Below are 72089 nucleotides of genomic sequence, written 5' to 3' on the forward strand. Positions count from 1 at the left end.
ATGATTACATGTTAAGAAAACCCCACTGTCTCAGTCCCAAATCTCCTTAAGCTGATAAGCAACTTCTGCAAAGTCTCAGGATACAATGTCAATGTGCAAAAATCACAAGCATTCCTATACACCAATAATAATAATAATTTAAAAACCAGAGACCCAAATCATGAGTGAACTCCCATTCACAATTGATACAAAGAGAATAAAATATCTATTAATACAACTTACAAAGGATGTGAACGACCTCTTCAAGGAGAAGTATGAACCACTGCTTAAGAAAATAAGATAGGACAGAAATAAATGGAAAAACATTCCATACTCATGGATAGGAAGAGTCAACATAATGAAAATGGCCATACTGCCCAAAGTAATTTATAAATTCAATGCTATGGTCATCAAGCTATCATTGACTTTCTTCCCAGAACTGGAAAAAAGAAAAACTAATTTAAACTTCTTATGGAACCAAAAAAGAGCCCGCAGAGCCAAGACAAACCTAAGCAAAAGAAACAAAGCTGGAGGCATCATGCTACCTGACTTCAAATAGTATTACAATGATACAGTAACCAAAACAGCATGGTACTGCTACCAAAACAGATATATAGACCAATGGAACAGAACAGAGGTCTCATAAATAACACCACACATACAACCATCTGATCTTTGACAAACCTGACAAAAATAAGCAACGGGGAAAGCATTCCCTATTTAATAAATGGTGCTGGGAAAACTGGCTAGCCATATGCAGAAAACGAAACTGGAACACTTCTGTACATCTTATACAAAATTAACTCAAGATGGACTAAAGACTTAAACGTAAGACCTAAAATCATAAAAATCCCAGAAGAAAACTTAGGCAATACTATTTAGGACATAGGTGTGGGAAAGGCTTCATGACTAAAACACCAAAAGCAATGGCAACAAAAGCCAAAATTGACAAATGGGATCTAATTAAACTAAAGAACTTCTGCACAGCAAAATAAACTATCATCAGAGTGAACAGGCAACCTACAGAATGTAAAAAAGTTTTGTAATCTATCCATCTGACAAAGGACTAATATCCAGAATCTACAAATAAGTTAAACAAATTTACTAAAAAAAAAAAAAAAAAAAAAAATCAAACAAACAACCCTATCAAAAAGTGGGTGAAGGATATGAACAGACACTTCTCAAAAGAAGACATTTATATAGCTGACAAACATATGGAAAAAAGCTCATTATCCTTCGTCATTAGAGAAATGCAAATCAAAACCACAACGAAATACCATCTCATGCCAGTTACAATAGTGATCATTAAAAAGTCATGAAACAACTGATGCTGGAGAGGATGTGGAGAAATAGGAATGCTTTTACACTGTTGGTGGGAGTGTAAATTTGTTCAGCCATTGTGGAAGACAGTGTGGTGATTCCTCAAGGATCTAGAACTAGAAATACCATTTGACCCAGCAATCCCATTACTGGGCATATACCCAAAGGATTATACATCATTCTATTATAAAGACACATGCATACATATGTTTATTGTGGCACCGTTCATAAGAGCAAAGACTTGGAACAAACCCAATGTCCATCAATGACAGACTGGATAAAGAAAATGTTGGACATATATACTATAGAATAGTATACACACATAAAAAAGGATGAGTACATGTCCTTTGCAGGGACATAGATGAAGCTGGAAACCATCATTCTGAGCAAACTATCACAAGAACAGGAAACTTTAACACCGCATGTTCTCACTCATAAGTGAGAGTTGAACAATAAGAACATGTGGACACAGGGAGGGGAACATCACAAAATGGGGCCTGTCATGAGGTGGGGGGCTAGGGAATGAATAACATTAGGAGAAATACCTAATATAGGTGATGAGTTGATGGATGCAGCAAACAACCATGGCACATGTATACCTATGTAGCAATCCTGGACGTTTGCACATGTACCCCAGAACTTAAAGTATAATAAATATAATACAGTAAAGAAGTATCCTTGCAGCTATTTATCACTTTATAATAAACTATCCTCAATTGTGGGCATTTGGAAAAACAGCAAGCATTTTATTACAACTCCCATAGCATGAGTGTTGGGTAGCCTCAGTCAGGTGGTTCATACACAGTATTTCTCAGGTCATTACTTTCGTATGGTGGCTGGGGATGTAATCATCTGAAGGTCATTCATTCACATACATGATGATTGATGTCAAAAGACTCGAATTCCTGTGAGAATGAATAATCATGACTTCTTAGTCTCCTCTTTGCATCTCTCCTTGAAATTGTCCTTTATCATCAGGACTTTGTGTGTGACACTGGGCTCCAAAGTGTATACAGGGAGAAAAAGAGAAACAGGGAGAAGGAGAAAGAAAGAGAGAAAAAGGTATAAGTAGAAGACAGAGATAGACAAACAGAGACAGAGAGATGAAGATAATGTACTGCCTTTTCTAACAGTCTTCAAAATTATGCTGTCACTTTCACTATAATTTATTTGCAGAGCAAGTCACAAGCCTTGCCACATTTCAAGGGGAGGGACCACAGTTTAATAAGAATGTCAAAATATTTGCAGTGATGTCTCTAAATTCCACAAATTTGAGGTAATGATTTGGTCAACAGAAGACTCTAAGCAACTATGAAATTCATTACATATGGTGTTGGGGTCCGCGTGTTTCCTAAACAAAGGAATGAACACACAAGACAACACAAGACAAGACAAACATGGTGGCCGCCTCGAATGGCACGCTCTGCTTTATTTTATACAGTCGTTTGTGGAATGTTGCCAAGTCACAAGACACATTGTTGTTTTTCTGACCTTTCCCTGACTTTCTGGATTTTCAAGATGTTTACACATAAACAAGCCCCCAACGCCCTGCTTCGTTTGCAAGAGCAGGACTTATCGGGAATGCCCTGCTTCATTTGCAAGAGCAAGACTTATCAGAACGTCCCATTTGCGAGCACGTAGTCCTCTACATTTCCCCTTTCCTTATTTACAAGTTTGAATTTCTTTTAAAACCATCATTACATGTTGGGCTCAGTGGGATTCGGTGTTTGCCCTTTGGAACCGTCTCCAGCAGACTGTGAAAATGACAAAGGTAAGAACAACAATCAATACATTACTAGAAACAGAGGTCAGCAAAGTTTTTACAGGGCTCATAGGGTTCAAAGACGTCAAACTTTGTGCAATACCAGTCATCAAATCTGCACCAGTCAGCAACGGTAACTGATTGCAAAATGTTTTAGAAATGTTCTGTGTTAATTCTTGTATTTCTAGGGAAAGATTATTATGACCAATTAAAAGTCTCTTTATCTCAGTCCGGTTATGTACAGTGCTGTTAAAAGGAACAGGAGTAATACAAAATTGGATAGTGTTCCAATCACATTTCAACAAAGCTCGGGTATTCAACACCGTTAGCTGATCTCCCAACCAAGAAACCACTTGCTCCAGATTATGCACTCGTTCAGTCAAATGAGCATCTATGTCTCGTTGCTGCTGCCACAACAAATGTGATTGTTCAAGCCATTGTTGCACAAATTCTGCATTTTATATACTCTGGTGTAGAGCTAATCCAGCAACAGCGGCGGTGGAAGCAATTGCTACAAGTCCTATCACCGTGGTCACGATGATTCCAACCATCCTCCGACTGTGGTGGACAAGATCTTGCATAACTTTGTAAATTTGAGTAACCCCAGCAGATTCACTCCAAGTACATATTAAGTTTGTAGGTAGCCGGGTTTCTTTTCTGGCTCTTAGTATATATAAATTGGAATGAGACTCATTCCAATTATTATTCCACCAAGTAGTATTTATACAACTTAAGAATGTACAATTGTTTGTACAGTTAACTACCCCTGTATAATTATCGCATTTAAAAATTTCTGTCAACAACAAGTAAGGCTTTCTTACACATGCAATAACATATCTAGAACAATTTTGATGCAAAGATATATGGAAAGGGTTAGCAATATTAGTAAGATTTAAGGACATGTTTCCCGTGAAAGTGAACATTGGTTTACCAGCAGCTAGCAACTTCCAAATATGACCTTGTATTTGTGAGGTATTAGCCAAATGTGGCATAGGGGGTGATAGACCACCATCATGCCAAATAATAGTTTCATTGTCATCTGCAGAAATGCTGTGATTACCTTTATGCCAACGCAGGCTGACATGGCTGAATTTAGTCTGAAAATCTCCATGTACACTCCAATCTGTAACAAGGTATTTATGACTCTTCCCTTTTACTTCTAACAACAATCATGGCCCACTACCTCTACATCTAGTCCACTCTAGTTGGGCAACACCTCCGGACACATCGAGGATAGGGCATAAATACAATGTACTTGGCAGAGTTACATTAAGTACTGCAGTATGATTATACTTAAAACTTTGAGCCACAATAATCATAGTAAAGGCAGAGATATGACTATGGTTATAGCAAACAGCCCAAGCCTCAGGAGAAAGATGCAGACAATGTGGACTACCCCCAAGACATGAAGGTAACCCTTCAACCCCAAATTGATACGAACTCTTTACTGTGCCAGTGTTTAATTCAGGATCCTGGTTTAAAAAAGGCGATGGCATCCAAGCAGTATCATTAGTAAATACTGGGATTTCTGTCTCCCCAGGCCACACCTTGATATAAGAGTGGAAAAGGAATATAAACCCAGTATGTAAATTCTCCAGCTGTTACCTGACAATTTACTATGGCCAGCATAGCCAGGAATAAAGACAGTGGGGTTTTGGGCTGCCCAGCTTGTTGAACAACTCCTTCAGCTTTTTTTGAGACAGAGTCTCGCTCTGTAGCCCAGGCTGGAGTGCAGTGGCCGGATCTCAGCTCACTGCAAGCTCCGCCTCCCGGGTTCACGCCATTCTCCGGCCTCAGCCTCCCGAGTAGCTGGGACTACAGGCGCCCGCCACCTCGCCCGGCTAGTTTTTTGTATTTCTTAGTAGAGACAGGGTTTCACCGTGTTATCCAGGATGGTCTCGATCTCCTGACCTCGTGATCCACCTGTCTCGGCCTCCCAAAGTGCTGGGATTACAGGCTTGAGCCACCGCGCCCGGCCTGTACTTTATTTCTTTACCTCCAGGAGTTGAGTCCTTTTTCTTTGTAAGTAGCCCCATGAACATGCAAAGTGGCTAAAGCATATTTAGACTCTGTGTAAATATTTGCTGCTATGAGACCTATCAGCTCTGCTTTCTGAGAGGAAGTTCCTGTAGACAAAGACTGTGCCTCTACTACTGAGTCCAAAGTCACCACTGCATACCCAGTGTGGCAGACCCCTCTAGTATGAAGCTGCTCCCATCAGTAACATATTCAATGTCCAGGTCTCCGAAGGGCTGGTCTGTCAAATCTCTCTGGCTTGAGAACACTTCATCTACAACATCCACTCAGCAATGAAGGGGGTTTCCTGACATTGATTCAATGGGGAGCAAGGTAGCTGGGTTTAGGGTATTCACAGTTTCTAAATTTATGCAGGGATTTTCACATAGGAACCCTTTTTATTGAGTTATTTTTGGATTTGATAACCAATAGTGCCCCCTTTGGTCGGTCAAAGTTATAATTGAGTGTGGTACCTGGATTGTCAGCTGCTGTCCTAAAGTCAGTTTATTAGCTTCCTGCACCAGCAAAGCAGTGACAACTAGTGCCTTAAAACAAGGAGGCCATTCAAGTGCCACAGAATTCAAATGCCTGGATAAGTGTGCCACCGGGTGATGTCATGACCCTATGGCTTGAGTTAGAACTCTTATGGCCATTCCCTTTTGCTCATGGACATATAAAAAAAAGGCCTAGTTAGATCTGGCAGTCCTAAAGCTGGAGCCTGAGTCAAGACTTCTTTGATTTCCTTAAAGGCCTTCTCCTGGTCGGCCTCCCAGAAGAGGGACTCCTTTTTCCTGTCTTTTTGGCTTCATATAATGGCTTAGCCACGAGCGAGAAATTTGGGATCCAGATGTGGCAGAACACTGCTGCCCCTAGGAACGCTCTTGTCACCGGGTGATAGGAGTAGAAAGCACATAAACAGCCTGTTTCCATTTGCTACCGAGCCATCTTTTCCTTTGGCTTATATAGAAGCCTAAATACTGGTCACTTTTAAGGCAGATTTGAGCCTTTTTCCCTGATACTTTATATCCTGCCTTCCATAGCAGGTGCAGGAGGTCTTGGGTCCCTTGGAAGGAGTCCTCTCGGGTTGGGCTGCTGGAAGATCATCAATGTACTGGAGCAAGATACAGTCACTATTTGGTGGGGTGTATGCTTTAAGGTCTGAGGCCAGTGCCTCTTCAAAGATCGTAGGAGAATTTTTAAAGTCTTGTGGGAGTCTTGCCCAAGTGTACTGTGATTCACCCCATTGAAAAGCAAAAATAGACTGACTGATTGGTGCAAGCCAGAGACAGAATAATGTATCCTTTAAATCTAGGACTGTAAACTAAGTGGCTCTTACTGGACTATGTCCCCTTAAAGTAGACGGGTTTGGCACCACTGAGTGGATGGTCACCATGGCCTGATTTTCCACACACAAATTCTGTACTGGTCTATATTCACCAGAAGGCTTCCGCCCTGGCAAGAGAGGGGTGTTCCATGGTGACTGGCATTTGACTATGATTCCATGCTTATGAAGCCGCTCTAAGTGTTTGCGGACACCCCGTAGGATCTTGGGGAGTATCGGGTACTGTCGGACTAGAACCAGAGTTGCTCCCGGTTTTAACTCTACCACCACTGGTGCCTGACTTACAGCCAGTCCAGGTGGGATACTTTAGCCCAAACTCCAGGAATTTTAGTGAGCAACCCATGCGTTTCATTTACTGCTGGTTCCAGAGTCTTTTTTGCATATAATCTCCATTCTGCAGCTTACGGAACAGTAAGGGTTAACATCATAGCCTCTGGGCAAGGTAGGTTTAAAGTTACATTCCCTTTTGGCTAAAATATAATCTGTGCCTGCAGTTTTTGAAGTGGGTCTCTTCCCAGCAAAGGAACTGAACAGTTTGGGAGGTATAGGAATTCATGTTGGACTTCTCATCCTCGTATAACACACCTCTTTGACCGACAGGTGGGCCTCTTTTCAGAGACCCCAGTGCCTCCTACAATAGTTACACAGTTCTTGGATAGTGGCCCTATAGGTTGAGTCACTACTGAGTGTTTAACTCTGGTGTCTACCGTAAAGTCCATTAGCTGGCCTCTCTCTTCTAATCTGATGTGGGCTCCTCCGGGCCCAAAGTGAAGCAGCCTGGTCTGTCCTAGTCCTCATATCCTTCAGCCCCTGCCAGTCTGATCTGATCAGTGTCTCGTTTCTCTTGGGTGTGGCAGCCCCCAACTGGTGGCCTTACTCTACCATGGCCCTGACCCTTCTCCTTGATATTATTCTCTGGACACTCATCCTTCCAGTGTCCTTGTCTTTTGCACCGTGCACACTGATTTCTTTCCAGCTTCGGTGGGCTCTCAAATCCCTGTCCATACTGGCCTCTTCCCCGCCCACGTCCCTGCCCACATCACGACCCCGCCCACATCACGACCCCTTGCAAAGCCAGCTTCCCTCCCTGTGAGGGCTGCTGCCAGCAAATCGGCCTTTTTCTTAAGCCTTCAGTGAGCCTCCCTCTTTGCCTCCTGATCTCGGTTAATGTACACCTTGTGGCCACTTCAGTAAGCTGAGTGGCATTCGTGCCTGCAAAACCTTCCATTTTCTGCAATTTTCGCCTGATATCCCCCTAGGCCTGCAATACAAATGCCCTGTTCACCATGTGCTGGCCTCAGTAAGTCTTTTATAAAACTGACTGGGGCTTTCATCTGAGCCCTGGAGCACCACTGAGATTTTCCCTAAATTGATTGTCTTTCTCCTGCCTTCCCTTAAACTTTGCAGGGGTGCCTCTTAGTATCTGGGCAGCTGCTGTAGCTGGGCTGCCTCATTTGGATCCTATGGGGGTCCTCTTGTTTCCCAGAGACGCATTTGCATAGCCCAAACACGACCTGACTGGAGACAGCTTGCTTGACTTCCTAGCATTTCACCTTAACTTCCTGGAGGGAGCGCTCAGATTTTTTCATCTCAGGAGAGACTGGGGGCGTGTATCCTTTTGAGCTTGACTCCTCAAAGTCAGTAACTCTGGGTAAAGGGGGGTAGATTGGAACATATGGAGGAGGGGTCTCTTTTCCCTCCAGTGGTTCTTGCAAAACCGGTTTTTCCTGCGACTTTCTTTCTGTCTCCGTGTTTGCCAGAGAAGCTTTCACTTTTCACTCTGCTCATGCTACGAGCTCCTATGACTTTCTTTTTAACTCTGTGTTTACAGGTGAAGCTTTCACTTTGTCTTTGTAGCTGCCAGCGCAGCTGATTTCTCTGCTCCAGTGCGAGCATTCCGCAATAAGCAGCTAAACAGGGCTGCATTCGGCCGTGAGTTAGTATAAGGAAATTTGGTCTGAACGCCATGACTGTCCTCGGACTCTGGTCACCACCTTAAACACGTGACCAATGGTCTCCCTATCTGTAGTACATTGGGCCGGCCAGCCAACACCAAAAGAGGGCTATTCTAATTCACAGAGAGCTCTCAGGATTCGATGGGTTAACTCGACTTCCTAACCCGCCCCCCCCCGCCCCCCCCCCCCCCCCCCCGCAAAACCTTTCTTAAAGTTCTTTAACATGCATTCCAATGGGTTGGGTTTCGACAATTTTCCTCCCAGGTTATGACACAGCACATTCATCTTTCCTTTCATTTTAGACCAATCGGCCTCGGTTGGTCCTACACTTTGCTTGGATAGATGCTGGGATTGCTTCAGGGTCTGAGTTTTCATAATAGTGCTGTTATGAATATGGATGTGGAAATATCTCTTTGAGACACATTTTAATTGTTATGGATAAATATCCAGAAGAGGGATTGCTGCATCACATGGTAATCTTATGTTAATTTTTTTGAGAAACCTCCACACTGTTTTCAGTAGTGCCAAGTTTTTAAACAAACCTCATCACTCAGTTCCTTTGGAAGGAGGTATGTGCCACAAGATACATTTCCTCTATTATTAATGCATAGTCATGCAAGTGTGCGTGTGTGTGTATTTGACTTAATACATATAATAAGAATTAAAATAGCATCTTTACACAGTAATGGGGAAAGATACTGTTAAAAAATATGGAAACCAGACTCTTCATTTATAATATTTTAATCACTAGTATGGATTCTTAGGAAGACTAGTGTTATTTGTTTAAGTATCTTTAATTTTATATTGTTCTAGTTCTGCTAAATAACTTGTATTTATTCCAGGCAGCTTTTCTCTTTAGTCATGAGGATTTATTTACCTGACTATGAGCACAAAGGAAAAGTTACTTGTTATTGGGAAGACATTATATATTTCTCTCAACTATATAATCTAACATAAAACATTTTTTCATGTTCTTATTGGACATTTACATATTCCCTGGTAAATTCCTGTTTAGAACTTTTAAACATTTTTTGATTAGGCTATTTGTCTTTTTAACATTGAGCTGTAAGCTTTCTTTATATATTTTTTATATAAGTCACTTATCAGGTATGTAACTTGTAAATATATACTTCAAACTCTGGTTTCTCTTTTGACTTCATTGATGGTGTTCTTTGATGTGTGAAAATCTTAATTTTGATGAAACTCTGTTTATCAATTTTATTTTGGTTGCTTCTGCTCCTGGCGTCATATCTAAAAACCTTGCCAAATTCAATGTTCCAAAAAATTTTACTTTTCTGTATATACAATTGTTTTTGGTGCTTTGAAATATTAATGAATTCATCCTATCATCAACCCCATGAGGTTGATAATGCTATGACCACCACTGCCATTTCATTGGTGAGGAAGTTGAAGCAAATAAAGCCACCTTATTATTCCTACTTTTCTTTATAAATGTATCAATACCTGGATGATTTGTATAAAATATTCTGTTGTAAACGCTTCCTATAACTTTTTAACGTCAATGTTTTAGTGTAGGTGTGTCTGTGTATGACATGATTCATATATATGTATACAAATACAAATCTATGTATTTGGTGATCTATATATAGTGATATATATGTGTGTGTATATAGACACATACACATCTATATATAGTGATATATATTTAAATCATGCCTTAGGCTCAAGAATATTTGTTGGGAGACTTGTTTAATGATGAGACTTCTGGTTAACAAAGACAAATAGGTTTCTGTTAATCTGGACCACTGTGATCATAAAGTGCTTCACTGATGTGCAGATTAAAGGTGTATGGCTTAATTTAGCTATTTTCCACAAACTTTATATACTTTTTGTATTCCTTGTATATATCTTTTTGTTATACTAAAAATTTAATGTTATATTTATAGGAGGGAACGATCAAAAGACTGTGGAAAAGAGAAAAAATTAGACATGATCATTTAAAATATCGTTATGTAGAATAATAATTATTATTTCAAACTGTCTTCAATAAACACATTGAATTTCCCAACATACCTATAAGATAGTAAAGTGATACTGTTTCTTGTTTCAAAAGAAATGGACATATATATGTGCATGTATGTTTAGCAAGATTGAAAATTCACTAAGTCCTTTTAGAGTGCATTTCCTATATTATCACAAACTAAAATTAAGAACTTACATTTGCTATTAAAGGTCATAAATGAGAATAAAACCACTATGAAATTTAGGATTGTTTTTCCTAGCTCTGTTAAGAATGATGATGATATGTTGATGAGAATTGCACTGAATTCATAGATTGCTTTTGGCTGTATGGTCATTTTCATAAAATTGATTGTACTCATCCATGAGCATGGGAGATGTTTCCATTTGTTTGTGTCGTCTATGATTTGTTTTGACAGAATTTTGTAGTTTTCTTAGTGGAGGTCTTTCAGCTTCTTGGTTGAGTATATTTCCAAGTATTTTATGTTTTTTTTTTTTTTTTCTTGATTCAGCTGTTGTGAAAAGGGTTGAATTCTTGATTTGACTATCAGTTTGAAGTCTGCATAGCCAAAGCAAGACTAAGCAAGAAGAAAAAATCTGGAGGTATCACATTCCCCAACTTCAAACTACTACAAGGCTGTAGCTACTGAAACAGGGTGGCACTGGTATAAAAACAGGTATGTCGACCAATGGAACAGAATCCAGAATCCAGAAATAAAGTCAAAAACTTATAGATAACTGATCATTGACAAAGCAAACAAAAACATAAAGTGGAGAAAGGACACCTTATTCAACCTATTCAACCAATGGTGCTGGGATAATTGACAAGCCACATGTAGTAGAATGGTACTGAATCCACATCTCTCGACTTATTTAAAAAAAAATCTACTTAAGATGGATGAAAAAAATTAAACCTAAGACCTGAAACAATAAAAACTCTAGGAGATAACATCAGAAAGTCTCTTCTAGACATTGGCTTAACAAGGACTTTATGACCAAGAACCTAAAAGCAAATGCAACAAAAACAAAGATAAATAGATGTGACTTAACGAAGTCACATATATTTAGTTTAATTAAATTAAAAGGCTTCTGCACAGTAAAGAAATAATCAGCTGAGTCAACAGACAACTCACAGAATGGGAGAAAATATTCACCAACTGTGCACCTGACAAAGGACTAATATTCAGAATGTAGAGTTCAAGCAAATTAACAAGAGAAAAACAAATAATACCATTAAAAAGTAGGCCGATCAAGAATTGACAATTCTCAAAAGAAAATATACAAGTGTCCAACAAACATAAAAAAAAAGTGCTCAACATCACTAATTATCATGGAAATGCAAATGAAAACCACAATGCAATACCACTGTCCTCCTGTAAGAATGAGCATCATTAAAATCCCTCAAATAATACAATACTGGCATGGATGTGGTAGAAAGGAAACACTTTTACACTGCTGGTCGGAATGTAAACTAGTACAACCACTATAGGAAAGAGTATGGAGATTCCTTAAAGAACTAAAAGTAGATCTACATTTTTACCCAGCTATCCTACTACTGGGTATCTATACAGAAAAAAAGAAGTCATTATATGCAAAGACTCGTGCACTCATATCTTCACAGCAGCACAATTCCCAACTGTAAAAATATGGAACAAACCTAAATGTCCAACAACCAATGGGAGGATAAAGAAAATGTGGCACACACACACACACACACACACACACACACACACACACTCATACACCTTGGATTGCTACTCAGCCATAAAAATAACAAAATAATGCCATTAACGGCAACCTGCATAGAGTTGGAGACCATTATTCTAAGTGAAGTTATTCAGGATTAGGTAGTCAAACATTGGATGTTCTCACTTGTAAGTGGGAACTAAGCTATGAAAACGCCAAGGCGTAAGAGTAATATAATGGACTCTCAGCACTCCGGGAAAGGTCGGAATGGGAAGAGGGACAAAAGACTACACTTTGGGTGCTGTGTACACTGCTTGGGTGATGGGTGTGCCAAAATTTCAGAAATCACAACTAAATAAATTATCCATCTAATCAAACACCACCTGTTCCCTAAAATCTATTAAAATAATTTAAAATATGAGAATAAAATCAACCAGATGAATATTTTTAAGTGACCAGAAAAAATGGGTACACTGAGGCTCAGGGTGAAAGATTGGCTCAGCAGAAGCATGGGACTGGACCCCAGCTCTCCTGACTTTTAGTCCGATGTTCTCTCCACCACTCACTCACTCATTTCTACATTTCTAATTTTTTTTTGGACAAAGATGTCTTGATTTTGTTGATATCACAAGGAAAGTCTGAATTGGCTCACAGAACCAAAGACTTAGTAAAATAGTTCAATATTACTGTAGGAAGCAGGTAGCAGTAGCTATATTTCTAATTCCATATACATTCTATTGGGGAAATGAATAAAGCTCTAAAATAATAAACATTTTGCCACAAGTTTTGGGAAAAAATGACGCTGAAGCACTATGCTTCAGCGTAAAGGCCAAGTAGCACTACTCATCTCAAAATATTAAAAGGAAGAGAGAGTTTTTAAATACAATTCAATTGTTTAATAATTCCTTTAACAACAGTTAAAATATGAAAATCCTGCTCAAAATGAAGCCAAAGTAATCTGAGTATTTGCAAAACAGTACCAATACTGTCAGTGGACTTCTTAATATTCTTGCATTTAAGTAAAATATATGAAATGTACTTAAGCTCAGTAAAATTTTTTTCATGTAACCTATGAATGGGAGCAACGAATTTCAATATAAACTCTACTAGTTTAAATATCAGCTCGTATGACTTTATACTATTTAACAGTTTTGCCAGTATTTTCCCTCTTGACGAAAACTGTTTCTAACCACTAAACAGGTATTAAATCTCTGAAAAACAAATTTTTATTTGACAAGGTAAGTAAGTTTTAAAGAGATTTTCTGTCACAGAAAGAAAGGAATCTTGCATCATAACCTTTCTTGTTGGAATAAACTGAAGAAGTCCCATCTATCTGGTTTCCCAGCTTCAAGACTCAAATACAGCTAATCTCTTTTCCCCTTCTTTCCAGTTCTAGCAAATTTCCAGAAATAAAACATACAACGTTGTATGATGGTAAATGTTACAGTTGCCACACAGGTCAGCAGGAACCCAGTCACATCCAAAGAGTGGTACTGGAAACAGGTTAGGTCGTGGACTGCAACCCGAGGGTGCTTGGCTCCTTTATGGTGACTGAAAAATTCAATCCACAAGACTGCTCAACCTTTACTGGTTGATCATGACAAATTCTTGATAACTTCATAGTGTTCTCTTTATATCTGAAGGATAAACATAGAGGTACCAAAATTGAAAGTAAGTTTATTTTCTTGAGCATATCAAGTCCATGTAAGGTTTTTAACTAATTAATTAATTAATTAATTGAAACAGAATCTTGCTGTGTTGCCCAGGCTGGAGTGCAGTGGTGCAGTCTCAGCTCACTGCAACCTCCACCTACCATGATGTCAAGAGGTTTTCCTGCCTCAGCCTCCCAAGTAGCTGGGATTACAGGCACAAGACACCATGCCTGGCTACTTTTTGGATTTTTAGTAGAGACAAACAGGGTTTTTCCATGTTGGCCAGAGTGGTCTCGAACTCCTGACCTCAGGTGATCCACCCGCCTCGGCCTCCTAAAGTGCTAGGATTACAGGCATGAGCCACTGCACCCAGCACATGAAAGGTTTTTAAAGTTCTAAATGATTCAAAGTAAATGACACATAATTGACATAGAATTTGTGCAATTTAGTTTGAGTCATCATAGAAACTTTGGCTTTTACATTGGAATTTTATCATTGACAAATTTTTTAAAGTAAAATGGAAAGTCAGGAAAATTAATTTCTTACAGGAAAAACAAATATAAGCCATTTTATTATTACTTTTTAGTTTGTTAATTTTTAGTTTTTGTGGGTATTTACCAGGTATATATATTTATGGGATGCATGAGATGTTTTGATACAGGCTGTAATGTGAAATGATCACATCATGGAGAATAAGGTATCCTTCCCTTAAAAGGATAACTTTGTGTTGTGAACAATCCAATTATACTCTTTTAGTTCTCAAACAGGCATATGAGAACGTGCGCAATATCATGAGCAATTTTAAGTGCTTTAGGAAAGATAGTGGAAATACAATTTGAAAACTATCATGTTTAAGTTCCAAAAAGGAATTGTGTCATCGCGAGTGAAATGCCTCATAGCTAGTCACTCTGCTTCTACCCTACCTTTTGTCTCCTACTGTTTCCTACCCAGTAGCCAAAATTATATTTTTGAAATAAAAGTCAGATTTTGGCACTCCCCTAATTAAGATTTTTGCCTGACTTCTCATCATATTAAGAATAAAATCCAACTCTGTTATTTGGCCTACAGGACCCTGCAATGTCAAGCACTGGCAAACTGTTCTCCTAACACTTTTGCCATACACGCTAGGTCTTCTAGAGACATTGGCCTTCTATTTTTCTTTAGGGTGCCAAAAGTGTTCTCACCATAGCATCTTTACACATTTTGCCCCCTCCTTGTGCTCTTGGAACATTCTTTCTTACAACAACCCAAGGCATGCTTCTATCTCTTTTTGAGGCTTCCCTCTAAGTACTACCTCTAAGAGAGGCTTTTCCTGGCCACACTATTTTCTCTACTGTTTTATGCTTATTTTGATACTCGATTCTTACAATGTTAAATATATTATATATCTTATAAAATGAACCTTTAAATATTAAAGCCAAAATATAAATATACATACACTAAGTGAATAGGTCAAAAGTGTAAGATCATCTTGAACATTATCTTGAAGAGAAGATACCAATTTACCTACTCTTCAGATCATGGTGTAGGATGTCACAACCTGCCTAGAATAACTCTCTTGTCCTGAAAGATTTAGTCACTACTTTTGTCGTCCAATTAAATAGTAGCCTGACTTCAAATATCATACATTAGTTTTCTTTGTTTATGTAACTGAATTATATAACATATATTCATTAGAGTACATTTTTTAAAACTTTTGTGTAGCCGTTGTTGGTTATACCATTGCTGTGTAGTATTTTGTTGATTGTTAAACCACAGATTATGTCATCATTTTGTGACCAATAGACATTTGGGCTACTAACAATTTTTGGACAATATTAATAATTCTGTCATAAACATTCTTGTATATGAAGTGCAAAAGTCCCCCCCCCCCACAAGATGTGTGACAGCTGTGTGGCTCATCTGTTCAGTCGCCATGCACGTTCAAGCCCCTTACGGGAGAGGGAGCAGGCAGACAGGCAAGTGCAGGAGCCTGGGCGAGCGCCCCTGGGCTCTGGCGCCACGGCAGCATACGGGGGTGGGAGTCTGCAACTCCTGAAGCCCAAGTGGGCATGTGTTAGTGTACTCTTTTAGCCTTGCCATGTACTGATGGCTTAAGTGTTAACCAGTTCAGCGTCCTGTTAGTACTCAGGTCCTTGTCCAGCATCCAGGAAGAATTAGGTCACACATGGACTTGGAGGACAAATGCAGGGGTTTCACTGAGTGGTGGAGGTGGCTCTCAGTGGGATGAATAGGGAGCCAGAATGGTGATGGAGTGGGAAGATGATCTTCCTCTGGAGTTTGGTCATCCAGCATCCAATCTCCTCTCGTCTCCAACCGTCTTCAGCTGAACTACTCTCGGCATTCAGAAACTCCTTCTCTTCTCTCTGTTGCAGCATTCTGCCATTCTTCTGCTCTTCTGTTCATGCCAGGCGTTTGGGGTTTATATGAGTACAAAATGGGGGGCATGGTGGGCCAAAAGGCAACTTTGGACCTCAAAAACAGAATGTCTCTTCTCATTTAAGGCCAAGAGTTTTCAGGCTTGAGGGTGGGACCTTTGCAGGGGAACCAACCACTTCTACCCAGTATTTTCCTGTTTCCTGTGTGGAAGAATTGGAACACTCTTGCATTGTTGGTGGTAATGACAAATGGAACAAGTACTTTGGCAAACAGTTTAGCAGTTCTTCATAAACATATTTCCCACATGAGCCAGCAATTCCACTTATAGTATTAATCCCAAAGAAAAACATGTTTATGCAAAAACATGTGTAGCAATGTTCCTAGAAGCCACAATTGGAAACAATCAAAAGACCAATGAACTGAAAAGTGAACAAAGAAAATATGGCATATCCATACTCTAAAATATTATACTGCTGTAAGAAGAAATGAAAATACACACTACAACGTGAATGAATCTAAAAACTATTTTTTAAAAAACCCAAAAAATTATGCTCAGTGAAAGAAGTCACTTATACAACACCCTAAATTGTATGATTCCAGATGGATTCATGACTCGTAAGCATTCTAAATATATTGGGATTTTACACCTTAAATAGGTGGCTTTTAAGTCATGGAAATTACGTGTAATTATCAAGCCTGTCACAATAATGCAAACAATAAAAATGAATTTTTCATCAAGAAAATAGTTATGTTTTTAGAGATTTTAGATATTTAATTAAAATATTTTATCATATTTCTTTAAGTTTATCCTTCCTTTCTACTGTGGACTGATCATATGATTTTTTAAAAAACTGTTTTTTTAGGAAAAGAAGTCGTCAAATTGTCCCTGTTTGCAGATGACATGATTGTATATTTAGAACAACCCATGGTCTCAGCCCAAAATCTCCTTAAGCTGATAAGCAACTTCAGCAAAGTCTCAGGATACAAAATCAATGTGCAAAAATCACAAGCATTCTTATACACCATAACAGAGAGCCAAGTCATAAACGAACTCCCATTGACAATAGCTTCAAAGAAAATAAAATACCTAGGAATCCAACTTACAAGGGATGGAAAGGACCTCTTTAAGGAGAACAACAAACCACTGCTCAGTGAAATAAAAGAGGACACAAGCAAATGGAAGAACATACCATGCTCATGGATAGGAAGAATCAATATCATTAAAATGGCCATACTGCCAAAGGTAATTTATAGATTCAATGCCATCCCCTCTAACCTACCAATGACTTTCTTCACAGAATTGGAAAAAACTGCTTTAAAGTTCATATGGAACCAGAAAAGAGCCCGCATTGCCAAGACAATCCTAAGTCAAAAGAACAAAGCTGGAGGCATCACGCTACCTGACTTCAAACTATACTACAAGGCTACAGAAACCAATGGAACAGAACAGAGCCCTCAGAAATAATACCACACATCTATAGCCATCTGGTCTTTGATAAACCTGACAAAAACAAGAAATAGGGACAGGATTCCCTATTGAATAAATGATGCTGGGAAAATTGACTAGCCATAAGTAGAAAGCTGAAACTGGATCCCTTCCTTACTCCTTATATGAAAATTAATTCAAGATGGATTAGAGACTTAAATGTTAGACCTAATACCATAAAAACCCTAGAGGAAAACCTAGGTAATACCATTCAGGACATAGGCATGGGCAAGGACTTCATGTCTAAAACAACAAAAGGAATGGCAACAAAAGCCAAAATTGACAAATGGGATCTAATTAAACTAAAGAGCTTCTGCACAGCAAAAGAAACTACCATCAGAGTGAACAGGCAACCTACAGAATGGGAGAAAATTTTTGCAATATACTCATCTGACAAAGGGTTAATATCTAGAACCTACAAAGAACTCAAACAAATTTACAAGAAAAAAAAAAAAAAACATCAAAAAGTGGGCAAAGGATATGAACAGACACTTCTCAAAAGAAGACATTTATGCAGCCAACAGACACATGAAAAATGCTCATCATCACTAACTGTCAGAGAAATGCAAATCAAAACCACAATGAGATACCATCTCACACCAGTTAGAATGGAAATCATTAAAATGTCAGGAAACAACAGGTGCTGGAGAGGATGTGGAGAAACAGGAACACTTTTACACTGTTGGTGGGATTGTAAACTAGTTCAACCAGTGCAGAAAACAGTGCAGCAATTCCTTAAGGATCTAGAACTAGAAATACCATTTGACCCAGCCATCCCATTACTAGTTATATACCCAAAGGATTATAAATCATGCTGCTGTAAAGACACATGCACACATATGTTTATTGCAGGACCATTCACAATAACAAAGCCTTGGAATCTACCCAAATGTCCATCAGTGACAGACTGGATTAAGAAAATGTGGCACATATACACCATGGAATACTATGCAGCCATCAAAAAGGATGAGTTTGTGTCCTTTGTAGGGACATGGATGCAGCTGGAAACCATCATTCTCAGCAAACTATCACAAGAACAGAAAACCAAACACCGCATGTTCTCACTCATAGGTGGGAACTGAACAATGAGATCACTTGGACTCAGGAAGGGGAACATCACACACCGGGGCCTATCACGGGGAGGGGGGAGGGGGAAGGGATTGCATTGGGGTTGATGTAAATGACGAGTTAATGGGTGCTGACGAGTTGATGGGTGCAGCACACCAACATGGCACAAGTATACATATGTAACAAACCTGCACGTTATGCACATGTACCCTAGAACTTAAAGTATAATAAAAAATAAAAAATAATAAAATAAAATAAAATAAAATAAAAACAAAATCCCTGAAGCCAACAGAGATCGGTGGCCAATATTCAATATTCTTTTTTTTTTTTCAATTTTTTTTTTAAAAAATTATACTTTAAGTTCTAGGGTACATATGCACAATGGGCCGGTTTGTTCCATATGTATATATGTGCCATGTTGATGGGCTGCACCCATTAACTTGGCATTTACATTAGGAATATCTCCTAATGCTATCCTATCCCCCACCTCCCCACAATGGGACCCGGTGTGTGATGTTCCCCTTCCTGTTTCCAAGTGATCTCATTGTTCAGTTCCCACCTATGAGTGAGAACATGCGGTATTTGGTTTTCTGTTCTTGTGATAGTTTGCTGAGAATGATGGTTTCCAGCTGCATCCATGTCCCTATGGAGGACACAAACTCATCCTTTTTTATGGTTGCATAGTATTCCATGGTGTATATGTGCCACATTTTCTTAATCCAGTCTGTCACTGATGGACATTTGGGTGGATTCCAAGTCATTGCTATTGTGAATAGTGCCACAATAAATATATGTGTGCATGTGTCTTTATAGCAGCATGACTTATAATGCTTTGGGTATATCCACAGTAATGGGATGGCTGGGTCAAATGGTGTTTCTAGTTCTAGATCCTTGAGGAATCGCCATACTGTTTTCCACAATGGTTGAACTAGTTTACACTCGCACCAACAGTGTAAAAGTGTTCCTATTTCTCCACATGCTCTCCAGCACCTGTTGTTTCCTGACTTTTTAATGATTGGCATTCTAACTGGTGTGAGATGGTATCTCATTGTGGTTTTGATTTGCATTTCTCTGATGGTGAGTGATGATGAGCATTTTTTCATGTGTCTTTTGGGTGTATGAATGTCTTCTTTTGAGAAATGTTTGTTCATATCCTTTGCCCACTTTTTGATGGATTTTTTTTTTTTTTTTTTTTTTTTTTTTTTTGTAAATTTGTTTGAGTTCTTTGTAGGTTCTGGATATTAGCCCTTTGTCAGATGAGTAGATTGCAAAAATTTTCTCCCATTCTGTAGGTTGTCTGTTCACTCTGATGGTATTTTCCTTTGCTGTGCAGAAGCTATTCAGTTTATTTAGATCCCATTTGTCAATTTTGGCTTTTGTTGCCGTTGCTCTTGCTGTTTTAGACATGAAGTCCTTGCCCATGTATATGTCCTGAATGGTATTACCTAGGTTTTCCTCTAGGGTTTTTATGGTTTTAGGTCTCACATTTAAGTCTCTAATCCATCTTGAATTAATTTTCATATAAGAAGTAAGGAAAAGATCCAGTTTCAGCTTTCTACTTATGACTAGTCAATTTTCCCAGCACCATTCATTCAATAGGGAATCCTGTCTCATTAGTTGTTTTTCTCAGGTTTGTCAAATATCAGATGGCTGTAGATGTGTGGTATTATTTCTGAGGGCGCTATTCTGTTCCATTTGTCTATATCTCTGTTTTGGTAGCAGTACCATACTGTTTTGGTTACTGTAGCCTTATAGTATAGTTTGAAGTCAGGTAGTGTGATGCCTCCAGCTTTGTCCTTTTGGCTTAAGATTGTCTTGGCAATGTGGGGTCCTTTTTGGTTCCATATGAACTTTAAAGCAGTTTTTTCTGATTCTGTGAAGAAAGTCATTGTTAGCTTAGTGGGGATGGCATTGAATCTATAAATTACCTTTGGCAGTATGGCCATTTTAATGATATTGATTCTTCCTATCCATGAGCATGGTATGTTCTTCCATTTGCTTGTGTCCTCTTTTATTTCACTGAGCAGTGGTTTGTTGTTCTCCTTGAAGAGGTCCTTTACATCCATTGTAAGTTGGATTCCTAGGTATTTTATTCTCTTTGAAGCAATTGTGAATGGGAATTCATTCATGATTTGGCTTTCTGTTTGTCTGTTATGGTGTATAAGAATGCTTGTGATTTTTGCACATTGATTTTGTATCCTGAGACTTTGCTGAAGTTGCTTATCAACTTAAGCAGATTTTGGGCAGAGACAATGGGGTGTTCTAAATATACAATTATGTCATCTGCAAACAGGGACAATTTGACTTCTTCTTTTCCTAACTGAATACCCTTTATTTCTTTCTCTTTCCTGATTGTCCTAGCCAGAACTTCCAACACTATGTTGAATAGGAGTGGTGAGAGAGGGCATCCCTGTCTTGTGCCAGTTTTTAAAGGGAATGCTTCCAGTTTTTGCCCATTCAGTATGATATTGGCCATGGATTTGTCATAAATAGCTCTTATTATTTTGAGATGTGTTCCATCAATACCGAATTTATTGAGCGTTTTTAGCATGAGGGGATGTTGAATTTTGTCAAAGGTCTTTTCTGCATCTACTGAGATAATCATATGGTTTTTGTCTTTGGTTCTGTTTATATGCTGGAATATGTTTATTTATGTGCGAATGTTGAACCAGCCTTGCATCCCAGGGATGATGACCACTTGATCATGGTGGATACACTTTTTGATGTGCTGCTAGATTCACTTTGCCAGTATTTTATTGAGGATTTTTGCATCAATGTTCATCAGAGATATTGGTTTAAAATTCTCTCTTTTTTTTTTTTTGTATCTCTGTCAGGCTTTGGTATCAGGATGACGTTGGCCTTATAAAATGAGATAGGGAGGATTCCCTCTATTTCTATTGATTTGAATAGTTTCAGAAGGAATGGTGCCAACTCCTCCTTCTACCTCTGTTAGAATTTGGCTGTGAATACTCTGGTCCTGGCCTTCTTTTGGTTGGTAGGCTATTAATTATTGCCTCAATTTCAGAGCCTGCTATTAATATATTCAGGGATTCAGCTTCTTCCTGGTTTAGTCTTGGGAGAGTGTAAGTGTCCAGGAAATTATCCATTTCTTCTAGATTTTCTAGTTTATTTGCACAGAGGTGTTTATAGTATTCTCTGATGGTAGTTTTTATTTCTGTGGGGTTGGTGGTGATATCTCCTTTATCATTTTTTTGCATCTATTTTATTCTTCTCTCTTTTCTTCTTTTTAGTCTTGCTATTGGTCTATCAATTTTGTTGATCTTTTCAAAAGATCTGCTCCTGGATTCATTGATTTTCTGGAGGGTGTTTTGTGTCTCTATCTCCTTCAGTTCTGCTCCAATCTTAGTTATTTCTTGCCTTCTGCTAGCTGTTGAATGTTATTGCTCTTGCTTCTCTAGTTGTTTCAATTGTGATGTTAGGTTGTCAATTTTAGATCTTTCCTGCTTTCTCTTGTGGGAATTTAGTGCAATAAATTTTCCTCTACACACTGCTTTAAATGTGTCCCAGAGACTCTGGTATGTTGTATCTTTGTTCTCATTGGTTTCAAAGAACATCTTTACATCTGCCTTCATTTTGTTATGTACCCAGGAGTCATTGAGGAGCAGGTTGTTCAGTTTCCATGCAGTTGAGTGGTTTTGATAGAGTTTCTTGGTCCTGAGTTCTAGTTTGATTGCTCTATGGTCTGGGAGACAGTTTGTCATAATTTCTGTTCATTTACATTTGCTGAGGAGTGCTTTACTTCCAACTATGCTGTCAGTTTTGGATAAGTGTGATGTGGTGCTGAGAAGAATGTATATTCTATTGATTTTGGTTGGAGATTTCTGTAGATGTCTATTAGGTATTCTTGGTGCAGATTTGAGTTCAATTCCTGGATATCCTTGTTAGTTTCTGTCTCGATCTGTCAAATGTTGACAGTGGGGTGTTAAAGTCTCCCATTAGTATTGTATGGGAGCCTAAGTCTCTTTGTAAGTCTCTAAGGACTTGCTTTATGAATCTGGGTGCTCCTGTATTGGGTGCATATATATTTAGGTTAGCTCTTCCTGATGAGTTGATCCCTTTATCATTATGTAATGGCCTTCTTTGTCTCTTTTGATCTTTGATGGTTTAAAATCTGTTTTATCAGAGACTAGGATTGCAATCCCTGCCTTTTTTCTTGTTTTCCGTTTGCTTGGTAGATCTTCCTCCATTCCTTTATTTTGAGCCTATGTGTGTCTCTGCATGTGAGATGGGTCTCCTGAATACAGCAAATTGATAGGTCTTGACTCTTTATCCAATTTGCCAGTCTGTGTCTTTTAATTGGAGCATTTAGTTCATTTACATTTAAGGTTAATATTGTTATGTGTGAACCTGATCCTGGCATTATGATATTAGCTGGTTATTTTGCTCGTTAGTTGATGCAATTTCTTCCTAGTATCAATGGACTTTACATTTTGGCATGTTTTTGCAATGGCTGATACCTGTTGTTCCTTCTTTCCATGTTTAGTGCTTCCTTCAGGATCTCTTGTAGGGCAGGCCTGGTGGTGACAAAATCTCTAAGCATTTGTTTGTCTGTACAGGATTTTATTTCTCCTTCACTTCTGAAATGTAATTTGGCTGGATATGAAATTCTGGGTTGAAAATTCTTTTCTTGAAAAATATGGAATATTGGCCCCCACTCTCTTCTGGCTTGGAGAGTTTCTGCTGAGAGATCTGCTGTTAGTCTGATGGGCTTCCCTTTGTGGGCAACCCGACCTTTCTCTCTGGCTGCCCTTAAGATTTTTTCCTTCATTTCAACTTTGGAGAATCTGACAATTACATGTCTTGGCTTTGCTCTTCTTGAGAAGTATCTTTGTGGCGTTCTCTGTATTTCCTGAATTTGAATGTTGGCCTGGCTTATTAGGTTGGGGAAATTCTCTCGGATCATATCCTGCAGAGTGTTTTCCAACTTGATTCCATTTTCCCCAGCACTTTCAGGCATACCTATCAGACATAGATTTGATTTTTTTCACATAAAGCCATATTTCTTGGAGGCTTTGTTCATTTCTTTTTACTCTTTTTTCTCTACGCTTCTCTTCTCCCTTCATTTCATTCATTTGATCTTCAATTGCTGATACTTTTTCTTCCAGTTGATCGAGTCAGTTACTGAAGCTTGTGCATTTCTCATATAGGTCTTGTGTTATGGTTTTCATCTGTATCAGTTCTTTTAAGGTCTTCTCTGCAATGATTATTCTAGTTATCCATTCATCCATTTTTTTAAAGGTTTTTACTTTCTTTACACTGGTTACGTAGTTCCTCCTTTAGCTCTGAGAAGTTTGATTGACTGAAGCCTTCTCTCAATTCATCAAAGTCATTCTCCATCCAGCTTTGTTCTGTTGATGGCAATACTACTCATCTTAAAATATCAAAAGGAAGAGAGACTTTCCATACAATTTCACTATGTAATAGTCTCTTTAGTAGCCGTTAAAACAATAGAATCTTGTTCAAAATGAAGCCAAATTATTCTGAGTATGTGCAAAACCGCACTGATACTGTCAGTAGACTTCTTCATGTTCTTGTGTTTATGTAGAATGTGTGAAATACAGTTAAGCTGAGTAAATATTTTTTTGTGTAAACTATGAATTAGAACAACAAATTTCAATGTAAGTTCAACAAATTTCAATACAAGCTCATATGGATTTACATTATTTTGTGTTTTCTGAAGTGTTTTCTTCATTTCCACAAAATATTTCTAACCATTAACTGGCTGGTAAATCTCTGAAAAACAAATTTTTATTTGACAAAGTAAATTTTAAAAATATTTTTATTTTTATTTATATTTTTATTTTTTGGTCACAGGAAGAAAGAAATCTTGCATCATAACCTTTCTTCCTGGAATAAGCTGAAGTAGTCTCATCTATCAGGTTTTCCAGCTTCAAATCTCAGATACAACTAATCACTTTTTCCCTTCTTTCCTTTTCTAGCAAACTTCCAGAAACAAAACAGACAACATTTCATGATAACAAATATCACAGTTGCCACACAGGCCAGCAGGAACCCAATCACATCCAAAGAGTGATACTGGAACCAGGTGAGGTCATGGGCTGCAGGCCGAAGGTGTTTAGCTCCTTTGTGGCGCATGACAAATTCAATCCAGAAGACTGCTCGATCCAGGGGCTTCACTGGTTGATCATGTTGAATTCTTGATAATTTCATAACATTCTCTTTATATCTGAAGGATAAAAATAAAGATACTGATGTTGCAGGAAGAGACTTTTACAAACCCCCTCAGACACCGAGTTAAAGAAGGAAGGGGTTTATTCATTTGGGAGCATCAGCAAGGCTCCTGTCTCAAGAACTGCGCTCCCCAAGCGAGCTGTCCCTTTTAAGGGCTCACAACTCTACAGGTGTCCACATGAGAGGGTCGTGATAGATTGAGCAAGCAGTGGGCACGTGACTGGGAGCTGCATGCACCAGTAATCAGAACGGAACAGAAGAGGACAGGCATTTTTACAACGCTTTTCCATAAAATGCCTGTAATCTATAGAGAAGATAACCAGTTAGGTCAGGGGTCAATCTTTAACTATCAGGCCCAGAGTGTGGCACCAGGCTGTTTGCTTGTTCATTTCATTTCTGCCTTTTAGTTTTTACTTCTTTTTTCTTTAGAGGCAGAAATTGGGCATAAGGCAATATGAGGAGTGATCTCTTCCCTTGCTAACACTGAAAGTAAGTTAATGTGTCTGTGCATATCAAGTTTATGAAAGGCTTTTAAAGTGCCAAACAGTTCAAAGTAAATGTCAATGAATTGACATATAATTTGTGTACTTTAATTTGAGTCATCATAGAAAGTTTGGCTTTTAAATTGGACTTTTCTCATTGACAAATATTTTCTAAAGTAGAAATTGAATGTTAGGTGAGAAAGTTAATTTTTTTTGAAGCAGAGAAAATATAAGGCATTTTAATTTGCTTTTAATTGTTTAATTTTAAGTTTTTTTGGGTACAGATTAAGTGTATATAATTATGGGGTATATGAGTTGTTTTGATACAATGTGAAACTATCACATCTTGAAAAATAGGATATTCATCCCTTAAACATTTGTCCTTTGTATTATGAACAATTCAATTACATTGTTAGTTCTCAAACAGACATATGAGAATGTGCTCAATATCATGAACCATTTTAAGTGCTGTAAGAAAGATCGTGAAAATGCAATATGAGAATTATCATCTCTAAGTTCCTAAAAGTAATTGTGTCATGGTGAGTGACATTCCTCATAGCTAGCCACTTTGCTTCTACATTACTGTTTTGTCTCCTACTGTTTCCCACCCTGTAGCCAGAATGATTTTTTGCAATTAAAGTCAGTTTATAGCACTCCCCTGATTAAGACTTTTGCCTGGCTTCTCATTATTTAAAGAATAAAATCCAACTCTGTTATTTGGTCTACAGAACCCTACATTGTTTGACACTGGCAAGCTCTTTTCCTAACACTTTCCCCCTGCACACTGTCTTCTAGATTGGCCTTCTCTTTTTTTCTTTAAGCTCCCAAAGGTGTTCTCATCTTAGCACCTCACACATTTTTTTCCCTCTCTCCTGTTCTTGGAGTATTCTCTCTTGCTACAACCCCAGGCATGCTTCACTCCCTTTCTATGGCTTCCTTCTTATGTTACTTCTAAGAGAGGCTTTTACTGACCACACTATGATGGAACCTCTAGGATTTTCATCATTTTCTGTGCTTATTTTGCTATTTGATTTCTAGAGTTTTAAAATGCATTATATATCTCATGAAATAAACATTTAAGTATTAAATACAAAAGATAAATATACGTACACTAAGTGAATAGTTCAAAAATGTAAGATCATCCTGAACATTATTTTGAGGTGAAGATATCTACTTACCTACTGTTCAGATCGTGGTATAGGATATCACAACCTGCCTAGAATCATTCTCTTTTTCTGATCCATTTAGTCACTACTTTTGTCCTCCAATTAAGTTTTAGCCTGACTTTGAATAGCATACATTAGTTTTGCTTGTTTATGTAATTGAATCATATAATATGTACTAATTAGTGTCTTTTATTAATGTAGCAGTTCTTCTGTAATTCCACTGCTGTGTAGTATTTTGTTGATTGAGAAAGCACAGATTGTTTCATCATTTTGTGATTAATACATATTTGGGTTGGTAATAATTTTTAGACACTATTGATAATTCTGTCATAAACATTCTTCTAGATGGTATTATATTTATATATTTATACATATCTCTTGGTTATATAATTGAGAGTAGAATTGCTGAGATAAAAGTAGATGCATAATTATGATCCAGTTCTTGACTCTAACATTTTATGAAGTGTATTTTTTTATCTCTAAAATGTAAAGATATGTTAGCTATAGTTTTTATAACCTCCCTTACTTCCACTATGACTGCATCACACAGTTTCTATGACATTAAATCTTATTATATTTACTAAGTCTTGAGAATTACCCACCACATATCACATCAAGTAACTATTCAACATGCTCTAAGAAAATGTGTCTTCCAGTTGATATATATAATACATATATGTGTATTGTATATGTACACATGTTCATGTGTGTATCACTTTACATTATAAGATTCCATTTGTTAATTGTGCTCTTCAAATGTTTTATGTCTTTACCCATTATTTGCTCTTTTTTTTTAAGTCTGTTTAGATTGAATAAAAGTATTCATATAATCACATTTATATCTACCAGCTTGCTTTATATATATTTTTTCTATTTGTCCAAGTTGGTTTGTGTTTCTTTTCAATTATTTCCTATCTTCTTTAAAAGTTTTTTTTATCATTCATTAACCTTCTTTTTTTGTGATGAAGTATTTTTAAAGTATTCCTTTAGATGATACCCTCCTTATTTAAAAGCATTATTGATAGTAGTTATAAATGCTGAATCGATGGTAGCTGGACGCTGCAAGGAATTTTGCACATTGATATCTTTGGGTGTGAAAAAATAAAATATTAAAAATTTAACTTAAAATTGTATTTTTTGTGTTTCAAAGACCATCATCAAAAAGGAAAATTTAGTGCACCAATAATGGGACAAAATATTTAAAAAGTATATATCTGACATGACTCATTATATATAAATAGTTCCTAAAACTTAATAAGGCAAATAGCAAAGTTTAAAAATGTTCCAAGGATTGTAGTAGACATGTTTTCAAAGAAGATACATGAATGATCAGTAAGCACATATAAGGATTCTCAATGTCTTTAGCCATAATGAAAATGCAATCTGATACCAGTATGAGAGATCATTTTACACCCACTAAGAAGGCTTTAACAAAAAGACAGATAATGACACGTTTGGCAAAAGTATGGAGGAATTGTAACCACGTTGTACTGCTGGTGGTAGTGATGAATGAAACAAGTACTTTGGAAGAGAGTTTAGCAGTTCTTCATAAACATACAGTTCCCACATGAGCCAGCAATTCCACTTGTAGTATCAACTCAAAAGAAAGGAAAACAGTTTTATGCAAAAACTTGTGTAGCAATATTCCTAGTAACCACAACTGGAAACAATCAAAAGGCCAATGAACTGAGAAGTTAACAACTAAAATATGACATATCCTTACTGAAAAATATTAAACTGCTATAAAAAGAAATGAAGTATTAAAACACACAACAACATGAATAAAACAAACACCATAAAAAACAACAAAAAGTTAAGCTAGGTGAAACATCATTTACACAGCACCCTAAACTGTATAATTGCATTTATATGAAATTTCTCTAGAGAGAATAATCTCTAGAGAAAGGAAACAAGTTAGTGTTAGACTAGGGCAGAGTCGTCATAGGAAGTGAGTTCTGTGTCATTGCAGTTTCTTTTGTGCTGATAAAAATGTTCTATTATGGGATAATGATGGCTTCATGGCTCTGTAAACATAGTAAATATATTTGGAGTTTATACCACAAAGAGGAGGATTTTATGGTATCAAAATTAAATCTCAATTTCAAGTCCATTACAATAATGATAATAATAAAAGTTAATTTTTCAGCAGGAAAATCATCATGTTCTGAGGCATTTTAGATATTTAATTAAAATATTTATTATATTATTTCATTTATTCCTCCTTTCTACTATGGATTCATTATGTCAAAATTTTAAGAAATGTATTTTTTGGAACTGAGTGGCGCTCACAGCAGCTCAAGGAAGCCTGCCTGTCTCTGTAGACTCCACCTCTGGGGACAGGGCACAGCTAAACAACAACAATGACCACCACAACAACAACAACAATGACGACAACAACAACAACAACAACAACAACAAAAGCAGCACAAACCTCTGCAGGCGCAAACGACTCTGTCTGACAGCTTTGAAGAGAGCAGTGGATCTCCCAACACGGAGGTTGAGATCTGAGAAGGGACAGACTGCCTGCTCAAGTGGGTCCCTGACCCCTGAGTAGCCTAACTGGGAGACATCCTCCACTAGGGGCAGACCGACACCACACCTCACACAGTGGAGTATGCCCCTGAGAGGAAGCTTCCAAAGCAAGAATCAGACAGGTACACTCACTGTTCAGCAGTATTCTATCTTCTGCAGCCTCTGCTGCTGACACCCAGGCAAACAGGGTCTGGAGCGGACCTCAGGCAATCTCCAACAGACCTACAGCTGAGGGTCCTGACTGTTAGAAGGAAAACTAACAAACAGGAAGGACACCTACACCAAAACCCCATCAGTACGTCACCATCATCAAAGACCAGAGGCAGATAAAACCACAAAGATGGGGAAGAAGCAGGGCAGAAAAGCTGGAAATTCCAAAAATAAGAGCGCATCTCCCCCGGCAAAGGAGCGCAGCTCATCGCCAGCAACGGATCAAAGCTGGACGGAGAATGACTTTGATGAGATGAGAGAAGAAGGCTTCAGTCCATCAAACTTCTCAGAGCTAAAGGAGGAATAACGTACCCAGCGCAAAGAAACTAAAAATCTTGAAAAAAGAGTGGAAGAATTGATAGCTAGAATAATTAATGCAGAGAAGGTCATAAACGAAATGACAGAAATGAAAACCATGACACGAGAAATTCGTGACAAATGCACAAGCTTCAGTAATGGACTCGATCAACTGGAAGAAAGAATATCAGTGATTGAGGATCAAATGAATGAAATGAAGCGAGAAGAGAAACCAAAAGAAAAAAGAAGAAAAAGAAATGAACAAAGCCTGCAAGAAGTATGGGATTATGTAAAAAGACCAAATCTATGTCTGATTGGGGTGCCTGAAAGTGAGGAGGAAAATGGAACCAAGTTGGAAAACACTCTTCAGGATATCATCTAAGAGAACTTCCCCAACATAGTAGGGCAGGCCAACAATCAAATTCAGGAAATACAGAAAACGCCACAAAGATACTCCTAGAGAAGAACAACTCCAAGACACATAATTGCCAGATTCACCAAAGTTGAAATAAAGGAAAAAATCTTAAGGGCAGCCAGAGAGAAAGGTCAGGTTACCCACAAAGGGAAACCCATCAGACTAACAGCAGATCTCTCGGCAGAAACTCTACAAGCCAGAAGAGAGTGGGGGCCAATATTCAACATTCTTAAAGAAAAGAATTTTCAACCCAGAATTTCATATCCAGCCAAACCAAGTTTCATAAGTGAAGGAGAAATAAAATCCTTTACAGATAAGCAAATGCTTAGAGATTTTGTCACCACCAGGCTTGCCTTACAAGAGACCCTGAAGGAAGCACTAAACATGGAAAGGAACAACCGGTACCAGCCATTGCAAAAACATGCCAAAATGTAAAGACCATCGAGGCTAGGAAGAAACTGCATCAACTAACGAGCAAAATAACCAGTTAATAGCATAATGGCAGGATCAAGTTCACACATAACAATATTAACCTTAAATGTAAATGGACTAAATGCTCCAATTAAAAGACATAGACTGGCAAACTGGATAAAGAGTCAAGACCCATCAGTTTGCTGTATTCAGGAGACCCATCTCACATTCAGTGACATACATAGGCTCAAAATAAAGGGATGGAGGAAGATTTACCAAGCAAATGGAGAACAGAAAAAAGCAGGGGTTGCAATACTAGTCTCTGATAAAACAGACTTTAAACCATCAAAGATCAAAAGAGACAAAGAAGGCCATTACATAATGGTAAAAGGATCAATTCAACAGGAAGAGCTAACTATCCTAAATATATATGCACCCAATACAGGAGCACCCAGATTCATAAAGCAAGTCCTTAGAGACTTAAAAAGAGACTTAGGCTCCCATACAATAATAATGGGAGACTTTAACTAGGATATCCAGGAATAGAACTCATCTCTGCAGCAAGCAGACCTAATAGACATCTATTGAACTCTCCACCCCAAATGAACAGAATATACTTTCTTCTCAGCACCACATCACACTTATTCCAAAATTGACCACATAATTGGAAGTAAAGCACTCTTCAGCAAATGTACAAGAACAGAAATTATAACAAACTGTCTCTCAGACCACAGTGCAATCAAAATAGAACTCAGGACTAAGAAATTCTATCAAAACTGCTCAACTACATGGAAACTGAACAACCTGCTCCTGAATGACTACTGGGTACATAACAAAATGAAGGCAGAAATAAAGATGTTCTTTGAAACCAATGAGAACAAAGATACAACATACCAGAATCTCTGGGACACATTTAAAGCAGTGTGTAGAGGAAAATTTATAGCACTAAATGCCCACAAGAGACAGCTGGAAAGATCTAAAATTGACACTCAAACATCACAATTAAAAGAACTGGAGAAGTAAGAGCAAACATATTCAACAGCTAGCAGAAGGCAAGAAATAACTAAGATCTGAGCAGAACTGAAGGAGATAGAGACACAAAAAACTCTCCAAAAAATCAATGAATCCAGGAGTTGGTTTTTTGAAAAGATCAACAAAATTGACAGACCACTAGCAAGACTAATAAAGAAGAAAAGAGAGAAGAATCAAATAGACACAATAAAAATTGATAAAGGGGATATCACCACCGACCCCACAGAAATACAAACTACCATCAGAGAATACTATAAACACCTCTACGCAAATAAACTAGAAAATCTAGAAGATATGGATAATTTCCTGGACACTTACACGCTTCCAAGACGAAACCAGGAAGAAGTTGAATCCCTGAATAGACCAATAGTAGGCTCTGAAATTGAGGCAATAATTAATAGCCTACCAACCAAAAAAAGTCCAGGACCAGATGGATTCACAGCTGAATTCTACCAGAGGTACAAGGAGGAGCTGGTACCATTCCTTCTGAAACTATTCCAATCAATAGGAAAAGAGGGAATCCTCCCTAACTCATTTTATGAGGCCAACATCATCCTGATACCAAAGCCTGGCAGAGACACAACAAAAAAAGAGAATTTTAGACCAATATCCCTGATGAACATCGATGCAAAAATCCTCAATAAAATACTGGCAAACCGGATTCAGCAGCATATCAAAAAGCTTATCCACCATGATCAACTGGGCTTCATCCCTGGGATGCAAGCCTGGTTCAACACTCGCAAATCAATAAACGTAATCCAGCATATAAACAGAACGAAAGACAAGAACCACATGATTATCTCAATAGATGCAGAAAAGGCTTTTGACAAAATTCAACAGCTCTTCATGCTAAAAACGCTCAATAAATTCGGTATTGATGGAACATACCTCAAAATAATAAGAGCTATTTATAACAAACCCACAGCCAATATCATACTGAATGGGCAAAAACTGGAAAAATTCCCTTTGAAAATTGGTACAAGACAGGGATACCCTCTCTCTCCACTCCTATTCAACATAATGTTGGAAGTTCTGGCTAGGGCAATCAGGCAAGAGAAAGAAATCAAGGGTATTCAGTTAGGAAAAGAAGAAGTCAAATTGTCCCTCTTTGCAGATGACATGATTGTATATTAAAAAACCCCATTGTCTCAGCCCAAAATCTCCTTAAGCTGATAAGCAATTTCAGCAAAGTCTCAGGATACAAAATTAATGGGCAAAAATCACAAGCATTCTTATACACCAGTAACAGACAAACAGAGAGCCAAATCAGGAATGAACTTCCATTCACAATTGCTTCAAAGAGAATAAAATACCTAGGAATCCAACTTACAAGGGATCCAACTTACAAGGGATGTAAAGGACCTCTGCAAGGAGAACTACAAACCACTGCTCAGTGAAATAAAAGAGGACACAAACAAATGGAAGAACATTCCATGCTCATGGATAGGAAGAATCAATATCGTGAAAATGGCCATACTGCCCAAGGTTATTTATAGATTCAATGCCATCCCCATCAAGCTACCAATGAGTTTTTTCACAGAATTGGAAAAAACTGCTTTAAAGTTCATATGGAACCAAAAAAGAGCCCACATTGCCAAGACAATCCTAAGTTAAAAGAACAAAGCTGGAAGCACACGCTACCTGAGTTCAAACTACGGTACAAGGGTACAGTAACCAAAACAGCATGGTACTGGTACCAAAACAGATAGATAGACCAATGGAACAGAACAGAGTCCTCAGAAATAATACCACACATCTACAGCCATCTGATCTTTGACAAACCTGAGAGAAACAAGAAATGGGGAAAGGATTCCCTATTGAATAAAGGGTGCTTGGAAAATTGGCTAGCCATAAGTAGAAAGCTGAAACTGGATCCATTCCTTACTCCTTATACGAAAATTAATTCAAGATGGATTAGAGACTTAAATGTTAGACCTAATACCATAAAAACCCTAGAAGAAAACCTAGGTAGTACCATTCAGGACATAGGCATGGGCAAGGACTTCATGTCTAAAACACCAAAAGCAATGGCAGCAAAAGCCAAAAGTGACAAATGGGATCTAATTAAACTAAAGAGTTTCTGCACAGCAAAAGAAACTACCATCAGCATGAACAGGCAACCTACAGAATGGGAAAAAAGTTTTGCAATCTAGTCATCTGGCCAAGGGCTAATATCCAGAACCTATAAAGAACTCAAACTAATTTACAAGAAAAAAACAAACAACCCCATCTAAAAGTGGGCAAAGGATATGAACAGACATTTCTCAAAAGAAGACATTCATACAGCCAACAGACACATGAAAAAATGCTCAACATCACTGGCCATCAGAGAAATGCAAATCAAAACCACAATGAGATACCATCTCACACCAGTTAGAATGGCAATCATTAAAAAGTCAGGAAACAACAGGTCCTGGAGAGGATGTGGAGAAATAGGAACACTTTTACACTGTTGGTGGGACTGCAAACTCGTTCAACCATTATGGAAAACAGTATGGCGATTTCTCAAGGATCTACAACTAGAAACACCATATGACCCAGCCATCCCATTACCTGGTATATACCCAAAGGATTATAAATCATGCTGCTATAAAGACACTTGCACACGTATGTTTATTGCAGCACTATTCACAATAGCAAAGACTTGGAATCTACCCAAATGTCCATCACTGACAGATTGGATTAAGAAAATGTGGCACATATACACCATGGAATACTATGCAGCCATAAAAAAGGATGAGTTTGTGTCCTTTGTAGGGACATGGATGCAGCTGGAAACCATCATTCTTAGCAAACTATCACAAGAACAGAAAACCAAACACCGCATGTTCTCACTCATAGGTGGGAACTGAACAATGAGTTCACTTGGACTCGGGAAGGGGAACAGCACACACTGGGGCCTATCATGATGAGAGGGGAGGGGGGAAGGATTGCATTGGGAGTTCTACCTGATGTAAATGATGAGTTGATGGGTGCTGACGAGTTGATGGGTGCAGCTCAGCAACATGGCACAAGTATACATATGTAACAAACCTGCACGTTATGCACATGTACCCTAGAACTTAAAATATAATAATAATAATAATAATAATAATAATAAATGTATTTTTTATATTCTCTATATCCTTTTAAAAGTATTTTTGTGTAGAAAATTATTTCACTAACTGGCTATTCATTAGACATATGGGTTTCAAATACAATTTTTAAATAACTAATACAAAATAAAAGCAGATTTCAGTTTGGTTAAATCATTTAAATTCTTTCAGAATTACTCTCTTATAAAAAGGATGAAACTCACACTCACTATTGACAAGAGAAGCTATGTATAAATACCACCTAGTGAAAAATATTGTTCTACTCACAAAGGATCATTAATTACTGTCTTCAGTGCATTCGCCAAGTCTGTACTCGACATTGTGTCGAAGTCCAATCTAACAGCTGCTCCTTTGGTCTTCATGTGAGCAATGTTATCAGGCTGATCGGCAAACAATGGAATGCCCACCATAGGGACCCCATGGTAGATCGCTTCGTAGATGCCATTGGCTCCACCGTGAGTTATAAAAGCTCTGGTTTTTGGATGACCTAGGATTGCATGAATTTTAGCAAAATTATTCATAGGAATAAAATGAGATGCACAAGGAAAGGCTCTGAAAGTGACAGTGTTTTCTAGATAACACATTGAACTAATTTGCTATTACTTTTCAGACTTCAGAGGAAAAACACGTACTTGTGCTGGGTATGCAAGTGAAGGCTGCATGGTGTGTGTGACTTCAGACTGCAGAACAATACAAGAGTTCCAGTTGGACTAATGAAAAAGTGCAATCTAGATTTTTTAAGTGTGCAATAAAGAAGACAGCAAGAGATGGGCATGATGTGAACTGCTGTTTTAAGTGCAGTCACAGAGTGTGATAGGTGGGGTGTGCAAGGCAGCAGGCAGTGGGTTGTTCGTGGTGCTAGGATTGAGGAAGGACAGGTCACACTTCATCATGATGTCATCACTTTAAGATTAAGATTAGCAATTTAATCATTCAGAAAATACAGAATCACTGGTGATAGAAAAGCTATTATTTTTGGTGGCATTTGAAATAACCCTGCAGGAGAGGAAACAACAGGTGTAAAGTTGTAGAAATAGGAGACAGAGAGATACCTCAGGAAGTTATTGAAAAGTTCTGTGAGATGTAGTAACACCTGAAATAAAGATTCTTGCTGATTCTGACCATAAAGAATGTGAGTGTATATCATAAAATGCCAATAATTATAGCGTATTCTTTTTCCCCTAGGACTGGTAAATAAATATAAAGAAGTTACATTTTGTTTTTCCTAATCATATATTCAAAAAGCTTGTTTCATGATTAACTCTTAACACTCTAAAGTGCTGTTACTAATATATCCAGTATTTGTTCACCGGAGTCTTACCTAGAAGGTCATTCTGGGGTATCCACTTATAGAGCCGAGTATTGAGGCCTAAGGTATCCGGTTTTTTCCCATCAAATCTCCACAGAACCTGTTACAGTAAAGAAAATATCTTATTCCATGAGTGGAATTCAAAAGTTATGTAATGTTAGAACTGTAAAAGGATAAGAACGAGATCAAGGGATGTTAGTAAATGAGAACTACTCAAAGACTGATATAAATAGAATACTCACATTTAATTTTCTCAACTTTTATAATTAGTTAGGCACATAAGGAAATAATGATTTTCCAAAATAATACCTTAGAAAAAATCGGATTATCAATGAAAAGTTCAAGTATTTAAAAAATTGTTACACTTTTTAGAAGAAACCTACGTGCAGCCAGCCATCATATGAGAAAAAAAAAAAAAAAAAGCTTAACATCACAGATCATTAGAGAAATCCGAATCAAAATCATGATGAGACAGCATCTCACACCAGTCAGAATATCATGCTGTGGGCGAGGTTGTACAGAAATGGCTTGCTCATACTCTGTTGGTTGGAATGTAAGTTAGTTCATCCATTGTGGAAGACAGTGGTGATTTCTCAAAAACCTAGAGGGGAAAATACTATGAAACCCAGCAACCCCATTACTGGGTATGTAACGAAAGGACCATAAATTGTTCTTTTGTAATGACCCTTGCACAGGTATATTAATTGTAGTACTATTTACAAGAGCAAGGACATGGAATCACCCTAAATGCCCATTGATTATGGTCTGAAGAAAGAAAATATGGTACATATACACTACTGAATATAAAAAAAAGAACAAAATTATGTATTTTGTAGGGATACAGAAGGAGCTGGAGACCATTATCCTTAGCAAACTAGCAATGGGATGGAAATAAAAATATGGCCTATCCTCACTTATAAGTGGAAGATGAAAGATGACAACATGTGGACCTATAGACAGGAACAACATACACTGCTGTGTATTGGAGGCTGGAGGGTGGGAGGGGAACGAGGATCAGGAAAAATAATTAACTGATATTAGCCTGAATATCTGGGTGACGAAATGATCAGTACAATAAACCCCCATGACACAAGTTTACCTATGTAAAAAAAACTGTACACGTACCCTTGAACTTAAAATAAAAGCTAAAAATAAAAGTGCAGCACACCAAGTCTTTGCTATTGTGAATAGTGCTGCAATAAACATACGTGTGAATGTGTCTTTGTAGCAGCATAACTTATAATCCTTTGGGTATATACCCAGTAATGGGATGGCTGGGTCATATGGTACATCTAGTTCTAGATCCTTGAGGAATCTCCATACTGTTTTCCATAATGGTTGAACTAGTTTACAATCCCACCAACAGTGTAAAAGTGTTCCTATTTCTCCACATCCTCTCCAGCACCTGTTGTTTCCTGACTTTTTAATGATCGCCATTCTAACTGGTGTGAGATGGTATCTCATTGTGGTTTTGCCCTACAACTTAAAGTATAGTAATAATAAATAAATTAAAAAAAAATGCAGCACACCAACATGGTACAAGTATACATATGTAACAAACCTGCACGTTATGCACATGTACCCTAGAACTTAAAGTATAATAATAATAAATAAATTTAAAAAAAATAAAAATAAAAAATAAAAATAAAAATATTCTAAGAAATGTATAAAAATTTTAACTATTCATTATAATTCTAGTGTAAAAAACTAATTTCATAATGACCTGCGTGCTTCTTTTCTTTTATGTATTTTATATTAGTTTTCATCTTCCAAATTTAATTTGAATGTATTCATTTCTTTTTGAGTAATTTGACAAGTAGTTCACACGTACCTGCTTGTGTGTAGGTTATAATGTTAGAGCCTGTTGTCCCTTGATTGACAAAATAGCAAGAACATAAATAAGCTACTTATAAGAAAGAGATTAATGCTGCAAGGGTAGTATGTATAACTTAATTGGAATTATAAATTATCAAGCACTACTTCCAAAATAAATTTCAAGTGACCATTTTTGACACAAATTTAGAGTATTATCAGTGTTTCTAACTTTGGGTACTTTTTGGCATAGAAATGAGGAACCTGGTGGTATCATGAATAAAAATACAGCTGTTGAATAAACTCAAAATTGTAGTTTGCTGAATTTGGTCAACTGATTATTAACACTGAGACAACGTGCTACAAAGCTTTGACAACAGTGATTAATATGTTCTGCTATAGCCAAGACATTTTATGTTTAAGTTACTAATTTTGAAACTGTGTGGGTACTTGGACAAGTTGTCTGTCAGCCTAGGCTGTTCTTTCTCTAAATAGTACCCTGAACATTACTCAGATACACCTCTTCAAAAATGTACAGGAAGTACAAGAGGCTGGATTACACAGCAAGCCTAAACTGCATGATGTATGTGAGACTTTTTGAAATACCTGCTATTGTTATTGTGCTAGTGAAGTTACCTATTAAAATGTAACCTTTTCTGATAACACCAGTAGTGTGTACAGTGTCCTCAGGAATTCTTAAACGAAAGGGTCAAATGACAGGGGGAGAATTTGGTGGTATCTCTTACCTGACCCCAATATCATGGTAATACCAAAACTTCACCTACATTTCTTGAATAAATTTATTCCTGATTATGCTATTAATGCCAAATTTATTATCAATGAACAACACCCTCTGTATTATTTTAGCATTGTTCACGTATATTTTTGATTTTGAACTAATATCTGAGATAATTAGTGCTTACTCAACAGCTAAATTTTTAGTCAGGATGTTTCTTTTTTAATTTTTCATATCCATAAAGTTTATTTTAAAAATGTATAAAAGTAACTATATGGGAATATTTATTAATATACTTAAAAAGTTTGTTCCATAAGTTGAAGTAAAATACATTAGCAATATCTTCCAAACTCCATCTTTACAAAAATAAAACTTCTAGATCCTGAAATGTACTACAGTGGAGTCTATAGTTTAAAATTTTTTTTTTTTTTTTGAGATGGAGTCTCACCCTGTTGACCAGGCTGGAGTGCAATGGTGCAATCTTGGCTCACTGCAACCTCTGCCTCCTGGCTTCAGGTGATTCTCCTGCCCTAACCTCCCAAGTAGCTGCGATCACAAGTGCATGCCAACATGCCTGGGTCACTTTTTGTATCTTTAGAAGAGATGGGGTTACACCATGTTGGCCAAATTGGTCTCGAACTCCTGACCTCGTGATCCGCCCACCTTGGTCTCCCAAAGCACTGGGATTACCAGCGTGAGCTACTATGTCTGGCCTATAGTTTACACTTTTAATCACAGGATTGGAATTCATTTTCCTTACTCCCCTGCTCCCCACATGTGGCAGTTATTATTCCTAAATTAACGACATTCAATCGTGTTATACTACCACAGATCTTTAAATAAAGTATATACCGCATAATTACTAACAGAGGCAATCTTCTCCACTTGTCAAGTATTTTATATAAGCATCTGACTTAAAGTGCAAATAGAAATATTACATTCCATAATTGTAAACATTCACCAAGAGCTTCCAGAGTACGATAAGTAATAGAGATGGCCCAAGAATCAGTCAAGTGTTCTTCACTCATTGGATACTGCTGAGATTAGGAAAACTGTTCTGAAGAAAATGATCCTAAGTCTTACTTGTATTTCTACAAGGAAACAGTTCTGGATACACATTTTTTTATGAAAACACCTGAAAGTCATTCTAAAGACTATATTAAGCACCATTTTCACTTACCTGAAATATATTGAGTTAAATTCAGCACTATGTATGAGTGTTAATATCAGAAATTAAAAATAACTCTGGGTCTGAGGTTGCCTTTGGTGGATACATATGGAGCAGTGAGTTCCCACTGATGCTAATAGAAACCACTTGTGCATACCAAGGGTAGGAACTCCCCCAGGGCCAAATGCAACCTCTAAGTCTGAGGCACAACTATGACTTCTGTCGGTGGATGCTATACAAGCATATTTAAGGTTATATTCGGCTATAAAGAGTTCAATCTACTCTTTAATATTCTTTCCATGTAGATCACATACACAATTCAAAATTTTATGGGACAGGAGGTGAAAAGTCTCCAAACACTTTTTTAATACCTTTCTCCATACAATTTATTGTCCGCATATTTACATAGGGGAATGTTCATACTTAAAAACATTTTTTTTTTTAAATGCAACCACAATTTTCAAACTTATCACTGTTTCTCCAGGAATATCCTTGTTCTAATTTTTCAACTTTTGGCCAACTTCACAGTTGTCAGAAGTTTCTATAATTGGATTACTTACAAACTTTAACTGCCTCTTTCAGTAGTTTTCCACACCAGTAAGACACTTCATCTTACCTTTTGTGGGATCTGGGCAAGGGCTGATGCAATTACGTTGGCCCTTTCTTCTTCCATGTTAGTGACCATTGACCCCAGAGAAAACACCACAACACCATTTTCTCCAGAGCTCTGTACAAACTCTTCCATTTCCTGTGAAAAAAGAATTTGTTTCATCACAAAAGAGTAACAGCACAGCAGGCCCTACTGAAAGAATTGGGACAAATTACTAAAGAGAGAAAATCAGGTATTTTGAGTAATCATTGGAGTAAATAATATTTTCTAACTGACTCAATCACTCAGGGTTTTTGCAATTAGATACAAAATGTGAGATAGGTAGACGCTGCTAAGGATATTTGTGTAACTATGTGTGTATATGTATGTATTTGTGTGCATGTGTGTAAGGGAGAAAAGAAATGGAGCTATTACATTGTAGTCAGGGAGATAATGTTAAAAATATTACACACAAACTCTTCTCTTATAATACTAAAATTACTAATATACATTCTTGGAAAGTGGCACCACTCAGCTTTAATTCTACATTGTCGTTCTACTAAATCACTTGTGTTGATTTCAGGCAGGTTTTCTGTAGGATTCTTTTATTAGGAAGCCATTAGTGTTTACTTCCCTCACTACGAGCTCTGAGGATAAGCTGCTCACTGTTGGGATAACTTTATATCTACATTTATGTTTCTCTACAAAGCTTTATACTTCACTTAAAGTTTGTCAGAGTTTTCTGGTAGTTTTTGAAAAACTAAACAAAAATAAAAGCTGATGGTTAAGAACCACTGACATTCTGGAGTCGGGTATTGTAATTTGGAATTTCCGTGAATTAGTCCAGGAGTCTTATTTATAATACAGAATTGTACACTATACAGTTACATAGTTAAATGAGCATATTTTCAGGTTATTGTTTAGGTGGAGCACCTATTGACCTGAAATCACACTGTTAAACTAATGTACTATTTATTACTGCATATGAGGAACTCTCATCATCACTTTGTTGTGTCTCAGAGGCAGCACTTGCATCAGAATAGAAGAGGCCACCAGACCTTTTTGCAGGGGAGATCTTGTCTCTCTTTTGAGTAGCTCATTCACACCACATTACAATCCTGGTGACGATGTGCTTGGCTGCAATCGGTTGTGAATTATTCTGACTCTTTTTCTCCAATGAATGCCAACATTTAAACTTAAATACTTTCAGATTTAATCATTGTGGTAAAACTTTTCCTTATGGTTCTTAACAAAACAAAGAAAAAATGTCCAAATGTTAACTGTGCAGACCACATATTACAGAGCATTTTTAAAATATGATTTTTAATCTTAAGGTAAGAGTCATTGTACTGCTATTCCAGGTAATACTTGGGGCATCTAGGTATTGTGTGTGATTGCCATTGACTGTAGCCATATTTACTGTAACTGGTGTTCAGTGTTTCACCTCACTAGCTTGATGCCAAGAGCCCTGTTTATCCATGCAGTGTTGAAGGAACCTAACCTCTGTTTACAGATTCATCACGGATATGGACTGGTTGTTTCTTCTTCTGTGATAACATCGTAAAAATAATATAAGATTAATGTAAGAAATTTTATAAAAGCATGAAAAATTTTTTTAAATAAAATTTTCCTAAAATTTTTATGTTGTGATATTAGTTATGTAAAATATGTTTTTTTCATCATGGCTTTTGTCCTATTTATATAGCTCAATGTACACATGTGACACTTATTTAGAAAATGTTAATCTTATTGTGTAGGCATTTTCCTCCTGCAAAAACTTGTCATCTTGTTACGTTTATCATTTTCTAACTCCCTTTGTTTGTATTACAGCTGACAGTGTAATTGAATATTTCATTGATAAAATTATTGTAATGCTATTGTATGCACACTGTATAAGTTTTTAATCATTCCTTCATTTAAGATGTTGGACTACTTCCAATGCTAATTTCATGCATATTTTCCATAATGTCGAATAGGTGTACCTTAATTAATTTTTTTCTCTGTATGATTTCATTTGAATATAGTATAAAAGTTATAGCAATATTCATTTTTAAACACCTGATACATTTTGTTGTGTATTATCCTCTTATGTAGAAATTATCTGAGAATCTAATATTTAATTGAAATGAAAGCAACCTGGGTTAGCAATTATTTTACATAATAAACAAAGAACTGGTTTCACAACCACTGACTTGCATTCAAATCTTTCTGCAAATTAGTAACAACAGCTAATAGTAGTAATTATCACTATTGTACTACTAGTCATCCTTTTTCTTGTCCTTCTACAAGTCCTACTCTCTTCCCCTTCCTACTGACTCTATCGGTTTCCCCCAGTGTGAGTGGGAAAATCTTTCAAGAGTAGGGCAGGGTGGCATAGATTTTTCATTAGTCTTACCTCAGCTTTTGTCTCTTGAGAAAGTTATCATATAAAGCCCATGCAATTTGCATTCAATATAGATATTGAGTTTTAACAAAGGAATAAAATCTCAGTTTTATGTGGACAAAAATTATCTTTTAAGAGATTACTTAATAATGTAATAAAGAATGCTTGCTTTGTACACAGGTTTTAAAAGTGTGATATGAATTTAAAATATATGAGTTTATTGTGTTCTTTCATAAAGAATATAATCTTATATGCCGACAGAATTTTTTTGGTATTGAAACTAAGAACACTATTCAGATACAAGTGGTATAAATTATTTGGTCTTTATTATACATGCATTGTTCATTATCTCTGTGCTTCTCTGTCAGGCAGCTATGATGTTAAGACAAGTTGGCACAGGGAGCTTTAATGAGTTACTTGTCATACAACAAAAATCATCTGCTTTCATAGGGTATGTTTATGCTGTAATATGTAAACCCCTGGGGTCTCAATGAAGAATGATTTAAATGCTTTAGTAAGATCAAATGAAACTGAGTTTGTCTGCAAATATTACAGGAACACGTTTATTTTGTTGAGGAAGTGTTTTAAGCTGTGATACTGGTGAAGATCCTCATTGCCTATGAGAGAATTTTAGAATTTTAACTAGCTCATTGCAGTGGGAAGTCAGGGACCCCAGAGGGAGGGACTGGCTGAAGCTGTGGCAGAAGAACATAAATTGTGAAGATTTCACGGACATTTTTTAGTCCCCAAATTAATACTTTTATAATTTCTTACACCTGTCTTTACTGTAATCTCTGAACATAAACTGTGAAGATTTCATGGACACTGATCACTTCCCCAATGAATATCCTTGTGATTTCCTATGCCTGTCTTTACTTTCATCTCTTAATCCCATCATCTTCTTTGTAAGATGAGGAGGATGAATGTCGCCTCAGGACCCTGTGATTGTGTCAACTGCACAAATTGTTTGTAGAGCCTGTGTGTTTGAACGGTATGAAATCTGGGCATCTTAAAAAAAGAACAGGATAACAGCGATGTTCAGGGAACAAGAGAGGTAACTTTGAACTGGCCACCAGTGAGCTGGATGGAAGAAAGCTATATTTCTCCTCTTTCATAAGCAAATAGGAGAAATATCGCTGAATTCTTTTTCTGAGCAAGGAACATCCCTGAGAAAAGCATGCGCCCTGAAGGTAGGCCTATAGACAGCCCCTTTTTAAGGCATTCCGTCTTTTATGGTCGAAGCCTAAGGGATGAAATAAGCCCCGATCTCCTATAGTGCTCCCAGGCTTATTAGGTGGAGGAAAATTTCCATCTAATAAACTGTGGTCAGATAGGTTATCTGCTCTCAAACCCTGTTTCCTGATAAGATGTTATCAATGACAATGCCCAAAACTTCATTAGCAATTTTAATTTTACCTCATTCTTGGTCCTGTGATCTAGCCCTGCCTCCATTTGCTTTGTGATATTTTATTACCTTGTGAAGTCTGTGATCTCTGTGACCCACATCCTATTTGTGCACTACCTCCCCTTTTGAAAATCGCTAATAAAACTTGCAGGAACATCACGGATCCTGATGGCATGTGATATCTCCCCCGGACACCCAGCTTTAAATTTCTCTCTCTTGTGCTCTTTCTCTTTATTTCTCAACCCAGCCGAGACACTTAGGAAATAGAAAAGAACCCACGTTAAACATCAGGAGCGGGTTCTCCTGATAGCTCATCTGACTGTCAAAACTGATAAACTGATATGTCTAGTTTTAATCAAGTCCACATGGTGTCTGTCAACTATGACTTTGCAAGATAATATAATTTTGATGTACTGAAAAATCTGGCTCTATTAAATGAAGAATGATATCTCAAGTGACCTGCACATGTTAAGTAATTAGTACTATTAGTAATATTAGCAAAATAACAATAATTACAAAATAAATACTATCTCTGAGTAACTGACTACAGGTCAGAGACATTTCAAGTGTTTTTCTGTGTTAATATTTTTCCACACAACACAACATAAATTTGTCGCTATTTTTTAAATGTAGGTATCATTATTTCTATCAACATACTCGTCCACTTCTCCATCATCTGTTACCTGAATCCATGCAAAATTTCCTGAATGGCTGGCTCTTTATTCTGACCCTCCTGCAATTTAATCATTGAATATCTTGAAAGCTCTTCTTAAAGAAGAGAATCTTTTCATATAGCTTTCTTTCTTAACTCTTTTTCACAGTTTTTCAATGTGCTTAAAAAATATTTCAACTCCTAATATGTATCTGGCTCTAATTTGCCTCTCAGCATCATCTGATTCTTAGTCTCTCCCTGCAAATAAAACCTGAGGACTTGAGAACTATCCTGATGACTTTACCTGCTTTCCTTCTTTTGTCTATCTCTCCTCATCATTCTTTTACTTATTCCTGTGTATTGTTCAGCTCTCATCTTAGTAATCAGTGACTCCAGGATACTTTCTATTATCTCCACTGATGCTTTCTTGTCATTGGGTTTTTCCTTGAGATAATAGTTTTTATATAATTTTTATTACTTGCACATATTCTATCTTTTGAAGTAGAATGTAAGGTATGTGGGGACAGAAACTGAGTCCATTTTTTTTTTCACTGAAAATTGTGCACTTACCTGTGTTTTGTGCTAATCCCTTTGTAAATATTATTTGAATGAATGATCAATACCTTCTTAGGTGTTAAATAATGAAGACTTTAATACAACCAACTCTATTTTTGAAGTCTTCTTAGTATTCCCCTCTATTAGTAGTACTCATAAAACTCACATACGTGTGATGATATCACTATGTACATGAGTTCTAATTAGTATCTGCTTTACCCCACCCACTTCCCATCTTTCTTTCAGTGTAAGTGAAACACTCTGAATGAAGACTGTAGAATCATTTCTACTGAAACTTCAAAGCCAACAAAATAAAACCAATGACAGTATGTTTACCTTAGGTAGGGGTTTGGCAGGTTTGCAGTGGAGTCCTCCAACAAAATCAACATTTGGTAAGAGTGGATGTGGAAACTGAAAATTCCAGGAGTTTCGAATAAGCCATATGTCAGCTTTCCCCATTGTCTCAGATAATGTAGTGGGTCTTCCTGACAAGAAAAAGAAAAGAAAAGGTGGATGACACAAGATAATTACATTAGGTTATTTTCTGAAAGGGGTTAGAAAAATGAAGGCAAAAGTATAGGCAAAAGCATCAGTGCTTTGAAAAATATATGCATATGTTCATTTACAGACATAATTTAATTTATGTATTTTTTATTTTGCCCATGAATATTTATAAGAAAATAGTAGGAGAATTGTGAGGTTAAGTTACATCTCTAATGTCACATCAGTATACTCACAATCATAAATAGTTATTAAAATAAGCCATAGAGAATTAAACACCAATTTCTTTTCTTTTTAAAGCTTCAATAGTAGCATATGGACATTTAAACAACTCTTTGAGCTCCATATTCAATTAATTCTACTGTACCTATAAAAATACTTTTCTAAGAAATAGTCTAGTTTACACAACTCATTAAGCCAATCCTTTTATCTTTGGTTCTTCAAGTGAACTGTGGACTATGTGGAGAGTATGGATGAAAACTTTGTACTCTTTTAGATTCAAGCTAAGATCTTAATAATATTATCTTTAAGTAAATATATTTGCAAATTATAGCTAGAAATTTTTGAGAAATTATTGAAATAAAGATTTGTACTCAACCTTAATCTGTCTTATATCTTTTAATAAAGAGACATAGTTTGAAAAGCAACTATGTAGACATAACAACCTTCACATTCCAATAAGATGATTGGTCTCTAAATGAATGATTTCCAATTCTTTAATGAAAGAGTATAGAAACATTAGAAACTTCAAATTATCTTTGATGATTTTTGCATCAGAGATATAGACATTCTCTCTCTCTACTGTGAAGGAAAACTTCTGGTAACATGGGAATATCGTTTGATTTCTAAATAAGAAAACTAAGCTTTACAGAAAAAATAATTTTGGCAGTTATATAGATAGTTGTAGAAAAATGTGTAACTACTCATTCTAAATCTATGCATTCAGTAAGATGTTATTTGATGGGTTTTACAGATTTTAAGATGTAAAACAATGTATACTAAAACAGATGAGTAATTACTTAAAGTCTTAGAGGCACTAATACATAGGTTTATGATTTCCTGGGGTTTTCTGTGTGAAACATGGCCACACAGTTTTAACTAACCCTGTAATTTAAGCTTTTCTATAATACTTGTGAGATTGATAGATCATCCTGTATTTTCGTTTTATAAATTCACTTACCAAAACCCCACTACCCTGACTTTATGGCTTTATATAAGCTCTGCTTCAAAGAGACAAATAAGTTACAGATTGAAAAAAAATACTTACCTAGAACTTCACTATAAAACTGATCCCACTTCTTCATGTCATACATTTGGAAATAAAAGTCAAAAGAAAGCATATAGATCATATTTTTTACCCTCTCCATGAAAGTCATTTGATCACTTAATTCTGACATAACAACAGGTACGTAGGAGGGAGGGAAAAGAAATCCTCCACAATGCTTTTCAAAAATGTAGCCAGGAGTGAAGCGGAGACTGTACACAAGGGGTATGTTAAATAGCTCAGCCAGCAGCTCACTACAGGGAAAAATAGCATCTGCAAAAACGACGTCAAATCTTGACTCTTGTAGTTTCTTCATTAATTTCTTATTTGAAACTACATCTTTACAGAAATTTCTAGTTATGTCACCAAACCTCCACATGATTTCTTGCATTTGTGAAAAATATAACCAAAATGTATCTTTTGGAAGTTCTATCCATCTCTTAACCTCTTGCATGGAGATATTCTCAAACTCAGTTTTAGTTAAAGATGTAGGAAAGACTTCAATTTTAAGAGCAGATGAGTTGTTGGGATCAAAAAGAATGGAAGCTGAAGATGCCAGTACAGTCACCTCATGACCTCTCTGGACAAGCTCTTCCAGGATTGTCTTCATATTCATCCAATGGCTATATTCTGCTGCCCACACCAGCACCTTTCCACAACTCCCAGAGCTAAAGTAAAAGCTCAGTTGTATTAGCAGAATTACTGAAGTCCATTTCACAGACATCCTGGTGCAATGCAATGCTTGTTTTCCAGTTGCTGATCCTTTCTGTCATTTCTCATGGTTATATCCAAAGATAAATTAACCAAGAAGTTAAAATGTAACCCTTATACTTCAAAGTACATAGAATACCATTAAATCAACATTCCAAGCATGTGGATGGCAAGGAGACAAATGAAGGTAAATGACCTATTTACACAGATGTGATTAATTTCCCATTTATGTTTATGAGTGCTATCCTTCAGCTAATATCAAGGATCTTGTATGGACATACCATCTGTCTTATGCAATATATTTTAGAAGAGTGTCCAGAATTGTAACAGTGAAAGGTCATGTTTCTGCAGTCCATTGGACACAGAAGTAAAGATAAAATGATGAAACATGGTCCATATATTTTTGTACCATTTGTTGATGTATAATTTAAATATCATAAAATTTATTAATTATTGTGTAAAATTTAATATTCCCTAGTATATTCACAGAATTGTGCATCTACCACAACAATCTATTTGACAGCCTTTTTATCTCCCCAAAATATGTCCTATAGCCTTTAGCCTTTTCCTCTCCACCTCTAGTTTCTGCATTTCCCCTGTGCTGGGTAATTGCTAATTGAATTTCTATCTCTATAGATTTACCTATTCTAGATGATTTTTAATACATGCAATCATACAATATGTGGTATTTCGTGAGTGGCTTCTGTTATGTAACATAATATTTTAAATGTTCATTTATGATATAGCATATACACGTTGATTCTTACAACCATCATGTAAGATATTGAGAGTGTGAAGATGACACTATCTTTATAAACTTTGTGAAAGTAATCAAAGAGAAAGAGAGAAAAGGAGAAAAGTAAATCAAGCTTGCAGTACATTGAGCATTAATCATTAGGTTAGTTTGTTCTCTGACTCACTTCCTCATAGTTATTTGGCTATAGTCCTAGAATTATGCAGACCTTGTTACGAGATTGTAGTACCTCTTAACTCTTCTATAGATAATAACTTAAACATTACGAAATGATTAACTTTCCTTCTGAGATATTCCTTCAGGTCCAGCATACTGATAAAACTACTGACTCAGCAGGTCTGAAGGACCTCACTGATGCCAGCTGATCTGAGGAACTTCACTGATGCCAGCTGATCTAGAGGACCCCACAAGGAACTGACTCAGCAAATAATGTTGTTTCTTGCTCTGATAACTTTGTCTCTATTACCCTGACCAATCAATTACCCAAATTTTCCAGTCCATCACCATCTATGATCTCCTTAAAACCTCCAGCCCAGAGCTCCTTGAGGAGCTGGATTTGAGGTTCTCTTCTCATCTCCTTGCTCAGTGCCCTGCAAATATTGAACTCCTTCTTTGCTGCCAATCCTGACGTCTCAGTGTAATCGGACTATTATTGGACAGTAAGCATATGAACCTGTTGGTCCTATAACAAAACTTCCAGGGAAAAAGTAACTGCAAATATAATAAAACTAGAAAGATAACTATAATTAGAAGTGGAACTTAATGATGTAACAGAATTGATGAAATCTCATGATAAATAAGTGAAGAGTTACTTCTTAGGGAAGAGCAAAAAAAATTGGTTTCTTGAAATGGAATCTACTCCTGGTGAAGATGTTATGAACATTGTTGAATGGCAACAGGAGATTTAGAATATTACTTAAACTTACTTTATAAAGCAGCATTAGAGTTTCAGAGGATTAATTCCAGTTCTGAAAGAAGATCCTCTATGGGTAAAATGCTATCTGACAACATTACATGCTGAAAAAAAATCTTTTGTGAAAGAGTGGGTTAATGTATATTGCAAATGCCATTGTTGTCTTATTTTTAAGAAATTGCCACAGCCATGCCAACTGCTAGCCGCCACCACCATAAGTTATCAACCATCAACATTGATGCAAGACTCTCCGTCAACAAAAGTTGCACTCACTGAAGATTCAGATGATCATTAGCACTCTTTAGCAATTAAGTGTTTTTAATTAAGGTATGTACTTTGTAGACTTAATATTATCGCAGACTGAATACACTACAGCATTGTGTAAGCATAACTTTTTCTATGCCTTATAAACCAAAGCAAATTGTGTGACTCACTTCATTGCAATATTTGCTTTATTGTAGTATTCTAGAACTAAATCTGCAACATCTCAGAAGTATGCCTTGTATTAATGAAAACACTTAATATGAGATAAACTCTAAAATATATATTGCGGTTGAAGGGGCTCTATTTACTCACCCCTTCTGTTCCTCTTTGTGAGAGCCATGCACATTAGCTACTTTCAGTCAGTCATCTTGGCCACATACATTGACCCACTCTTTCACAGAAGATTTTTTTAAAGTTTCTAATTCACACAAAACACAAACATACACAACAAACACACACTTTCTGTCACTCCCCACAAAGCCCAAATTTACAAGGTGGTTTTTGAAAACAAATATTTTACATCACTTTACCTATGTGAACCCTCACTAATTAGCTGATAATAGATTGAATAGCTATAATATAAAGACTATTTTGATATGAATCACATGAACAATACAGGATGTTTAGAGTTCCAGACAAAAACACAAGTACTTCTATATGAAATAATTAGAAAAACTTAATGAGGCAGGTAACATATGATATAAGATGAAAGCTTTGATTGGACCTACACAGTGTGTGGCCAAGAAGGGATTTTCCAATAAAGAACAGAAAGATTAAAAGTCATGGAGATATGGAGAGCATCCCAAAGTGTATGGATCACAGAGAAAGTTGAGGGCAGGAGATTACAAAAGACAGTTAATTTGGAATGAAGACCTTAGGCAGTCTTACTTGTCATACTATGGATTTGGATTTTAATACACTACCAAAATTTACTTACATAACTTTTAAAGAATGACAGTTATGAAATCAAGATTTTCCTTAAGCAAGCAAATGTGTCAACTAATATTGGCGTGCAAAGTCAAGACCTTAAAATTAGAAAGGATTATTAAAAGTGTGCATTTGTAACCAAAACAGGAGATCATAATGGCCTGATATGGTTTGGCTGTGCCCCCACCAAAATCTCATCTTGAAGTGTAATTACCACAATTCCCACATGATGTAGGAGGGACTTGATGGAGGTAACTGAATCATGGGGATGAGTCTTTTCCATGCTATTCTCTTCATAGAAAAACTTTGCTTTAGATTTTGCTATTTGTTTTTGGATAGTTAGTTTTCTTTACTTTCTGCTTTTCTTCATGCCTCCTTTGCTCCTTGATTTTATATATTAATTTATTTTTAATTAAAAAAGAAAAAGACAGAAGTTACTTAGAATTTATGTTCAATGTTGAATTTTGTTCATCTTTATGCCTTTTGTCACATACTTTTTTTTAAAATGGGAAATCTATATGAAAATATTGCATTTGAAAACATAGGAATACATAGATGTTCCAATTTCATAAGCAAAACAAATTTCACAATCCTAATTAGCATACTTGCTTTTATTGAGTTTTATGAAATTTAATTAACCATTAAATTTTTAAAAACTCCTTGGATAGTGTATATATAGTAGTACCTAAAGAGTGGAAATCTAGAATTGCGATAAGAAGAAAGTTAAAATTATCTGATTGCTAGACTGTAACATCAAAATTGTAATTGCTTTTTAATTCTAGAAATTTCTAATTCATAAGAAAGACTACATTAATCGAAGCTTCTACTTTCATGCCTAAGTACAGTGGATGGAATTCTTACACAATCAAATATACTGGGGAGATTCTTGGGCATAATTCTTCTCTATCTTTGTTATATCAGCCCTCCCTTTATATGTTCCTTGGGGTTAGTACACTTCAGCGTTGTTTTTGTTTTTTTGTTTTTTGATTTGTTTGTTTTTGAGTAGTCAGCAACAGACCTTAAGATTTAAAACCTTGGGCGGGAGCCGTGACTCAGGCCTGTAATCCCAGCACTTTGGGAGGTTGAGGCGTATGGATCATGAGGTCAGTAGAGTGAGACCATCCAGGCTAACATGGTGAAACCCCCTCTCTACTAAAAATACAGAAAATTAGCGGGTCGTGGTGGTGGGCGCCTGTAGTGTCAGCTACTAGGTTACTAAAAATACAAAACATTATCTGGGTGTAGTAGTCCCAGCTACTCGGGAGGCAGAGGCAGGAGAATGGCGTGAACCAGCAAGTGTGGAGTTTGCAGTGAGCCGAGATCATGCCACTGCACTCCAGACTAGGTGACAGAGTGAGACTCCGTCTTAAAAAAAAACAACAACAACAACAACAACAAAAAAAAACACCAAGATTTAAAATAACAAAATGTGAGATAGGAACTTAATATTTTCTTTTCATTTTGTCACAAACAAATGACAAGAAAGAGAAGTATTTCCAAAGTAACTTCAAGAATTCATAGGCAAATGATTAGTTGAGCCCACATACACTACTGTAATGCTTTAAAATTTTTTATGTAGAAGTAGTGCCTGTTAATGCAAAGCAGAAAATGAGATTCAAATTCCAAATGGGAAGTCACACTTTCTTCACTGTGTAAATGGCTGCTTATAAGGACTGGAGGTTGTACTCACCTTCTGTGGAATCTGGGCCAAGTCTGAAACGACGAGATCAGCCTTCACTTCCATAACTGCCCCAGAGAAAACACCACGGTGCCATCTTTGGCAGAGATCTTGACAAATTCTTTCATTTCCTACAATGAAAATAATTTCTGCATCATAAAGATGCAATATCATGTAGAATAATATAGTTTACCTATGCTTTAATAAAAATCTGAAGAAGTTTCCATATGTATAATTATATTGTCCCTATATTCTGCCATATTCTTCCAGTCTCTACAAGAAAGTTTGTGTTAGAAACACATGGCTTCAATACATAGTAATTATTTACTAGAAACAGTACACAACCAAATAATTATACAGGACACTTAAGTAATAAATATACAGCTTTTTAAATATTTGGTAGATACTCTAAATTCTAAAATCATAATGGTTTACAAACTCATAAAAATATTCCTTGAGGAGTGATGTCAGTAAAATGATGCCCCCCAAATTAATTCCCACACAAAGAGACAGCTAGTAACTATGTAAATAAAAAAGCCACTCTGAATTCACCAGAGCTAAAAAGAGAAGAAGAAAATCCCAAGACTCATAGACATGGGAAAATTCATGATCTGTAAGATAAATAATTGTTTTGGATTATGACACCCCTTCCACACACCAAGAAGACACACCACTGTGAGATAACTTTACCTGAAGTTACCAAGATCAGAAGAGGAAATTTGAGGGGAATGTTCAGTTTCTTCATGGATTTGTGATTCTTTTTGGGAAGCCCATTTTTATCCTACCCCAGGAGAGGCATTAGGAGCGGCTAAAGGGTTGAATGACCTGGGGTGAATTGGAAACAAGAGTGGGAGTACTAACCACAGTGACAGGCACACAGATCTCAGCAACTGCTTGGTGTTCCTATTAGCAGGAATGCCACGCTGCGGAGTTTGACCAGTACCATAACACTGCAGGGACCAAAATCCAAAGAAAGGTCTGAATCTTTCGCCCGTATTTTTTACAATTCTCAGGTCCTCATACGGAGCTTTACTATGACCTGCAAACAAGTATAACATTTGAGATTAAGTTTCAGTTATTGCTTAAGTCTCTCCCAGACCTAGAAATCACTGCAAGTCTGATTTTAAGTTACAATGCAGAATTAAAGTTCAGATGCTCTGTAAAATTTTTGATAAGAAATTCAGTGCACACCTATTTTAAAAATTCAGAAATCACAGCACATATGAATATAAAGTTGAAAAAAACACATTTTAGAGAATAATCCAGGAAAAAGATGATACATTTTGCAAAGAAGTAGAAATGTTTTAAAAATAAAAAGAGGCCGGGTGCGGTGGCTCAAGCCTGTAATCCCAGCACTTTGGGAGGCCGAGACGGGCGGATCACGAGGTCAGGAGATCGAGACCATGCTGGTTAACACGGTGAAACCCCGTCTCTACTAAAAAATACAAAAAATTAGCCGGGTGAGGTGGCGGGCGCCTGTAGTCCCAGGTACTCGGGAGGCTGAGGCAGGAGAATGGTGTGAACCCGGGAGGCGGAGCTTGCAGTGAGCTGAGATCCGGCCACTGCACTCCAGCCTGGGTGACAGCGCGAGACTCCGTCTCAAAAAAAAAAAAAATAAATAAAATAAAAAAATAAAAAAAAATAAAAAGAAATCCAATTAAAAAAAATAAGTGAAGTGAATTGAAAAACTCATTAGAAAACTTCAACAGCAGACTTGGTCAAACAGAGTAAGGAATCAGCAATCCTATAGGTAAAACATATGCAATTACTCAGTCAGAAGAGCCAAAAAAGAGAAATAATTAAAATTAGTGAAGTAAGCCTACGGAAAGTATCAAATATTATTAAGCAAACTACCTCCGTATAATAGGAGTTCTTGAAGGAGATAAGAAATAAAAAGGTCTAGAAAGCATACTTAAGAAAATAATGATGGAACATTTTGTAAATCTAGAGAAAGATGACAGTATCCAGGTACCCTAATCAAATTTAATCCAAAGAGTATTTCCCAAAGGCACATCCTATTTAAATGGTTAAAAGGCAAATACAAAGAAAGAATAGTGATAGCAATATGAGAAAAAGTTTGTACCATATTAAACAATGTCACAATTCAAGTTTCATCAAATTTCTCAAAATAAAATAAAATAAAATAAATCAACTCGTGAACAAGAATAAAATAAGATATACATTTAAGGTGCTGAAAATAAATCTGCCATGCAAAGATACTGTGCCTACCAAAGCAATTCTTAAAACTGGAAAGAATGATAAGATTTTCCCACACCAACAAAAGCTAAGGCATTCATAAATACCAGACAAATCTTATAAGAAATAATAATAAAGAAAATTTTTTTTATTGGAAAGAAAAGGACACTCACATGTAACAAATACACGTCTTAAGGCATAAAAAGCACTAGTAAAAGCAATTATAAAGACAAATTCAGAATACTCTAATACTATAATTGTGGTACATAAGCCATTTATATCTTTATCATGAAGAAAAAAGACAAAGATATTAAAGAAAATAGTAACTACAATTGGTTAAGAGATGGAAATTTGAAAAGATATAAATATAGACATCAAGAAGTCATTATGTAGAAGACAAAATTATGTCAAAATACAGTTTTGTTTAGTTTTCTTTGGGCTGAAAGTTGTCATCAGTTTAAAATATCTAACAATAAAATATTCTTGTAAATCTTTCATTAACTAAGAAGCCAAACTTAGACACAATACACAAAAGTGACATGAAATGAAAACATACTACTAGAGAAAATTTCTTAACCATTAAAGGAAGACACAAAGAGAGATAGAGAGACAGACAGAGAGAGAGAGAGAGAGAGACAGAAAGAGAGACAGAGAGAGAGAGAGACAGAGAGACAGATCGAGAGAGAAAGGAGATACAAAAAGTAACCCAGAAAAGAATTAACAAAATGGAGGTAGCAAATCTTTATCTATTAATAATATTACAGAATGAAATTGATTGAATGATCCAGGTGAAAGATATAGAGTGACTGAATAGATAAATAATTAAAACTCAACTCTATTGTCCCCACAGGAAACTCACTTCCCCTATGAAGGCATACACAGACTAAAAGGAAAGAAATAGAAAACTTTGTTTATTGTCATTGTAAACAATAAAAAAATTGTAGTAGTAGCTATACTTAGTTAAAATATATATTAAGTCGAGATTGATAAGAAATTGGTTATTATATAATAATCAAGAGCACACTAGAGCAACAGAATAAAATTGTAATATGTATGGTCATAACACTGGAACATCCAAATATATAAAGCAAAATTTACAGAGCTGAGGAGAGAGATTTACCGTGATATAATAGTAGAAGACTTCAGCACTTTACTTACAATAATAAAAATATAATTCAGACAGAAAATCAAAGAAGAAACCTCAGAGTTAAACTGCACTCTAGGTAAGATAAACCTAACATGAACATTTACAGAACATTCCTTCGAACATCTGCAGAATATGTAATCTTCTCAAGAGCACATGAAACATCTTCTAGAATAGATCATATTTTAGGTCAAAATAGGTCTTAAAATTTTTGTAAATCAAAATTAGGTCAATTTTTTTCCACAACGGAATAAAACTAGAAATCAATAAAAGAAAGAATTTGGGAACATATACAGCTATACGGAAATTAACTGTGCTCATAAACAACCATTGAGTATATAGATAAATTATTTTAAAGCATATGAGAAATATAAAAATGGAAAGACAATATACCAAAACTTAGAAGATATAGAAAAAATAAGTTCTAAAACAACAAATATATACCAATAAACGTCTATGTTAAAAATGCAGAAATATCTTAAATAAGCAACCTATACCACCTCAAGAAATGTGAAAACAGAAACTAAACTAAAAAAAAGTAGATAAGGTATATAACAAAGATTATCGTAGATATAGATAAAACAGACTTTTAAAATATTTAAAAATCAACAAGACAAAAGTTGGTTTATTGAATACATAAAATTGAAAAATCTTCAGCTAGATTAACTACAAAAAGTAATGACTCAAATAAATAAAATGAGAGATGAAAAAGATACATAACAACTGATACACAGAAATACAAAGGATTATAAGATACTGTTAAAAACAAGTTCATGCCAACAAATAAAAAAATCTAAAGGATATAAAAAATTATTTGGACACACACAACCAACCAGTATTGAATTAAAAAGAAATAGAAACATGAGCAGGGAAATAATGAGTAACAAGATTGAAGCAGTAATAAGAACTCACATCAAAAAACAAAAACTAAAAACCATGAACTGATGGCTTCAATACTAACTCAAGATGGATTAAAGACTTAAATGTAAAACGTAAAACCACAAAAACCCTAGGAGAAAACCTAGGCAATGCCATTCAGTACATAGGCATGGGCAAATACTTCATGACTAAAGCACCAAAAGCAACTGCAATAAAAGCCAGAGTTGACAAATGGGATCTAATTAAACTGAAGAGCTTTTGCACAGCAAAATAAACTATTATCAGAGTGAGCAGGAAACCTACAGACTGGGAGAAAATTTTTGCAATCTATCCATGTGACAAAGGGCTAATACCTAGAATCTCCAAATAACTTAAAGAAATTTATAAGACAAAAACAACCCCATCAAAAACTGGGTGAAGGATATGAACAGACACTTCTCAAAAGAAGATATGTATGCAGCCAACAAACATATGAGAAAAAGATCATCATCATTATCATTAAAGAAATGCAAATCAAAACCACAATGAGATACCATCTCACAGTAGTTAGTATTGTAATCATTAAAAAGTCAGAAAACAACTGGTGCTGGAGAGGATGTAGAGAAATAGGAATGCTTTTACATTGTTGGTGGGAGTGTAAATTAGTTCAACCATTGTGGAGGAGGTTGTGGCGATCCCTCAAGGATCTAGAAATAGAAATACCATTTGATCCAGCAATTCCATTACTGGGCATCTACCCAAAGGATTATAAATCATTCTACTATAAAGACACATGTACAAATATATTTATTGCAGCACTATTCACAATAGCAAGCACTTAGAACCGTCCCAAATGCCCCTCATGATAGACTGGATAAAGAAAATGTGGCAATATATCCCATGGAACACTATGCAGCTATAAGAAAGAATGAGTTCGTGCCACTTGTAGGAACATAGACCAAGCTGGAAACCATCATTCTCAGCAAACTAACACAGGAACAGAAAACCAAACACTTCATGTTCTCACTGTTAAGTGCAAGTTGAACAACGAGAACACATGGACACATGGAGGGGTACTAAACACATTGGGGCCTGTCGTGGTGGGTGGCAAAGGGAGGGAGAGCATTAAGACAAATATCTAATTCATGTGGGGCTTAAAATCTAGGTGACTGGTTGATGGGTGCAGCAAAACATCATGTGACATGTATACCTATGTATCAAACCTGCATGATCTGCAAATGTATCCCAGAACTTAAAGTATAATTTAAAAATTAATCCATTTTTTCTCTAATGTATTTTCCAAAACATTAAAGTAAATGCTTTAAAAATAATTTTTCAAGAGTGTGATTACCTTGATACTAAAACCAGAAAGAAGGAGCCAGAGGCGGGGTTGGTGGTGGGGAATTTATAGACCAATAATCCCGATGAACATAGATGCAAAAATGCTCAACAACTGCTAGCCAACCAAATCCAAGAGCACATCAAAGAGATTACACACTATGATGAACTGGGATTTATCTCATGGATGCAGAGAAGTTTAAGCATATGCAAATCAATAAATGTAATACATTACATCAAGAGAAGTAAGAAAAAACATAATTTTATCAGTAGATGCACAAAAAGCATTTGACAAAATTTGCATTTCTTTATGAAGAAAATGTTAAACTTTCAACAAATAAAGTATATTACAAAACACTTCAAACTTATAAAGGCCATATAGACAAATGCACAGGTAACATCACACTAAATAGGAAAATTGGAAAGCTTTGTCTCTAAGATCTGGAACAAGACAAAGATGCCCATGTTGACTACTCTTATTCAATATAACATTAGAATTTCTAGCCATAGCAATTAGCCAAGAGAAAGAAATAAAGGACATTCATTGGAAAGGAGAAAATCAAATTATCCCTCTCTGCATGTGACATGGTTTTACACACTGAAAATCCTAAAGACTCTACCAGAAACTCTTAAAATTGATCAACAAATCCAGTAAAGGCAGATGGTACTAAATCATCCAAAAAATCAGTTGTGTTTCTGTATTCCAATATCTAAATAAAAAAAAAAAAAAGAGTGAAAAAAAGAAATCACATTTACAGAGCTACAAAAATGAAACATGTAGGAATAGATTTAACCATGAAGATATAAGATCTCTATAATAAAAATGATAAAACATTGTTGAAAGAAATTGAGGAAAACACATCTGTACTTACAAAATCTTGAACTCCTCAAGTCATCCATGAGGATTGGAATCAAGTTCTTCCAAACTCCTGTTAATGTTGATATGCTGTCTTGCTCCTATGAATTGCAAATGTTTTAGTTTCTAATATGGTAAATTATTTACAGAAGGTTTACAATTTACTGTGTTCATATTAGTCCCAGAAATTACAATCTAAGACAACAATAGCATTACAAAATGTATTTCTTCAATGATAAAACTTGAAAGTAAATTTTCACTTTTATTAGTGGGCTGCAAAATAGATGTAATATTGGTGGATGTGAAAACAATATTAATATCTTTGTACATTTTCATCAGAACTTTTGGGTGTCCATGTGCATTGTCATTAAACAGTAATATTTTGAAATAAATTTTATTTTCTAAGGAGTAGATCTCAACAAACAGCTTAAAATATTCAGTGAGTCATGCTTTAAACAGATGTACTGTCATCTAGGCATTGTTTGTTTAAAGTACACAGGCAAAGCAGATTCTCAGATTCTCAATGCATAATTCTCAAAGACTAGTACTTTCAAAATAATAAGTGAACATTATCTTCAACTTAAAGTCACTAGCTGAAATAGCCACTAACAAAAGAATCAGCCTGTCTTTTAATGCTTTAAAGTCAGGAATTGACTTCCCCTCTTTAGCTACTAAAGTCTCAGATGACATATTTTTTCAATAAAGGACTGCTTTGTCAACATTCAAATTCTGTTGTTTAGTGTAATCGCCGTCATCAGTGATCTTAGCTAGGTTTTCTAGATTATTTTCTGCAGCTTCTACATTGGCACTTGCTACTTTACTTTGTACTTCTTTGTTATAATGATAGATTTTTTTTTTTTTTTTCTGTCACAGCCTCATGAGCCAATGTCTGCTAGCTTTCCAAATTTTTCTCTGAGGCTCCCTCACCTATTTCAGCCTTCATAGATTAAAAAGAGGTGGGGTCTTGCACTGGATTAGGGTTAGACTTAAGTTATGATTGTGGCTGATTTATATATATCCAGATTATATCCAGATTAAAATATATCCAGATTAAAAGGTCTTCACATCAATGATAATGGGCTTTTAATTTTTTACCATTTGGGCATTCACTGGACTATCACTTCTAATATCCTTCATGAATTTTGTTTTATCTTTTTGTTTGTTTGTTTGTTTGTTTATTCACAAATTGGCTGTTTGATGCAAGAGGCCTAGCTTTAAGTCTTTCTAAGCTTTTAACATGCATTCTTTATGTTTCTTAACTATTTCTAGCTTTTGATTTAAACTGAAAGATATGGTACTCTCCCTTCTACTTAGAGACCTTTGTAAGTTTATTAACTGGCTTACTTTCAATGTTGCTGTGTCTCAGGAAATAGGCCTGAAGGGTGGGAGAGAGACTAGGAAACAACCGATGTGTGGGGCACTCAGTAGACACCCATTTATTAAGTTGGACATCTTATATGGGCATAATTTGTGATGCCCCAAACCAATTACAATAGTAATATGAACAATCACCAATCACAGATTACCATGACAGACATAATAATAGTGAAAAAGCTTGAACATTTGTGAAAATTAGCAAAATGGGTCACAGAGATATAAACTAGTTACTTACAGTTTGAAAAATGATGTCAATAGACTTGCATGATGTGCAATTGCCACAAACATTCAATTTGTAAAAAAAAAAAAAGAAAAAGAAAACAAACAAAAAGAAACTAAATATGGGCTAACCATAATAAAACAAAGTACAATAAAGTAAGGTATGCTTGTACTCTGAAGAATATTGTGATATGTGATATAAATAGTGCAACATGATCAGAAACCCAGAGAAAACCATTAGCCATCTATGGAGCAATCAGAAAAAACTGGAGTGACAGATCACATATACGGTGAGATAAAAGCTTTGGTAGGCTCTAGACAGAGAGTGGTTAAAGGAAACAAATCACAGAATGAGAGAAAGTCCTGATATTTGGAAATTATCCCCACAAGTGTGAATTTTAGAGTAAATTGTATACCAGGGATTATAAAAGAAAAATTTTGGTTGAAATTGGAGGCCTTGTGTAGCTTTATGCGATGTATACAGGTTTCTATTTTAATTTACAGGCAAAATAATTTAATCTAGTATTAAGGAAAACCAGTCAAAAGGTCATTGCTGTTTTGTTTTGTTTTGTTTCCTTAACAAGCCAGTCTGGCAGCTAAACAAAGACTGTCAAGTAAACAGAAGAGTGTAAATGTAGGGAAAATAATTAAAAGTATATATTAGGAAACCAAGTATGAGACTATAGGGCTGTGGCTTGCATTGGTGAAAGTAAATGTGAGGAATATAATTTGAATTTGTGATTACTGACTGACTACATCTGAGGCTGAAAGTATTGTATCCGCAAAGACACAGATATGGTTTGTACCTGAATGGTGAAAACATTGACAATGCCTTTAGGTAAAATATACACAAAAAAAATGAATGTTATGTTTGGGAAAAATATGATCTTTCTGCAACTGGTTTTTCTTCAGTGATTAATTTAGTAATAATACTTCTCTATGTAAGTAATTATAAATTCCTAGGAGACTCATTTTTGGGTAAAGTGATAGAGTTTTATAATATGAATTAGATAATAATTTATCTACTCAATTATCTATGCTTCTGTTTTTTTTTTCATGTTACACATTTAATGCACAATTTACAGCACTTACATAATCCACTCATGAATGGTATGTAGAGAATAAAAGAGAACGTGATATAGTTTCTGTGCTCAAGTAGCTCACATGTTTATATTTAAAGAATTTGAATGGCATTTATTTCTATATTAAAGAAAGGGCTCCAATCAGAGGGTTAAGAAGGCCGAATAGGAATGGCTCCAGCCGCCAGCTCCCAGCGTAAGTGACACAGAAGATGGGTGATTTCTGCATTTTCAACTGAGATAGTGGGTTCATCTTGCAGGGGCATGTTGGATAGTCAGTCCTGGTCAGTGGGTGAAGCCCAACCAGCGATAGCTGAAGCAGGGTGAGACATCCCCTCACCTGGTAAGTGTAAGGGGGATGGGAATTCTTTTTCCTAGCCAAGGGAAACTGAGACACACAACATCTGGAAAGTCAGATAACTACCACCCTAATATTACGCTTTATCAAGAGTCTTAGTAAATGGAACACCAGGAAATTATATCCCACGCTTGGCCCAGATGGTCACATGCCCGAGGAGCCTCCCTCATTGCTAGCACAGCAGTCTGAGATCTAACTGCAAGGTGGCAGTGAGGCTGGGGGAGGGGTGCCCACCATTGCTGAAGTTTAAGTAGGTAAACAAAGCCACTGGGAGCTGGAACTTGGTGAAGCCCGTGCAGCTCAAGGAGGCCTGCCTGCCTCTGTAGACACCACCTCTGGGGACAGGGCATAGTTAAACAAAAAGCAGCAGAAACTTCTGCAGATGTAAATGTCCCTGTCTGACAGCTTTGAAGAGAGCAGTGGTTCTCCCAGCATGGAGATTGAGATCTGAGAATGGACAGACTGCCTGCTCAAGTGAGTCCCTGACCCCGAGTAGCCTAACTAGGAGAAATCCCCAACTAGATGCAGACTGACACCTCACACCTCACAAGGCTGGATACACCTCTGAGACGAAGCTTCCAGAGCAAGAATCAGACAGCAACACTTGCTGTTCAGCAATATTCTCTCTTAGTAGCCTCTGCTGCTGATACCCAGGGAAACAGGGTCTGGAGTGGACCTCAGGCAAACTCCAACAGACCTGCAGCTGAGGATCCTGATTGATAGAAACATAATCAACAAACAGAAAGGACAACCACACCAAAACCCCATCAGTGCATCACCATCATCAAAGATCAAAAGCAGGTAAAACCAAAAAGATGGGGAAAAAGTAGTGCTGAAAAGCTGGAAATTCAAAAAATCAGAGTGCATCTCTGATTGCAATGAAGGAAAATATGTTAATGGCAGCCATAGAGAAAGGTCAGGTTGCCCACAAAGGGAAGCCCATCAGACTAACAGCAGATCTCTCGGCAGAAACTCTGCAATCCAGAAGAGAGTGGGGGTCAATATTCAACATTCTTCATGAAAAGAATTTTCAGCCCAGAATTTCATATACAGCGAAACTAAGTTTCATAAGTGAAGGAGAAATAAAATCCTTTACAGACAAGCAAATGCTTAGAGACTTTGTCACCACCAGGCCTGTTCTACAAGAGATTCTGAAGGAAGCACTAAACATGGAAAGGAATAACTGGTATCAGCCATTGCAAAAACATGCCAAAATTGTAAAGACCATCAATGCTAGGAAGAAATTCCATCAACTAATGAGCAAAATAACCAGCTAATATCATAATGACAGGATCAAGTTCAAACATAACAATATTAACCTTAAATGTAAACGGACTAAATGATCCAATTAAAAGGCACAGACTGGCAAATTGGATAAAGAGTCAAGACCCATCAGTTTACTGTATTCAGGAGACCCATCTCACATGAAGAGACACACATAGGCTCAAAATAAAGGAATGGAGGAAGATCAACCAAGCAAATGGAAAACAAAAAAGGCAGGGGTTGCAATCCTAGTCTCCAATAAAACGGACATTAAACCATCAAAGATCAAGAGACAAAGAAGGCCATTACATAATGGTAAAGGGTCAACTCAACAGGAAGAGCTAACTATCCTAAATATATATGCACCCAATACAGGAGCACCCAGATTCATAAAGCAAGTCTTTAGAGACTTACAAAGAGACTTAGACTCCCATACAATAATAATGGGAGACTTCAACACTCCACTGTCAACATTAGACAGATCAACGAGATAGAAAGTTAACAAGGATATCCAGGAATTGAACTCATCTCTGCAGCAAGCAGACCTAATAGACATCTACAGAACTCTCCACCCCAAATCAATAGAATATACATTCTTCTCAGCACCACATCACACTTATTCCAAAACTCACCACATAGTTGGAAGTAAACCACTCCTCAGCAAATGTAGAACAGAAATTATAGTAAACTGTCTCTCAGACCACAGTGAAATCAAACTAGAACTTAGGATTAAGAAACTCAATCAAAACCGTCCAGCTACATGGAAACTGAACAACTTGCTCCTCAATGACTACTGGGTATATAATGAAATGAAGGCAGAAATAAAGATGTTCTTTGAAACCAATGAGAAGAAAGATATAACATACCAGAATCTCTGGGACACATTTAAAGCAGTGTGTAGAGGGAAATTTATAGCACTAAATGCCCAGAAGAGAAAGCAGGAAAGATCTAAAACTGACACCCTAACATCACAATTAAAAGAACTAGAGAAGGAGGAGCAAACACATTCAAAAGCTAACAGAAGGCAAGAAGTAACTAAGATTGGAGCAGAACTGAAGGAGATAGAGACAGAAAAAACCTTCAAAAAATCAATGAATCCAGGAGCTGATTTTTTGAAAATATCAACAAAATTGATAAACCGCTAGCAAGACTAATAAAGAAGAAATGAGAGAAGAATAAATAGACACAATAAAAAATGATAAAGGGGATATTACCACCTACCTCACAGAAATACAAACTACCATCAGAATAGTATAAACACCTCTATGCAAAAAAACTAGAAAACCTAGAAGAAATGGATAAATTCCTGGACACATACACTCTCCAAAGACTAAACCAGCAAGAAGCTGAATCCCTCAATAGACCAATAGCAGGCTCTGAAATTGAGGAAATAACTAATAGCTTACCAACCAAAAAAAGTCCAGGACCAGATGGATTCACAGCTGAATTCTACCAGAGGTACAAGGAGGAGTTGGTACCATTCCTTCTGAAACTATTCCAGTCAATAGAAAAAGAGGGAATCCTCCCTAACTCATTTTATGAGGCCAACATCACCCTGATACCAAAGCCTGCCAGAGATACAACAAAAAAAGAGAATTCTAGACCAATATCCCTGATGAACATCGATGCAAAAATCCTCAATAAATTAGTGGCAAACCAAATCCAGGAGCACATCAAAAAGTGTATCCACCATGATCAAGTGGGCTTCATGCCTGGGATGCAAGGCTGGTTCAACATACACAAATCAATAATGCAATCCAGCATATAAACAGAACCAAAGACAAGAACCATATGATTATCTCAATAGATGCAGAAAAGGCCTTTGACAAAATTCAGCAGGATGAGTTCATGTCCTTTGTAGGGACGTGGATGCAGCTGGAAACAATCATTCTCAGCAAACTCTCGCAAGAACAGAAAACCAAACACCACATGTTCTCACTCATAGGTGGGAATTGAACAATGAGATCACTTGGACACGGGAAGGGAACATCACACACCGGGGCCTATTATGGGGAGTGGGGAGTGTGGAGGGATGGCATTGGGAGTTATACCTGATGTAAATGACGAGTTGATGTGTGCTGACGAGTTGATGGGTCCAGCACACCTACATGGCACATGTATACATATGTAACAAACCTGCGCATTGTGCACAAGTACCCTAGAACTTAAAACATAATAAAAAAATATATAATAAGGACAGGGCTCCATTAGAGATAGTCCATGGTGACTGTGTAGAGAAGTATGTTTAATACAGAAAGTCAAATGCATTTGATTTTTTTCGGATGAAGCTGTGCTTCAGCTGAGACTTTTCAATAGGTGCTTAGAAAGTCAAAGGAATGTTACTTAAAACCCCAATCGGCCGGGCACGGTGGCTCAAGCCTGTAATCCCAGCACTTTGGGGGGCCGAGACGGGCGGATCACGAGGTCAGGGGATCGAGTCCATCCTGGCTAACACGGTGAAACCCCATCTCTACTAAAAAGTACAAAAAAAAAACTAGCTGGGCGAGGTGGCGGGCACCTGTAGTCCCAGCTACTCGGGAGGCTGAGGCAGGAGAAGGGCGTAAACCCGGGAGGCGGAGCTTGCAGTGAGCTGAGATCCGGCCACTGCACCCCAGCCTGGGCGACAGAGCGAGACTCCCTCTCAAAAAAAAAAAAAAAAAAAAAAAAAAAAAATCAACTTTAATAGCCTCATTTTGCTAAGAAGAGAACCACAAGCAAATTTGGAAGTGTAGTCATTGAGAGATTTTTTTTTTTTTTGAGACAGAGTCTGGCTCTCTTGCCCAGGCTGATGTGCAGTGGTGTGATCTCAGCTCACTGCAACCTCTGCCTCCTTGGTTCTAGCAATTCTGTGCCTCAGTCACCCGAGTAGCTGGGATTACAGGCATGTGCTACCACGCCTGAGTAATTTTTGTATTTTTAGTAGGGACGGGGTTTTACCACGTTGTCCACCCGGGTCCCAAACTCCTCACCTCAGGTGATCCAACCGTCTCATCATCCCATAGTGCTAGGATTACAGGTGTGAGCCACCACACCTGGCTGACAGAATTTTTGAGAGAGGGAGAAAGGATCAGATATTTCATATTTCCCAATATTTTTTGTTTTACCGTTAATGTTGTTGTGCTTTAATACAACAAATGTCTCAGAGACTCAGGGTCGTTTATATAGCAGAACCTATTTGAGAGGAAGGATTAGAGTCAACAGTTGGAAAATGATTTGCTTTGCATAATTAGGCAAGGTGACAACAGATTTTCTGGTAGTAATTGATAGAGTGAATGGCATTTCACAAGGAAAAAATGAAAAAAAAAAAAAAGGATGCTGAGATTAATGAATATCATACAATAAAGTTAAATATTTAAAATTATTTGACAATAAATATTACTACTATGCTATATACAAAATTCAGATATGCTAGAATTACAGTATGGCTGTATCACTTCTGTAAAAAACACAAATTGGATTAAAAACCTTAATAACACCAAAAGCTAAAGACAGGTTTTAAGATTATATTCACATTGTATATGCCAAATAAAAGTAAATTTTGCTTATGTGAGAAACGACCCTATCCAGAGAGGCCAAGCAGGTATTCATATGATTTGGTGACAAAATGGTTTTAGAATATAATCACCAATTTCTAGAAAATATGGTGGTTTACGAAAATTAAGAATGAATGCAAAGTTAATGGAAGACTGAAGCTAGGTAAAATTCAGGTATAAAGATATACTTCAGAGGATAATAAGTAAATGTAGTAAACCAAGAAAGACGAGTCACAATATGCTATATTGTGAAAAATGAATATGACTATATTTTTAAAGTCTGAGAGATTTAATAGTGTTTGTCGTTTTGGATCAGCTCCTCCATTTGCTTTAATTAATTAAGAATCAACTTGTATTACTATCATCCTTGCTAGAGCTTCCGGCCCAGCAGTTTTACTTCTATTTGAATGCAGCGAAAGGGTGCAGCTTCCTGTTGTCCCAGGAAACACCCAGATGGCATGGCACACAACCTCACCCATTCTTCTACTGTTAGCCAGATGGGCAATGATTGTTAGAGCTTCTAGTCAAGTGGCCTCCTTTTTGTGTGAACTCAGCTGGAGGGCTCAGATTCCTATTGTCCCAGGAAACACCTGAGTAGCAGAGGATGTTCCATCTGAACCTGTCACTGGTAACCAGGCAGGTAATACCTAATAGAGCTTCCAGCCCAGTAATCTTGCTTAGTGTGAGTCCAGGTAAAGTGTGCAGCCTCCTGTTACCCCAGGAAACACTCATATGGCAGGATGTGTGACATTCCACCCACCACTGCCACTTGTCACTAGGTGGTGCAGACTCCTATTGCCCTGGTAACACACCGACAGCATGGCAAATAACTTCCCTTGTCAACATTTAACAAAAGACACACAGTCATGGAGATAGTAATCAGAAGGGGCTCCTCTAAGACCTAGGAGCAGACTAGAATCAAAGATAGTCAACTGAATTCAACTTATTTCATAATTAAACCCCTAAGAGCATCAAGAAAGGAGAAAGCAAAAACAACTTCTGAAATTGAGGCAGTAATTAATAGCCTACCAACCAAAAAAAGTCCAGCACCAGATGGATTCACAGCTGAATTCTACCAGAGGTACAAAAAGGAGATGGTAAAATTCCTTCTGAAACTATTCCAAACGTAGAAAAAGAAGGAATCCTCGCTAACTCATTTTATGAGGCTAGCATCATCCTGACACCAAAACCTGGCAGAACCACAACAAAGAAAGGAAATTTCAGGTGAATATCCCTGATGAATATAGATGTGAAAATCCTAAATAAAACGCTGGCAACACAAATCCAGCAGCACATCAAAAAGCTTATCCACCACAAGCAAATCGGCTTCATACTTGGGATGCAAGGCTGCTTCAACATATGAAAATCAAAAAACATAATCCACAACGTAAATAGAACCAATGGAAAAAAAAATGATTATCTCAGTAAATGCAGAAATGGCTACTGACAAAATTAAACACCAGTTCATGCTAACAACTCTCAATAAACTAGGTATTGAGGGAACATATCTCAAAATAATAAGAGCTACTTATGACAAACCCCACAGCCCATATCATATTTAATGGGCAAAAGTTGGAAGCATTCCCTTTGAACATCGGTGAAAGAGAAGGATGCCTTCTCTCACTACTTCTATTCAAAAGAGTATTGGAAGTTCTGGACAGGGAAATCAGGCAAGATAAAGAAATAAATGTTATTGAAATAGGAAAAGAGGAAGTCAAATTGTCTCTGCAGATGACATGATTATATGTTAAGAAAACCCCCCTGTCTCAGCCCCAAATCTGCTTCAGCTGATAAGCAACTTCTGCAAAGTCTCAGGATAAAAGTCAATGTGCAAAAATCACAAGCATTCCTATCCACCGATAATAATAATAATTTAAAACCCAGAGACCCAAATCATGAGTGAACTCCCATTCACAATTGATACAAAGAGAATAAAATATCTATTAATACAACTTACGAGGGATGTGAATGACCTCTTCAAGGAGAACTACAAACCACTGCTTAAGAAAATAAGACAGGACACAAATAAATGGAAAAGCATTCCATGCTCATGGATAGGAAGAGTCAGTATCATGAAAATGGCCATACTGCCCAAAGTAATTTATAAATTCAATGCTATTAACATCAAACTATCTTTGACTTTCTTCCCAGAATTGGAAAAAAGAAAAACTACTTTAAACTTCATATAGAACCAAAAAAAAGCCTGCAGAACCAAGACAAACCTAAGCAAAAGGAACAAAGCTGGAGGCATCATGGTACCTGACTGAAAACCATATTGCAATTGTACAGTAACCAAAACAGCAGGGTAGTGGTACCAAAACAGATATATAGACCAATGGAACAGAACAAAGGCCTCATAAATAACACCACACATATACAACCATCTGATCTTTGACAAACCTGACAAAAACAAGCAATGGGGAAAACGTTCCCTATTTCATAAATGGTGCTGGGAAAACTGGCTAGCCATATGCAGAAAACTGAAACTGGAACCGTTTTGTACATCTTATACAAAATTAACTCAAGATGGACTAAAGACTTAAACGTAAAACCTAAAATCATAAAAATCCTAGAAGGAAACCTAGGCAATACTATTTAGGACACATGTGTGGGAAAGGCTTCATGACTAAAACAGCAAAAGCAATAGCAACAAAAGCCAAAATAGACAAATGGGATCTAATTAAACTAAAGAGCTTGTGCATAGCAAAAGTAAGTATCATCAGAGTGAACAGGCAACCTACAGAATGGGAAAAATTTTTGTAATCTATCATCCTGACAAAGGGCTAATATTCAGAATCTACAAAGAACTTAAACAAATTTACCAGGAAAAAAACCAAACAACCCTATCAAAAAGTGGGTGAAGGATATGAACAGACACTTCTCAAAAGAAAACATGTATACGACTAACAAAAATATGAAACAAAGCTCATTATCACTTGTCATTAGAGAAATGCAATTCAAAACCACAATGAAATACCATCTCACGCCAGTTAAAATGCTGATCATTAAAAAGTCATGAAACAACTGATGTTGGAAAGGATGTGGAGAAATAGGAATGCTTTTACACTGTTGGTGGGAGTGTAAATTTGTTCAACCTTTGTGGAAGACAGTGTGGTGATTGCTCAAGGATCTAGAACTAGAAATACCCTTTGACCCAGCAATCCCATTACTGGGCATATACCCAAAGGATTGTACATAATTCTGTAAGATACATGCATACATATGTTTGTTGTGGCACTGTTCACAAGAAGAAAGACTTGGAACAAACCCAAATTCCATCAGTGATAGACTGGATTAAGAAAATGTTGTACATATATACTATAGAATACTATGCACACATAAAAAGGATGAGTACAGGTCCTTTGCAGGGACATGGATGAAGCTGGAAACCATCATTCTCAGCAAACTATCACAATAATAGAAAACCTAACACTGCATGTTCTCACTCATAAGTGGGAGTTGAACCATGAGAACACATGGACACAGTGAGGGGAACATCACAAAATGAGGCCTGTCACGAGGTGGGGGGCTAGGGGAAGAATAGCATTAGCAGAAATATCTAATATAGGTGACAGGTTGATGGGTGCAGCAAACAACCATGGCACATGGTATACCTATGTAGCAATCCTGCACGTTTTGCACATGTATCCCAGAACTTAAAGTATAATAAACATAATACAATAAAGAAATATCTTTGCAATTATTTATCACTTTATAACAAACTACCCTCAATTGTCGGTATTTTGAAAAACAGCAAGCATTTTATTACAACTCCCATAGCATGAGTGTTGGGTAGCCTCAGTCAGGTGGTTCATACCCAGTGTTTCTCAGGCCATTACTTTCATATGGATGTAATCATCTAAAGGTCATTCATTCACATACATGGTGGTTGATGTCAAAAGACTTGAATTCCTGTGAGACCGAATAATCATGACTTCTTAGTCTCCTCTTTGCATCTCTCCTTGAAATTGTCCTTTATCATCAGGACTTTGTGTGTGACACTGAACTCCAAGGTGTATACAGGGAGAAAAAGAGAAAGAGGGAGAAGGAGAAAGAAAGAGAGGAAAAAGTATAAGTAGAAGACAGAGACAGACAGACAGAAACAGAGAGACAGAGATAATGTACTGCCTTTTCTAACACAGTCTTCAAAATTATGCTGTCACTTTCACTATAATTTATTTGCTGAGCAAGCCAGAAGTCTTGCCACGTTTCAAGGGGAGGGACCATGGTTTAATAAGAATGTCCAGTTATTTGCAGTGATGTCTCAAAATTCCACAAATTTAAGCTATTTATTTGGTCAACAGAAGACTAAGCAACTATGAAATTCATTACATATGGACATTAAAAACACAAAAAATCCTAAAAATTGTGTGAATTTATATTTTTACAACTACTGAATCATTCATTAAGCATTTTAAAATATTTACTCATAGATTTTTATATATGAAATAGGTATCCTAAAAGCTAGACTCAAATAAATTAAATGACATAGTATACTGAGGTGATCATAAGTGACTCAACTTTTACCAACTTATTCTGCTCCAGACACATATACATGCATTAAAAAATGATGTCAAAAAACATATATAGCCTAGTATAAAATGAAGGAAGAATGTCCACCAATTGTTAAAATTGGAGGGAATTCTATGAATAGATGCTTGTGAAAACTATGAAAAAGTGACTTTTGGGAGGAAAACAAATGAGAAATAGTACCTTGAAGTAAGGAACAAAAATTTACAGAGTGCAGTGACTTTCGTTAAAAAATAAAATAAAATATGTGTGTAACTGGAGGTCTCCCTAGACTGCAGCAGAGGCAATTTTAAATATTGTGAAGGGATTCTCTTACAATAGAGAATAGAGTAAGGGATATTGCAGAAATCAACACATGTTGAAGATTTCCTGAAGAAAACCGTATGAGGAAATAACCAGTGATACGCAGTTGGAAGATTTTCACCCAACGATTGTAGATAGAGGACACAATCAGAATGAGGCTTTGCTTATATATTTATATATATACAAATATATACATATATATATTTTTAAGATAAGGTGTTATTCCATTGTCCAGGCTGAATGAAATGCAGTGGTGTGTTCAGGGCTCACTGCAGCCTCAACTTACCAAGCTCAAGTGACTCTCTCACTCTGCTGTCCAGCCTAGAGTGCAGTGGTGTGATCACAGCTCACTTCAGCCTCAACCTCTGAAACTCAAATGATGCTTTCATCTCAGTCCCTCAAGTGGCTGGGACCACAGGTGCATGAGACGACACTCAACTAGTATTTTAATTTTTTGTAGTGATGACTTATCATTATGTTATCCAGGCTGATCTCAAACTCCTGGGGTCAATCCTCCCATTTCAACATCCCAAAGTGTTGGGATTACAGATGTGAACCACCATGCCTGGACAAAAGGAGATTTTTAAATAAGCATGATTCAAATGTTCAGAGACGTAAGCATCACTAATATAAAACAAGAATGGGATGAAGTGAGAAGGATGAATTAAAAAAATCAGATATTTCTGAAATTAGAAATGTGCTCCCTAATTATATATGAAATGATGGTTGATTACACAAAATAAAATGAAACTAAATGCTTGACTGACAGAGCCCCCAAGAGGCATCACCTAATGCTCTAGAAATTGTCAGTAAACAGATTAAAACCTAAAAGCATTGCTTGTTAACACCTTACATTAGAAATTTCCTGATTACCTGTATTTTTCCAAAGCTCTCTTGTTTCTAGTTGTTTTCTTGGTCTTAACTAGTCATTATATG

General features: G+C 36.7%; 1 protein-coding gene across 1 annotated transcript; it reads right to left on the reverse strand.

The window, feature by feature from the left end:
* Nucleotides 1-24407: 24407 nt before the first annotated feature.
* On the reverse strand, nt 24408-47630 carry LOC105463620 (UDP-glucuronosyltransferase 2B9). The gene is made up of 6 exons (XM_011710828.3): nt 46856-47630; nt 45424-45572; nt 40120-40251; nt 35800-35887; nt 34746-34965; nt 24408-24833 (listed from the first exon to the last, which is right to left on the reverse strand). The coding sequence occupies exons 1-6, from the start codon at nt 47574-47576 to the stop codon at nt 24554-24556; spliced, it is 1590 nt and encodes a 529-aa protein (XP_011709130.2). The 5' UTR covers nt 47577-47630; the 3' UTR covers nt 24408-24553.
* Nucleotides 47631-72089: the final 24459 nt, after the last annotated feature.

This window comes from Macaca nemestrina, chromosome 3 (genome assembly GCF_043159975.1).
Source record: "Macaca nemestrina isolate mMacNem1 chromosome 3, mMacNem.hap1, whole genome shotgun sequence".
Taxonomy (NCBI): Eukaryota; Metazoa; Chordata; class Mammalia; order Primates; family Cercopithecidae; genus Macaca; species Macaca nemestrina.

Coding starts and splice junctions, on each gene's coding strand:
- LOC105463620 (XM_011710828.3), bottom strand. CDS start 47,576: ATGTCTGTGAAATGGACTTCAGTAATTCTGCTAATACAACTGAGCTTT. Junction 40,252..45,423: donor CTGCCAAACCCCTACCTAAG/GTAAACATACTG, acceptor CTTTTTTCACAG/GAAATGGAAGAGTTTGTACA. Junction 35,888..40,119: donor TTGCCCAGATCCCACAAAAG/GTAAGATGAAGT, acceptor TTACTGTAACAG/GTTCTGTGGAGATTTGATGG.